A 72089-nucleotide genomic window follows, 5' to 3' on the forward strand; every position below is an offset into this window, starting at 1 on the left:
CCTTAGTCAGTTTTGAAAGTTGTCTCCTTCCTTTGTCTTCAAAAATTTTTATTTAGGTGACTTTTTATAGTTAGGCTATGTATCTTTTTGGATTTTATTGTGATAGAGGGCTTATCATGTTTGCTAAACCTAATTTCTTTCAGATAGTTTTTCAGTTATTCTAGCAATTTTTGTCAAATAAGGAGACAACCCAGAGACAAACCCCAGTGTTTGGTGTCCTTGGGTTTATCAAACACTATGCTATTATGTTTATTTATATTTATGTTTAGCTGCCTCTGGATCTTGTGTACCTGATATGTTCAACTGAGAAACATTGGGACTTTTGGCTTCCTTTATTGCAAAAATGTCCAAATTAATGAGGTTTAGTTCTATCAACATTTTTATCATTGTTTCATGTTTAGAGTACTAACAATAGTTACAGGTTATCTCAGACTTGATTCTTCTTAAGGTCTTTGGGAGCAGAATGAGACCATGCAGGGCTAGCTAAAGCCAATATTAATGAGTGTGTGTGTACACATACATGCATACAAACATATGTACATACACATGTTTCTATCAGTAGTCAACAACCATTTATTAAACACTTACTGTGTATCTTAGACTGTGCTAGAAGATACAAAGAAAGGCAAGCACATGGTCCCAGTCCTCAAAAAACTCTCATTCTAATGGGGTGGGGTGGGGAACAATATTTATTAAGCTCCTACGATGTGCCGGACACTGTGCTAAGTGCTTTACAATTTTTATCTCATTTGATTCTCACAAGAACCATTGGGAGATAGGTCCATTATGACCCCCATTTTTCAGGTGAGTAAATTGAGGCAAACAGAATCTCCTCACACAGCTAGTATATTACGTAGCTATTATGTATCTGAGGCCAAATTTGAATTTATCTTTCTAAATCCAGGTCTAGCACTCTGTCTGCTGCAGGGAAGAAAGCATGCAAATAACTATACACATAGTGTAATTTGAAGGTAATCTAACAGGGAAGTCACAAGTAGTGGGATTAGAGGAGACCCTGGAAAAGACCTCGTACATAAAATGAGATTTATCGGAAGTCTTAAAAGAGGACTGGGAATACAAAAAGTAGATGTAAGGAGGGAGAACATTACAGATATTAGAGATATCCAATGGAAAAGGTACAGAGTCAAGAAATGGAGTGTCCCATGTGAGGAACAGTGATGTCAGTACAGGTAGATCATAGAGTCCACAGAGAGAGGTAAAACACAAGATTAGAAAGGTGGGTAGCGACAAGATAGTGAAGGATTTTCAAATCCAAACAGAACATTTTATATTTGATCTTGGAGGCTATAAGGAATCACTCAAGTTTATTGAGTAGGGGTTGATATGGTCAGACCTGTGCTTCAGGAAAATCACTTTAGTAGCTTAATGGAAGATGCAATGGAGTGAATAGAGATAAGGCAGGAAGAGTAACCAGAAGGAAGGGCTTCCTAGCAGCCAGCCTGCATATTGGAAGTTCCTCTGTCATTAGCTTAGATTGGTCTTTGGAAAGCAACCTGTGTCTGTCACCAGGCTGCTGATTCAATATTTCTGACTTGATAGTACCTGCCATAAGTTTTGACCCCTGGTCTAGCATCCAAGAACCCAGGGTGAAGTCTATGCCAAGATGAAACATTAAAGTATGACCTTGGTGGATCTTGTAATGTAATGCCACCAAAACAAGAGTCATTTGTTCCAAAAGGTGGAGATGAGGGTTCAGAGAGTCTGAACTCTGGTTTCCTCAGCCACCTAGTGTTTACAAAGTACTTTCTGAAGAAGGAGAAAAAGAAACTGAGGCTGGCTCATGAGCTGAGACTTAAACTCCAGGGCCTTCAGACGCCAAACCCAAAGTTCTTTAAAATTCAGGGAGGTCCCAGAACTGACATTTCCTCCTTTGTTTCCTCATTCACTGATGTCTCCAGTAAGAGGACAGCTACTAAAAATAAAAACAAACAAAAAGAACTAGCCTGAGGGCAAGAAATGGCCAGCTCCTCAGCAAACCCAGTTAGAGGTGAGTTTGTACATATATTTAGAGTCCACTTAGTTCAACCTCCTCATTTTACAAATGAAGAAACTGGGGTATAGAGCAGTATATCTATAAGTGAATGTATCTCTCCCCTCCAGCCAAGGAGTAGATTTACATTTTAACCATGATCTTCTGGAGATCCGTTCACCTAATGGAACAATTAATGATGGAATTGGGACTGTCTGGCAAGCTTGTGGGGGACTTATTTTAAGGTGGGAGGATATTAAACTTTTGTCAGACCACACAATGGAGGCAGCTGACCCTGACAATACATAGCCTCGAGAGGACTGATAATGAGAGACAGTTTTCATGGAAGGGCTAGAAAGAGACAAAGGAAGATAGAAACAGAGAATGTAACTCATGGGTAGATAAAGCATATAGGGACAGCTAATATTATTTCCTTTTTAAACCTCAGGTGAAGTTGATTTTTTCCAATATAGGAATGTAGAGATTGTATAATAGTATATTTAAAAAAGTTTTACTCTTGCCTTTTGTTTGCATATCAAATAATTTCTCCTTCCTTTCCACTTTGTCAATCAATTCTCACTTATAACAAAGAAAAAATGTTAAGCAGAATCAGCCAATTCCACAACCCAGTTGATTGCAAATACTATTTTCCACATCTATAATACACCGCTTCTTTACTGAGAAGCCTGAGGACAATTTTGTTATAAGTTTTCAGAGACCCATATTTAATGGTAATGATCAATTGCAAAATTCTACTGCGATTTGGTGTTGCTTTCATTTGTGTTATTGCTCTTATGGTGGCTAATTTCATAGATATATTTACTTTGCTTTGCATTAGTTAAATCAGAAGCATTTATTAAGTACTCACTATTATATGCCAGACACTATGCTAAAGGCTAAGAATACAAAGACAAAAGCAAAATGATCCCTGCCCTCCAAAAGCTTACATTCGAATGGTGGTGACAATATGTACACATAGATGTATTTGGCATGTACAAAGCAGACACATTTTAACATTGGGTGGGAAGGCACTAACAGGTAAGGAGACCAGGATAGGCTTCTGCTGAAGGTGATATTTGAATCCTGAAGGAACCCAAGCACTGCAAGAGAGGTGGAAGTAAGAAGGGAGAGTATTCCAGGCATATGGAAGAGTCGGTGCAAATTCACAGAGGTAGTAGATAGAGTGTTATATGAGAAGAATAGCTAGTAGACTAGTATGGCTGAATTGCAGAGTTCATGGAAGGAAGTATCATGTAAGAATGGATATTTAGGAAGGGGCTAGGTAGTAGCAAGTTTTAATGTCAAACAGAGAAGCTCATATGAGTCTCTCCATTCATTATAATCTTTGAAAATATTTTAAACATTATATTTTACAAATATTTTGTTTTTGTACCACCTTAACTTCCAAATACACCCCTCTTCATTCTTTTTCTAGTGAGCCATCACTTGCAACAAAAAATGAAAAAAAAAAGAGAAAAATAGCAGTTTGGCAATATTCACCAGTATATCAACTGAGTTTGACAGTATATGCCATTGATGAGGGATGGTTCCCAATAGGTTCAGCAGGAACTCTGATCTTGTCTAAGACCAGAAAACCTGTAATAGCATCTGGAAAGAATTCAAGGTCTCAGGCTTAATTGGAGTGAGAGTTGTAGAAGTTTATTTTTACGCTTGTTAGAAGCAGGCATGAGTCCTTAGGGGACCTGCGAGTGAGAGGGGTATAGGCTTTTACTTTTAAAGGGTAGGGCTGCCATTGTCAGGGCTGACAGGATGGAAGGGACCTCAGTGCATAGATAAAGGTTAGAGCTGACCAAGGGGAACTTGTGACTTTAGTGCATAGATAGTTTAGATGAGATTTGGGCCAGACTGGAGGAGACATGAAGAGATTAAGTAAGAACAAAGGAGTCACAAGTTGCTGCCTAGGCAGAGTGCAGATAGGGGGAAGGGGCAGAGTTTGAGGCTGGGAAAGGGATTTTACAGATTACAATTTTACAATACAAATTGCAGTTACAATTGTACAAACTGGTTTTCCAAATTGGTTTTACAAATTGATTTAGACCCCAGGTACCCCATCACCATGATCCATACCCATAGTACCCCTCCTCTGAAAAGAACATTTAATATACTTGGTGTGAGATAATGGGCAATGAAGTAGAAACAGTGATGGATAAAAAGAGTGACATACATGTTGACATAAATAGAAAAAGATGAATTCCAATAAGAGCATGAAACATGAATGCTTAAGGGTCTTCAAAGGAATAAATCTAACAACTATAAACTTGTATCCCCATTTTTTATAACAAATATTAAATGTCAGCTATGGTTAATGTTTTTTTCCTCCCAAACTTAATTGGCCACAACTGGACTACATATTTTGGGGTTTTTTTTTGAACATCAATAAAAGAAACTTTGAGATTTCAGAGATCAAGATTTTGGTGATTACACATATGAGTCATTAAGAAGGGTCAACAACATATATGATTTAAAATATAAGGAACAGATTAGGAGCCATCTGTAATGGAAATGCAAATTTAAAGATCTTCCCTGCCCTTAGGCCCTTTGATAGGCTTAAGAGACTCTGAGAATCTTCCTTGATTTGAAAATATACTCTGCCTCTTAATAGGCTGAATGTGGTCACATGGAGCCTGTGGCAGGAGGCTTGGTTTTCAGGAATGCCCACACCTTGATGCTGTGTGATTGGGCAGTGGGTCAAGAGGGTGGTTACATTCTCTGACCCAGGAGAAGGCTATATAATCCCTGATGTGAGGCTTTGCTTTGGGGCTCATTTTGAGAAGTGTTCTGTGATTTGATCAGATGAAACTCTGGGAAGCCGTTGTTGAGAGCCTCCTTGGCTTTGAAAAACCCAGATGTTGATTGGTATGTATGTAATGGTTGGACAGTTTGGAAACCTGTCTACTTGATCTGTTTCTCTGTCTTGATAATTCTGTCTGTATATTCTGAAGTTTGGGGTGCTGACCTTTTTCCCCTGAACTAGGTAAACAATATATATATTTGACTGATTAAAGTAAGCTTGTTAACCCATTTGGAGTTGCTTTCCTTTAACAAAGCAGATCTAAGAACCTGTGTTGGCAGCCACCCTGGGGATGCTGGGGTGCTTGCTGCTACACCATCTAAGGCACAGATAGAGGAGAGGAGAGAGAAAGTAAAGGAATTGATGAGAGGATGTTCATGAACATTATTCCAAACTTTGGTGCTGGAATGTGGACTCTACTAGTTATCTTCCTGGCATCACTCTTTCTGTGAGAGCAGCAGCCTCCTCCTTTCTCCCCTTCCACAGTATGCTTTTCAGAAACCAATATGTCAAAGATCATGGCAGCTCCAATATCTTCCAGGCTGTACAGCTCAAATAGCTATGTGAAAGTGCTTTAGTAAAAAGTATGATTCAAAAAACAGGAATTGTTATTTTTGTTGATGATTTTATGTTGTTCCCTTGATTAGCTATAAATGACTGTCACATCCTTATCTTCCCTCGCTGACCATCTCTCTTCACTCCTAGGAGCATTCATTGGTGGAATCCCTTCTCCCCTCCAAAGTAGAGCTTCCTTCTTTTCCCTTTTTCAGTCTTTCCCCCCTCCTCACTTACTGCCCTTTAGGCTCTTCTCTTTCTGAGACCAGAGTCAATCACTCACTCTTCTCCACCTCCATCTGCCCCTCCCCACTTTAAGTACCTAAGGGTATAATGAAGTCCCACAAAAGAAGCATTCTCTTGTAGGTGGGGTGACACCACGTTCTGTGCATAATGTCCCGTCTACCTCTTTTCTGTTGCCTCTACCAGATTTCTGCCTTGATCTCTGTCTCTTTGTGTATATTTAGAAAGAAATCTCTTATTAGTCTTTCTTTTGTCACTCTGTTGCTATTATAGTCCTTTGTCTTGCATTTCTTTTGTTTGAGGTGTTTAAGAAGCAAATAATTTCTTCAATTCTTGTTTTCTTTCTAAAAAATGTTTCAAACTCTTCTTTATTATTGAATCTTTTGTCCTGTATGGTTAAACCAAGATTTGCAGAATAGGCAAGACCAATGGGAACTATCTGCACTTACAGGGGTACTGAAAGGTCCTGTCAAACTGGTGGCAAATCCACGTCACAGTTCCCCTGGGTGGAGATTTGCTCCTGAGGAAGGAAAGTCACAGACTATATGTCAAGGTTATAAGATCAACTTGTTAAGGTCAGATTGTGGCCCCCCTTGGGCAGTCAGGTGGGTTTCCCTTTCCCTCTTTCAGTCCTTTTCTTTACAAAGCAAAGCTCCCATACATATGCAGACACTGACCCTGGTTTAGGCTTCCCCACTGTAAACATTCATTTGTCCCTCTCTTCTCTTGACTTTCCTAGATGAGATCATTCCTTTGAAGATTATTTACTTTCTACTCTCTGCACTTGACCATGTTTATTCAATATTTGTGGTGCCCTGTGATAGTAATGGCAATTAAAGATTCCCCTGTATTGGCTTGGTTTTCAAACTGATTGTGTTAAAACCCAGAGCTTGTTAATCCCACCTGTGGGATGGACTTTTTGATGTGAAAAGAAAGTCCTGAACTGGGAGGAGCTGGTGATGTAGATTTGGAGAGACAAGAGAGAGGGGGAAGATCTTTTTGGAAGCAGCACCTCGTGGAGAGAGAGAGACTAAGAGAATTGCTGGTGGCCGCTTTGAATTGCCCTGGACTTTTGAGACCTGCCCCCTGAGCTGCCAAGGACTGAGGAGACATGGCTGTTTTGCTGGTACTTTGTCTGTTTTGATGTTCTTTTGCCAGATTTGTCCACTGGTGAAAGACAGTCCTTTTGTTGAAGAAGTCCTGGAACCTGGCTGTTCACTAAGAAGCCCTGAGACTGTCCTGCAGACAGAGAGTGAATACTGTCCACTGGCGAAGGACAGTGCTGTTGTTGCAGGGGTCTGGAGACTGTCCTGCAGACAGAATGAATACTGTCCACTGGTGAAGGACAGTGCTGTTGTTGCAGGGGTCTGGGAGCCTTTCTGTTGGTTCAGAAGCCCTGAAGAAGGATTTTCTTGTTGTATGTTTACAGAAATCCTGGGAGAGGGCTTTGCTAATGTGTTCAGGGGTTCTAGGACTGTTCTACAGACAGAGGATAAATTCATGAAGGGACTGGCAATGTATCTTGTGGCTTTGCTAAGCCTTGTCTCCCCAGGAACTAAGATTGCTGAGAACTTGCCTCGTGTCAAGATGAAGAAAAGACCTCCATTTGGGTATTAAGTGCTGTGTTTAAACTTGATGTAACTCTGGGGTAGATTCAATTGTGATCCAGGGGTGGGGAACTTTTGACCTTATGTTTGGAAACTAGTCTCCATTTGAGAAGAGGGGCTTTGTGGTGGACTTAATTAAGGTATAGCCTAAGGGTGGAGAAGTATTTAGAACAGAGACTTTAATTGATTGAATGATTGGAAGGTCCTGGGGTGGGGTAGTCCTTGGAGATTATTTAATCACATTTGGTAAATGCTGTATTTGGAATGATGTCATGTTTTGATCTTCTCTGTTCTTGGTTGGTCACTGAATAAAATGGAGAGCACCTATGCTGGTATTCTGAACCTTGGGAAGTTGCCTTTCCTTGGCATTACATTACATGCCCACAAGCATAGGATCATAGATCAGAGTTGGAAGGGATCTTAGAAGTCATCAAATCCAACTGCTTCACTTTACAGATGAGGACTTTGAGAATCAGAGATGAATGACTTGCCCAGAGTCACACAGCTGGTAAATAGTCTTTGAACTCAACTCTTCCTGAATCCTAGGTACAATGTTCTATCAGTACCATGTAGCTTCTAATCAAAGAATTCCTCTTCTTTATCCTTCCTTACTTTTTAAAAATTAAGTCTATCTATGTATATACTATTTGTTAATTCATTTATTTGGTTCCTACCCCTTTCCAGTCCCATTTATGGCCTATAGATGTCTGCCAAATTGATTTTGCTGTGGGACACTCATCTGCATTTTGTTTCACAACCTTAGACTGGAAACTCCGTGAGGACAGGCAATTTATTTTGCCTGTCTTTGTTTCCACAGTGTTTGGCACAGTGCCTGGCACATAGTAGGTGCTCAATAAATACTTGAATTGTTGACTTGGCTTTAAGTCATAAATCCATTCTGGAATTTTGTTCACCTTGACTAACATTCTAGTTCTTTCTCTCTTCCCTCCCTGCCCCAGTTCTTTGAGGCAATTTTAGTTCAGCCTCTCCACCCCCACTGTTGTTTTACTAAGCTGCATAACTATTATTGAAAAATCTTCTGTTAACTTTATTAGGATAAATTTTATCTCATGTTCATGTTAGTCAAATGTTCCTACTTTGTTTCTCCAGGAGTTACATGACATATTGACATATCAAATTGACATATCAAAAGCTTTAGGCAGATTTTCTTTTATATTTTCTAAGTATAAATGCACTTGGAAACATTGTAATATAACAATTTTTGCATATTATTCTTAGTTTAAATGGGTAGTAGATTTTTCTAAATGAAGCATTTACGGATCCCTTCTCTGTTAGTACCCCCTCCCCAATTTACCTTGTAATATATTCTGTGTATACTTATTTTTGTTGTCTCCTCTAGTAGAGTGTACATTTCTTTAGGGCTGGGAACATTTCATTTTTGTATCATTAGCACCTAGTACAATGCTTGTCACACAGTAGATGCTTAAGAGATGCTTATTGATTTATTGAGATTAAAGTCTTATTTTCCTTGACTTTTTACAAATAATGTTCTAGCTTTTTCTATCTTCTTATGCTTTAATCTTGTGTGATGTGAATTAATTAAGTTTTTTTCTTCGCAAATTATAAAACCCCCTCTTTTTTAAAATGAAGATTTGGAATTTGATGACATTATATTAAATGAGTTAATTTTAATGTTTCTTTTTAAGAATGTCTGATGAATTATATAAATTTATAGGCTATCCCTAGATCTCCGTAGTTCTATGTAATTTTCTTTAACAGTTTCCTGACAATGATGGTTAGAATCTTTATTTAAATCTTCATTTTATCTAGTAATTCTTAAATGAGCTCTCTAAGCTCTTTCTTCTAATTCTGCCATCTTGGTTTGTAAAAGTTCCAAGTCTCTTTCTTGATGAATTTTCTTTTTATCTTGTTTTGCAGCATTTTTCTCCCACTTCTGGGTACTGGTCATACAGCATGAAAACTTTATTTCCCATTGATTATATTTTTTTATTCAAATTTTCCACATATTAAAAACTATTGACTTTTGTTATTGATTTGCCATGTTCTGTTTTTATTGATACTAGATCTTTCATTATGGATACATCACATCATTCTTTACCCAAGGCAGTCATTTCTTTTTTGTAGGAGAGGGAGTAATCTCTGGACTATTGATTTCATTGTCATAGGTTTTTCTTAGTGAGGAAACTCCCCCTACCAATGCAGAACACCAATACTTTTGTATCTTAGTTTTATAGAGAGCTTCTTGGGGGCACTGAGTAGTTAAGTGATTTATCCAGGGTCACACAGTCAGTGTCAGATTTTAGTTTGTAAACATCACGCTTGTCTTTATTTCTTTCAAAGCACTTATTATCTAATTCAATTTTCCACGTGTCATGGCTAACTTTGTTTTTTGTGAAGTTAATTTATAAACTTTTCTTTTTGGCGATTTCTCTTCTAGATCTTTTAGCCTTAGTGTTTGGGGTGCAGTGCTGTAGACAGTGGGGCACAGAGTTATTAGAATTTAGCATGTAGGGCTGAACCTGGACTTTAATCCTGAATCGGACAGACCACTTACTGGTGCTGTGACTTTGGACAAATCATGAAATCTCTCTGGGTCGCAGTTTTCTCATCTATTAAATGGAAATAATAATGGCCCCCACTTTATAGGGTTGTTGCTAGGAGCATCTTGTAAACCTTGAAGCTTAATATTAATGCTAATTATTATTCATGGTGTTAGTATTCTTTTTGTTGCAGCTGCTGCTTTAGTCCTTTCCCTTTCCTAGTCTGAATGACTTTGATTTTGAAGCATCTTTGTCTGCTTTCCTTTTTTCTCTTTTCCTTTTTTATTTATTTGTTTGTTTGTTTAGGGTGACCAGGGATTTGCTCTAAGGCTCTGATATTTAGGGAGTATTGATAGCATTTATAGTTCTTCGATAGCATAGAAACAACAGCACTCATCACTTCTTTGGCAGAAAAAATTAGTTAAAATGGAGAACCACTTTGTCCCCCTCTTTCCTGCAGTGGCCATACACCAGATAAGCTTCTGCTTGACTAGTTCTTTCTCTTTCAAAAAGTTTCCCCAGTAATGCCTGAGGCCATATTTTGTGCTGCTTAACACAGGAGTATCTTGGCTACTTTGCTCAGCCACATAATGGCTTATTACAGCTCTGGTCATTGATGACTCAGAAGCCACACATTCTAGATGGTCAAGGCTGAATCTTATCTCTAAGCTGCCTTTGAATTTTATCTCTAAGCTGTCTTTATTGCTTAGGAACTGAAATTGAGATTGACAAAAACATTAGTGTCTTTGTCACAACTTTTAAACATTTGTATTTTTTTGTTATAGATATGAAATATGGTCAAACAGACTCTTTAAGAACCTGGGGATTCCAGGACCTACATCTGTGCTTTCTTTGGAACTATTTTAGCCTACCTCAAAGTAAGTATTTGAGGGTTCTCATTTACCCCTCCTGGAGGGAAAAGCCATTTTAACTCTATCAGTTAGAGTCTGTTGTCTTTCCAAACTTCTTTCTAATTCCAGTCCTAAAATCTCATACTTTCCAAGACTAGATTGCAGCCTTGTTTTCCTTTAGTGTTACATACCAGTGGCATCAAACTCAGATACAATCAGGGACACTAGTTTATACATAAACATCTCCATGGATTGCATATTGGCTTAGTTTGAAATGTAATGTTATCTGTATTTTATTGCATTTTTATTTATTTTGTTAAATATTTCCCAATCCATCTGAATCTAATTCAGGCAGGATTGTAGGGTATTGCAGGCTGCATGTGCCCTACATGCGACGACTCTGACCAGAGTACATTGGATAGAGAGACTTTATTTCCTGAAGGAGAGGCATTAGCAAGTGTTAAGGACTGAATATTTTATTCTGAATTCTGCTTGTATGTGTGTCTGTGGTCAGCATCATAGATCTTTTTTGAAGGATTAACCTATTGATGAGAATTCCCCATTGAATCCTGGTGCCCTTATAAAATGAGTATTTGTTTCCAGTTATTGGTGCTTTGGGAAGAGCCAACACGTGACGTTCATAATCAGATTCAGTGTGATATAGTGAAGAGTCTGGATTTAGAGTTAAAGACCTGCTCCTTTACTTGTTATCACCATGATGGCTTAACATTTATGAGCTTTGAATTCCTAATCCACAAAATAGAGGATAACAATATGTATATCACTTACATAAAAAAAAAGATTGTGAAAGATCAAATGAAATAATGAATATAAAATGTAATTTATAACCGAAAATAATTACACAAGGACCCAATGGATAGAATGCTAGATGTGGAGTTGGGAACACCTGTGTTCAAATATTCCTTTGGACATTTAGTAGCTATAATTCCTTTGGCTTCCACTTAAACTTTTAGATTCTTTGAATATTAGTTTCCTCATCAGCAAATTTCTAAGGTGATGATAATAGTACCTCTAGGAAAGCAGGAGGGATGATATTTGTAACATTTATCTCTCTTCTTTTGCATTAGATTAGGAATTTTAGGTTTTTTCTTTTATTGCATAAATTGTGCATGATCTGTTACTTCAGATTCTCAGAAAGCAAAATAATTCACTATTTGGCAAATTAGACTAGAACTGAATGCTTGAAGAATTGTTCTATCCCCTGGGCTATTAAAAATACTGCTTAGGGTTGGCTAGGTGGAGTAGAGAATAGAGCACCGGCCCTGGAGTCAGCAGAACCTGAGTTCAAATTCAGCCTCAGACACTTAACACTTACTAACTGTGTGACCTTGGGCAAGTCACTTAACCCCAAGTGCCCAGCTTCCCCCCCCAAAAAAAGCAAAAATGCTGTTTATCTTGCAGATTGGCATTATCTTTGTTGTTGAAGACCCACCTTCCCTCCTTCCTTCCTTCCTTCCTTCCTTCCTTCCTTCCTTCCTTCCTTCCTTCCTTCCTTCCTTCCTTCCTTCCTTCCTTCCTTCCTTCCCTCCTTCCTTCTTCCTTCCTTCCTGCCTGCCTTCCTTCCTTCCTGCTTTCCTCCCCCCTTTCTTCCTCCCTTGCTCCCTCCCTCTCTGCCTTGACTTGCCCTTCCCTTCCCTCCTCTTTTCCTTTCTTCTCTTTTGGATAAGTAATCTGGCAAATCTCCAGTCCTCCTCAGAAATTTAACTTTTTGCATACTTATTATTTACTTACTTTTCATATTTATATACTTCACATATTTTTTATTTAAAATTAATCTCTTAAAATGACTAAACTTGAATGATTCAATAAAATAATGAAGTTTTAAATAGATCGGTGAAAGTAAAACTTGATAGAAGCATTTCTGACACATCTATGTCACAGTTAAAAAGATGTTAAAAAGAGAGGTAGGTCTCTGCTTGCTCAGGCAAGGCCTCAGATGGTATGCTCAACTTGGTGAGGACATCATGAGTCCCATGCCTAGTTTTCAGTTTTAAAATTTCAGAAATTTGCTTGTTTTCTGTTTAGTTACGGGTGGTCAGGCTCTGGCAGGGGGTGGGCGAGGGGGGGACCTACTCAATGGGAGATGCTTTGGCAGGCTAATCAGTACGGTTTCTTAATGAACATAGAATTGAAGGGAGGAGAATGCTTTTGTGGCATATTTCCATCATGCTGTGGTAACTGGATGGAACTTGTTTTTCCAGTCTAAGAGTAGATTTATAGGTCTAGTTATTAGTATCAGAGTCCCCTCAGCTATGGGCAATGTTGATTAAATACTGACAGGTTTTGATGACTTTTTGATAAAGGCCCTGACAGGTTTTATGACTTTTCGATAAAAAATCTCCTGCCCCTTTGCTATGACATTACCTTATAATAGCTTAGTGGGGTTTTTTTTTGGTGGGGGGTGTATGTGAGATGTGTAGACCTGTTCTTATGATTGGTATTCAGAATCTCAATAAGGAAACTTTCTGTGTAGACCAGCACCAAAGAGTTGTCTGTGGTGCCTAACTTTACAGAGCCAGTACATGTCTGAGGCAGGGCTTGGATCTTTAACCCAAGTCTTTCTGACTCAAAAATCAGTTAATTCTCCATTACTATGCTATTCTACCTTTTACATTTATACGACATTTGAAGTGTATATTGCAATTAATTTGATCATAACTGATCTTACATTGATTGCATTTTAGTTTATATGAGATTTGGGAGACACCGTGATCTCATCAAGAAACTTAAAGCAAGACAAAAAAACTTTATCTTAAAATTCTGGGTTCAGACCTTATCTGAATATGTATCCTTTCATGAACTAAGTATTGTAGAAATCTTCTGCCCTCTAGTTTATTTCTCAGTTTTTAAGTACTTGAATGTGTTATAACCTCTAGCCCTGTGTTTGACTCACTTGAGAAAATTCTTCTAATTCTCTCTCAGTATTGACTTGGTATCAAAGCCCTAGTCTCTTTCAATTTAATTCAATTCAACAAACATTGATTTCATTTTTTTTTCAAACCTGTGATTTAATTAGAATACCGGACTCCTGTGCAGTTGGCAACCATTTTGTACCTTAAAGTCTTAAAGAATTGACTGACCACTGAGAGGTTAAGTGATTTGTCCAGGTCACAGTTACACAGCTAGTATAGGTTGGGGGAGGGGATGGCTTGAAAAGGCCACCTTTTTATTCACTACATTTCACAGTCTCTCTCAACAAATATTTATTAAAAGTGCCCACTATAGGCTAGGGTGACATGTAAAAATTTCAAGCTACATAATTTCTTGGTAATTAATAATTTTAATAGTCATTGCTGTCAGGTGATTAATAAAAGGGGTCAGAGGAACTATCAAATGCCAATGACCCCTCATAGAATCCGCTCAATACTTATATGCCCTTGGAAGAGTGGGTGTTCCTGAGGGTGGCAATCAACTCTGATTGGTTAACAATTAATGAGAAGAATGAATATGATAATGAGAGGTGGACACATTCTAATTAGGGACTGGGGGACTTTGATCATTCTTTCTCCCAGCCTCTGGCAATCTAGACAAAGGATCTATCCCTACCCAAGCCTGAGTAGAGCACAATAGGCCGGAATTCACCTTAGATTAAATTCTTTGTAAGGTTCTCTAGTTGGGTCTGGTGTCCCATATAGGATCAAAAAGCACAGACCCTGGAATTTGGGCAATCTCATCAATCAACAATGTCCTTCAGTTCAATGTCGTTGAATGAACAACCTACAGGTTTCTGAACAAAGTCTTGGACCTAATTCAACAATTGATTGTTAATATAAGAAAGAAATAATTATTTCTTTCACCAGACACTGTGCCCTGTGCCCTCTCTGTGTCCTTGACAAATTCTTCTGACTTACGTGTGCTCCTGTGGACCCTAGGATAAAGGCCTTTAGGCAGGCTCCAAGACTTCCTACCTGATTTCTCATTCTTCAATCACTCACTACCTCAGACCTCCTACTGTTTTTCTGAAAGGAGAAAATTGTTCTCACTTCAGTCTACATTTTAAAATAAACATTGGGCAACTGGGTGCTGATTTGCAGAGCACCTGAAGTAGGGTTGGGAAAGAACAGGAGAATTAATAACAAGAAGGAAGAAAGAATTTAAAGTAACAGATGAAGTTTTTTGTTTTTAACTTGGCTAGTGCTGGTTGCTACTTGTTTCCAAATACTGCTTATTCTGGAATACTGTAAAGGGAGAGGTAAGGGAGGAGCCGCAGTAAAGTAGGATTAGTTTGTTGAATTAAATTTGCTGGAATTATCAGGGTTGTGGACAACCAGTCTTGCAATAGACCTAAGAAATCCAGAGAGCACTCAGAGGGCAGAAGATCATTGAATTATAACTTAAGGGCTGGAAGGGACCTTTGAGGTTAGGTCTTTTCTTAATTTTTTTGGAGGGCAATTGGGGTTAAGTGATTTGCCCAAGGTCACACGGCTAGGTTTTTGTGTGAAGTGACTGAAGCCGAATTTGAACTCAGGTCCTCCTGACTCCAGGGCTGGTACTCTATTCACTGCGCCATCTAGCCTCCCTGAGGTTAGGTCTTTTAAAAGAGGGTCAGCCCCCTCATTTGTACAGGTGAGGAAAATTAGTCTCAGAAATGTTAAATTACTTGTACAGGATAGCAAGTGAAATGGCAGTGCTAAGATTCAAGCCCAGGTCCTCAGACTCCCAAGTCCAGTAACCTTTTCATTACACATCTTGTCTTCCTATTAATTAGTTTAATTCATTTAAACAGTTCTATTAATTGTCTTATGTATGCAGTGAAAGGCAGTGTTATGGGTGGTATGTAGAAAGCTGGCCATGGAACCAAGAAGGTAACACTTCAGATCCTACCTATGATGCATACTGTCTGTGTGACCTTAAGTAAGTTTGTAACCTCTCATTTCTCTAGGCAACTTGCTAAGACTGAATTGTAAAGAAGATGCTGACCTACATTAGTAGAAAGAGTCAGGTTCAGTCCCCATCTGTGAGTGTAGCCAACTATACTCAAAGGTCTTGGGGAGGTATGAAGATAAGTAAGAAAGCAACCTCTGAGTTAGTTGTCAGGGATTTGATGTATGTATGGATAACTATAATACAAATTAGAATATGGTGAATTCACCAGGGAACAGTTAGATGTCACAGTGGACTCAGGAAGACCTGAGTTCAAATCCAGTCTTAGGTATTGACTAGCTGCATGATGCTAGGCAAGTCACTTAGCCCTGTTTGCCTCAGTTTCCTCATCTGTACAATGAGCTGGAAAGGAAATGACAAACCACTACAGTATCTTTTCTAAGAAAACACCAAATATGATGGGAGAGAGTTGGACCTGAGTAAAAGGACTCAATGAGGACACCAGAGTACAAAGTACTCTATGATCATGTGACGATAACAATGGCTACGCAGTTCTTCAAGTTTTGCAAAAACACTTTACACATATTATGCTATTTGATCTGTGTAAGAACCTTGTTAGACGGGTGCTGTCATTATCCTCATTTTACAGATGAGGAAATTTAGACTTGGAGTGGTTAAATGATTTGGCCAAGATTACACAGATTAAGTGTTTGACGTAGGATTTGAGCTTTATCTAGTCTTCCTAACTCCAAGACCAGAGCTGTTCCCACTGTACCTACTGGATGAATGGCAACTATTTCTATCAGGGAAACTAATGGCAGGCTTCATGGAGGAGGTGGCACTTGGACTTTGGAAGGTTGTGGGGAGGCTGTCAACAGGTATAGGTGGGGGTAGTGATAATTTTAGGTTTAGAACAAAATAATGTAAGAATAAAAATATTTATTTTAAATTTTAAGAAAATACTACTACTACTATTTACTACTACTACTACTATCACTACTACTACCACCTTCCTTTTTCAACTGCTGAGAAAGGATTGATCTGTTGTGAAAATATATGAAAAGTCTGGTTCCATTGAGAAGAGAATACAGAACACTTGGGAATGATCTCTTTCAGCTTATATCAGATTAATGACCATTGACTTCCTTTTCCAACAGCATGTAGGTGATGTTCATGCTTTCCCAGGGAAAGCCTGGAAATTGAAGAACCACAGAAAGGTGGCCTGGTGAAGGCTTGAGAATTCCTCCAAGGAGAAATGCTCAGAGAAATGAATAGCAGCAAAGATGAGACCCAATTGAACAGACTGTCATGAGACTGACTAGCTTTTGTTCCTAGAGTTTCTCCCTACAACATTCTCCATTTGCTCTTCAAAGCCTTTTATAACTTAGTCACCACTGACCTTTCCATTCTTCTTGTTACTTACTCTCTACTCTCCATATGAACTCTTTGATCCAGTGACCCTGGACTCTTGGATGTTCCAGGAATAAGACACCATCTGTCTTCCATTTCTCACCTTGGAGCATTTTCTCCAGCAGTCTGCCATGCCTGGAATGCTCTCTCTCCTCAACTCTGCCTGCTGACTTCCCTGACTTCCATTAAGTCCCAACTAAAATCCCATTTTTTTCAAGAAGCCTTTCAATTCTAATGCCTTCCCTCTGTTAATTCTGTTAATTATTTCCTCCTTATATGGTATATAGTATTCTTTGTATATGCTGTTGGCATGTTGTCTTCCTCATTAGACTGTATGCTCCTCCTTCTCCTCTTCCTATTACCTAACTAGGGATGCCAAAAAGTGTTTCAGTGGGGGCTCTGCCCACCCAAAAACTGCTGAGGTTTCATGATGTCTTATGGTAGAACTGTCTCAAAGAATTCAGAGTCAGACCACCTCTAATCCAAGTACAGGCATTTATTGAGATTAATGCCTCTCATGAAGTGGGCTAAGTTCCAAGAGGAACCAATAAGTTCAGAGAAAGCAAGATGGATTTTTATAGGGTAAAGATGCAATTACATAACAGAAATTTGCATAGAATAGAGGAATATCATTAATATTAAAAAGGCAGGAAAAGTTTGTTGAGAAGGGGTCCCATCTATGGTTCTGTGGTAAAACATTCTGGTCATGCTGCTCTCCAATTGACTAGTTATTGTGGTCCTGTCTGGTCAAGATAGATAGTTAGGTATCGTGGTCCTGTCTTGGGCTAGATGGATGATGTTATTGTGATTGAATACAAGAACACACCTGTTTCTGTGGGAATGGGTCTGGGGCAGTGACCAGGTAGTAGCTTGGTTCCCATCATGTGATCATGGACACGCCTACTGTTTCTGTGGGAGCTAAGAGTTCAGGGACACACCTGTTGTTCTAGTGAGCAGTGAGACATATATGAAGAAGTTTGGACATTGGTGGGGGAGGGGGGCTAGATAGGTATAGTGGGCCTGCTGTTCAGTGGGGCTGGTCCTATAATGAAGTTGGAATATTGGGGTTGGGGGCAGCTTTATTAAGATTCCGTCACCATCACCACCATTACTGCTACTACTACTACTACTACTACTACTACTACTACTACTACTACTACTTACTACTACTACCACCACCACCACCTCCTCCTCGTCTTCCTCCTCCTCCTCCTTTTGTTGTTGTTGCTGTACTAGTAAAGCTAATACTACTAATACCTCATTTTAAAATGCATCTTTCAGGGCTTTGTGGACTTTGACATGACATGTTTTCAAAAATATAGGAATACTTGGGGATGAGTATTTCAACAAATTTTCCCACTATGAACTCAAATTTCTATGGTAACTCACCCAGCAGCCCGATGATTCTGACCTACAGATGCAAACAGAGCCTCCAAACCACCCATGCATATTGATTTTTTTCCCTAGTGAGCTGTTCTTTTTTCAGAGACCAAAAGGTTCCATGCAAGTTTGCAGTCCCAACCAGCAGGATCTTTGAAATGGGATCTGAGGCATGTAGGATCTGATGGCCTGGAAACCTTTGAAGTAAAATCAACTATAAGACTTTCCGCCGAATCTGGAAAACATGTAATAAAGTCAAGAATTTCTAGTCAAAATGATCAGATTTATTTATGTAATTCCCTTCCTCTACTTCTGTCTATATTCTACTTTGACCACTTGTGTGGAAGAAATAAGTCTTTTTAATTGACTTCATTATCCTGTTGGATATTTTTGACTGTTGGCATCAGTCCCTTTCAGAGTCTGGAAGTTCATGAGAGCTGATGAAGGTGTGTAAATAGGCTTAATTAAATCCTTTGTGCTGACATAAAGGTAAGGTACTTAAACACCTTTTTCTACCTTCTGAAGCCTTCAGAGCCCTAGTGTGTGTGTGTGTGTGTGTGTGTGTGTGTGTGTGTACAATCCCACGTAATTGCCTGCCTTCCTTTATTTTGGGAGATAGGTGGTAATGAATCATGAGTGCAGGATTAACTTGGACTTGCCAAGAGGTTCAAGATTCTGAAGAGGAACACCCATAGGCCTGGCCAAAAAACCCTTGGTGTTCCCTCTCTTGATTCTTGGGGAATTTGCTATGACCTTGTGATTGTCAGGGCTCCACTTTGACAATCTAGCCCTTTCTATCCTAAGGGACTGTGGGAAGGGGAAACTGGAAAGACTTGTCAGCTGGAGGAGAGGAAGCAGAGAAGTGGAAGCAGAACCATGAGATTGTCAACACTGGACTCCATTACTGGGGTTATGTGAATAGATTAGGCATGAAGCAGGGCAGGAGCAAACCTGTGTGCAAAACCCTATCAGACTGCATACCCTAAGGGGGTGATTTTTCATTTCCCTTTCCCTTTGGGCTTCCTCATTTCTGTCTCCAGGGCAGGTCACAGGAGAAAATTTTTTCCTTTTGTTTAAAACTTTTTTTTTATTGATTATTTAAAATTTATGTAATAAAACAAGCATTTCCACAATGCAATATAATAAAAAGATGATCGCACATGAAACTGCAAATCTATTATGTATGACTTGCTATTCCTTTTAAAGGACTAATAAAGTTATCATGTAAATTTCTCTTTTTTTCCCTTTTTTACTTCCCCTTTCCCTGCCCCTCCCCGCCATGGTCATTTACAATTATTCTTCATACAATAGTGCTATCTCTTGTTTGTTCATAAATTCTTATCCTCTCCATTGATCTGACAGGTAAACTATTTCTTGTTCTCCTAATTTGCTTATGGTATTACCCTTTATGTCTAAATCATGTACCCTTTTGATCTTATCTTGGGTGTAAGATGTGGGTTTATTCCTAGTTTCTGTCATGCTATTTTCCAATTTTCTTAGCAGTTTTTGTCAAACAGTGAGTTCTTATCCCAGAAGCTGGAGTCTTTGGGTTTATCAAGCAGTAGACTACTGTAGTCATTGACTGCTGTATCTTGTGTAACCAAACTATTGCATTGATCTACCATTCTTTATAATCTTTCTCTTTATATCTAGGTCATGTATTCTTTTTGACTTTTATCTTGGTAAATAGTGGAAGATATTGGTCTATGCCCAATTTCTACCATACTGCTTTCCAGTTTTCCCAAAAATTTTTTTTTTTACCAAATAATGAATTCTAATTCCCAAATCTTAAGTCTTTACCATTGTTAAATACAAGGTTACTATATTTATTTGGTGCTGTAAATGTTATGTTTTACTCTGTTCCATTGATCTGCCTTTCTATTTCTTAGTCAATACCAGATGATTTTGATAATTACTGCCTTATAATATAGTTTAAGATCTGGTACTGCTATAAACTCCTCCATTTACATTCCACAACCCCCCCCCCCAATAGTCCCTGAAGTTTTGTTCTTCTAAATGAATTTTGTAATTATTTTTTCTAATTCAGTAAAAAATTTTTTGGTGATTTTATTGGGAAGGCCTTGAATATATAGATTAGTTCAGGTAAAATGATCATTTTATTATGTTTTTCTTATATTTCTTCTGGATCTTTTATATCAATTTTCCATTGACTTCTGGTCTTTTTGTCACATATGTGTGAAAGTCTTTCAGTTTGTTAAATGTTCATTTTTTTTTCCATTCAAGATTATACTAAACTTTGCTGGGTAAATTACTCTTGGTCAAAACCCCAGCAAAGCTCTTTGAAACATAATGTTACAAGACCTAAAATCTTTTAATATATAAGCTGCTAAGTCTTGTGAAATCCTGATTGTATCTCCACTGTTTTATTTAATTTTTAAAATTTATTTTAAAATTATTTTTAGTTATTTAATTTAAAAAAATTAATTTTTTCTCTTGTCGCATGCAATATTTTCTCCTTTATCCCGGGAATTTTGAAACTTGACTATGACATTTCTGTAAGCTTTTCTCCTGGGATAAGTCCTTTTCTTTTCTTTTCTTTTTCCAATTTATTTATTTATTTTTAGTTTTCAACACTCATTTCCACAAGATTTTGAGTTACAAATTTTTTCCCCTGTCTTTCCCCTACCCCTTCCACCCCAAAATAGTGAGCCTACTGAATACTCATTCCCCCAATCTGTTCTCTGTTATATCCTACCCCCTCCATTTTCTAGTAGGGCAATATATAGATTATATATAGTATATATATATTATATGTACCCCAGTGCCTGTATACTTATTTCCCAGTAACATGTAAAAATTTTTTTTTTAACATTTGTTTTTGAAACTTTGAGTTCCAGAGTCTTTCCCTTCTTCCCTCCTCACCCACCGCCACTGGGAAGACAAGCAATTCAACATACGTTGTACATGTGAAGTTATGCAGAACATTTCCATAGTAGTTATATTGTGAAAGACTAACTATATTTCCCTTCATCCTATCCCCCCCCCCCCCCCTTATTTTTTTTTCTGCTTTGACCCTGTCTCTTTTAAAAAGTATGTGCTTCTGGGGCGGCCAGGTAGCACAGCGAGTAAGAGCACTGGCTCCAGTGTCAGGAAGACCTGGAGATCGAATCCCGAGCTCAGACACTTAGCACCCACCCAGAAACACCTGGCCGTGTAACCTTGAGCAAGTTACTTAACCCCAATTGCTTAGGGGCGGCCAGGTGGCACAGCGAGTAAGAGCACCGGCCCAAGGGTCGGGATGACCTGGATTGAATCCCGGGCTCAGATACTCAGCACCACACCCAGAAATAACTGGCCATGTAACCTTGAGCAAGTTACTTAATCACAATTGCTTTAAAAAAAAAAACTAAGTGCTTCTAACTTACCTTTCCCCCAATCTTCCCTTCCTTCTATTGTACCCCCTCTTATCCCCTTATTCCCTACTTTCCTGTAGGGTAAGATACCCAAATGAGTGTGTATGTTATTACCTCCTTAAGCCAAATTCAATGAGAGTAAGGTTGACCCATTCCCTTTCACCTTCCTGCTCTTCCCCTCCATTGTAACAGTTCTCTCTTGCCTCTTTAATACAAGATAATTTACCCTAATCTATCACTGCCTTTCTCTTTCTCCCAATATATTCCTCTCTCACCTCTTAATTTTATATTTTAGATATCATCCCTTCATATTCAACTCATCCTGTGCCCCCTGTCTATGTATACATGTACATGCATATGCATGCACTCACATATATATTTATACACACATACACCCTCCTAAATAGACATATATACACACACACACACACACACACACACACATACATATTCCCTTCAACTATCCTTATATTGAGAAAAGTCTCATGAGTTACAGTTATTGTTTTTCCAGGTAGGAATGTAAATAGTTCAACTTTAATAAGTTTCTTATGATTTCTTATTTCTGTTTATCTTCTCATGCTTCTCGTATTTGAAAGTCAAATTTTTTGTTCAGCTCTGGTTTTTTCATCAAGAATACATGAAAATCCTCTGTTTCTTTGAATGACCATATATATTTCCCCCTGAAGCATTATACTCAGTTTTGCTGGGTAGGTGATTCTTGGTTTTAATCCTAGCTCCTTTGACCTCTGGAATATCATATCCCAAACCCTTCAATCCCTTAATGTAGAAGCTGCTAAGTCTTGTGTTATCCTGATTGTGTTTCCATGATACTCAAATTGTTTCTTTGTGACTGCTTGCAGTATTTTCTCCTTGACCTGGGAACTCTGGAATTTAGCTATAATATTCGTAGGAGTTTTCTTTTTGGGATCCTTTTCAAGAGGTGATCAGTGAATTCTTTCCATTTATATTTTGCCCTCTGGTTCTAGAATATCAGGGAAATTATGCTTGATATTTCTTGAAAGATGTTGTCTAGACTCTTTTTTTGAACATGGCTTTCAGGTAGTCCAATAAATTTTAAATTATCTCTCCTGGATCTATTTTCCAGGTCAGTGGTTTTTCCAATGAGATATTTCACATTGCTTTCTCTTCTTTCATTTGTTTGGATCTGTTTTGTAGTATCTTGATTTCTCATAAAGTCATTAGCTTCCAGTTGCTCCAATCTAATGTTGAAGGAGTTATTCTCTTCAGTGAGTTTTTGAAATTCCTTTTCCATCTGGTAAATTTGGCTTTTTAAGGCATTCTTCTCCTCACTGGCTTTTGGGGCCTCTTTTGCCATTTGAGTTAGTCTATTTTTTAAGGTATTATTTTCTTCAGTATTTTTTGGGGTCTCCTTTAGCAAGCTGTTGACTCTCTTTTCATGATTTTCTTGCATCATTCATATTTCTCTTCCCAATTTTTCCTACACTTCTCTTACTTGATTTTCAAAATCCTTCTTGAGCTCCTCCATGGCCTGTAAGTAGTTCATATTTTTCTTGGAGGCTTTTGATGCAGGAGCTCTGACTTTGCTGTCTTCCTCCCACTCCATGTCTTGATCCTTTTTGTCCCCCAAAAAGGAACCTATGGTTTGATTACATTTCCTGGGCTTAGTCATCTTGCTAGCCAATTACTTGAGTTTTTAGCTCTTTGCCACTGTAGAACTCTGCTTCCAAAATGGAAAGAGCTATGTCTCAAATTGCTGGTGTTTTTGCAACTGCCAGAGCTATTATTTGGGTGCCCTCTCTACAGCCCCCACAAGCTCTGACAAATTGGCCATACACCTCAGGACAACCTCCCTTGACCTGGATCCAGATCCAAGCAGGTCAAAGCAAGAACTATTACCCTCAGAATGGTTGCTTGGTCCCACTATGATCTGCAGGCCAAGAGCTCCGGATGCAGCCACGGGGCAGCAGCTGCAGCCACGGGGCCTCCACCATTTCTCTCCCAGAGGGCAGGGGCTGGACCACATTCTTCCTTTACCCTTCCAACAGAGTTCCCCACTGACCTTTTATTTTCTCTTTGGTGTCTATGGATTGAGAAGTCTGGAAACCGCCACAGCTGCTTCACTCTCCTGAAGTCTTCTCTGGCTGGTCTGGGCCACCTTGGGGCTGGAGCTGTCGCTCACAGAAGGCTATGCTCAGCTCCCAGCTTGCTGCAATAGACTTTTTCTGTTGGCATGCCAGGCTGCCTTCAGTGGGAAATTTGTTTCTCTCTGTCACTTTGTGGGTTCTGTAGCTTTAAAATTTGTTTAGAGTCATTTTTTTACAGGTATTGGAGGTGCTTGGAGCTAGAGCCCATGCTAAGTTTGTGCTTTAACTCTGACATCTTGGCTCTGTGATAAGTCTTTTTCTTAAAAGTTTATTTTCCTTCCTTTGTTTAAACATTGTTAATTTGGGTATATTTATTGAGGTATATTTGTTTATTTTGGATGATAATTATTTACAGGGGCACCTAATTGGTACAGTGGTTAAACTGCTAGATTTGAGTTCAAATCCAGCTTCAGACACTTACTAGCTTTGTGTCCCTTGACAAATTGTTAAAACCAGTTTGCCTCATTTTCCTCATTTATAAAATGAGCTGGAGCAGGAAATGACAAATGACTCCAGTGTCTTTGCCAAGAAAACCCCAAATGGGTTCATGAAGAATTAGGCACAAATGAAATGACTGAAAAAAAATTATTTAGGAGAGAAAAGGCTGTCACATTTCTTGCCAGTAATTTGATGACTGGGGGTTTAGAGCTGAAAAATAATTATTTTATTGATCCATGTTTAGCAATTACTCAACACAGAGAGAAGATACTCATATAAGGATCCTTCTAGGAAAATGAATCGCCAGTGGCTAAGGAGATGCAATGTGGTTTGATTAACTGAGCTATTACTGAGATATCTTATTCAGTTCTGTCTGACTCTTTGTGACCCCATTTTGGAGTTTTCTTGGCAAAGATACTGGAGTGGTTTGTCATTTCCTTTTCTAGCTCATTTTATAGAGGAGGAAACTGAGGCAAGCAGGGTTAAGTGACTTGCCCATGGTCACAAACAGTAAGTGTCTGAGGCCAGATTTGAACTCATTAAGATGAATCTTCCAGATTCCATACTGGTGGTCTATCCACTATGCCACCTACCTGCCCCAGTACTGAGGCAGAACTTTTAAATTTTTTTCCTCTACATTTGGGTGGAAAGATCCTACCAGAGAGGAGAAGTAGAGGAAGAGACTGGAGTGATAGACATGCCTAAGGGGAGAGGTAGTCTGTCCTACAAAAAAGAGGAGAGGTGACAGTGGCTGACAACCAAGATCATCAAGATAGCATCACACCACTACACCACTGCTAGATAAGAAATATAGTTGTCATTTCAAATTTCCTAGTGGATTAGAAGTTCAGATAAGTTACTGTGTTTAAGAATTCAAATCCTTTGTTAAACAAAGGCTTGGTTAACATGCTACAGAGTTTACAAAACTTAATGAATTTGTCAGTTTTATGAAAATGGGAATCTACCAAATAAAATGAGGAGGCTTCAGCCACCTTTACAATATGAATATTGGCTCCTCTGAAATTCCTTTTGAAATGACACTAATGAGGAGACTGGACTATATGAACTATACTTCTCTTCCATCTTGAAATCTAGCATCCTATGATATCTTTGTAGAAATCTTACAAATTATTTATTATTGAAAGGAAACTGTTCTGGAGAGGTGGGCATGTTTGAACTCAGAGTGGAACCATTTTTAATATATAATACATATAATATGGATAAATAGTGATATACATATACATTTGGATATGTAGCTATGTATATTTGCATGTGTACGTATATATGTATATACATATATATGCTTGTGTGTATATGTATATATGAAATATCTACCTGTAATACCTATATTTGTCTCTGTATTTTTTTTCTTTGTCTCTGTCTCTCTATCTCTCTGTTTTGGTCTCTTTTTTTGTCTCTCTCCATCTACATATAAGATGTCTGTAGCAGCAAGCACCCTAGCATACCCAGGGCGGCTGCTAACACAGGTTCTTAGATCTGTTTTTCTAAAGGAAAGCAACTCAAAATGGGTTAACAATCTTGCTTTAATCAATCAAACATATATCATTTACCTAGTTTAGGGGAAAAAGGTCAGCGCCCCAAACTTCAGAGAATACAAACAAATTACAAGTAGAAGTTACAAGCAGACAGAGAAACAGATCATCAGACAGGCTTCCAGCTATCTGACCATTACATCCATACATAGTCAGTTACCAGAGAGGGAAGCACCAACATCTGAGTTTTCAAAGCCAGAGGACTCAATGGCTGCCTAGAGTCTCATCTGGTCAAATCACACAACTCTTCTCAAAGTGAGCCCCAAAGCAAAACCTCACATCAGGGTATATATAGCCTTCTCCCGGCTCAGAGAATGTCACAAACCTCTTGACCCACTGCCCCATCACAAAGCACCAGGTGTGGGCATTCCTGAAAAACAAGCCTCCCACCATAGACTCCAGGTGACCACATTCAGCCTATTAGGGAACAGAGTATATTTTCAAATCAAGGAAGGTTCTCAGAATCATTTAAGCCCATCAAAGGGCCTAGGGGCAGGGAAGATCTTAAATTCCCATTCCCATTACAATGTTCTAGAACAGGGGGTCTATTAAAGCTTAAAATTTTGGAATACCTCCTTGTACACACACACACACACACACACACAGAGTCCATTTTATCTTTTATGATAATCTTTATCCCTTGTTTAGTTAAGAACTTTTCCTTATCTATACTTGTGAAAAGTAGGTAGGCTTTGTTGGTCAATAAGTGATTTCTCTGCTATTATAATAGGTTGAGGATGGTGAATCTCTGGAAGGTGAGAATTCTGAGCTGCAGTAAAGGTAAACTGAATAGGTAGCCATATTAAGTTTGGCAACAATATAATTTGCTCTTGGTAGTGGTGAACCATGAGATTGCCCAAAGAGGTATGAATTATTACATATTCATCTTTTTTTTTTTTGGAGGACAATTGGGGTTAAATGACTTGCCCAAGGTCACATGGCTAGTTTTTTTGTTGTGTCTGAGGCTGGATTTGAACTCAGGTCCTCCTGACTCCAGGGCTGGTGCTCTATTCACTGTGCCTTCTAGCCATCCCACTACATATTCATCTTAAAGGGAGGTGGTCAAAGCTTCCATGATGATCAGGAGTTTGGATGGGATTGTAAATGGCTACTGCACTTTTTGCTTGGCAAGATAAGGAGGCCCAATCTTTAAAAAAAGAAAAAAAAAGGAAGCTAGTAAGAAAGAGAAAAAGGAAGAAAGAAAAATTATCTTCCTTTATCTTTTTATGCTGTGAACCTTTTATATTTAGACAAGGTATCCATTTGGAGCTTATTGGAGGATATAAAATGAGATGTTGGTATAAATCTAATTTTTGTCATATTGTTTTCTAGTTTTTCTAGCAATTTTTGTTAGATAAGGGTTTTTTAACCAGGTAGTTGGCATTCTTGGGTTTATTGAATGCTATGTTAGTTTGATATTTTCTGAATTTTGTTTGCTAATCTGTTCTACTGATCAAGTTTTGTATTCTTTAATTAACACAGACAGCTTTGGTAATTGCTATTTTGTGGTATAGTTTGAGGTTTGGTACAGCTGGGCCCCTTTCATTTCTACTTTTTCCTTTATTTCCCTTGTGATTGTGACCTTTTATTCTTCCAGATGAATTTTGTTATTTTGCCTATTTCTAAAAATCAATCTTTTGATAGTTTGATTGGTATGGTATTAAATTAGTTTAGGTAGTATTGCCATTTTTACTATATTAGCATGTTCCAACCATGGAATATTTCTCCAATTATTTGTCTTCTTTTAGTCCCGTAAAGCATGTTGAGCATTTGATCATGTAATTTCCATGTGTATTTTGGTCAGAGGACTGCCATATGTTTTATATATTCTTTGGTTATTTTGAATTATATATATTTTTCTATTCTCAATTTTTTTGTAATATACATACTGATAATTTTCATAGTTAAATTTTATATCATGCTATGTTACTGAAATTTTTCATTGTTTCAGTTATTTTTTTAGTTGAATCCCTAGAGTTCTTTAAGTAAACCATCATATCATCTGCAAAAATGCTTTTATTTTTTCCTTGCCCATGTTTATTCAATTAATTTTTTCTTGTCTTTTTGCAATTATTAGCATTTCTAGAACTATATCAAATGATAGTGGTGACAATACATGCCCTTGCTTATTGCCTGATCTTATTGGTGAGGAATGTTAACATTTCTCCATTCCAGATAATGTTGGCACTTAGTTTTGGAGAAATACTATTTATCATTTTAAGGAACAAAGTATGCTGCTTAATCAAAATGTGTGTTCTATTTTGTAAAAAAGCCTTTTCTGCACTTATTGATATACTTACATGATAGTTTTTGTTGCTATTATAACAAAATGATATATTGTAGTCTATTAGTTTATAATTTTCTGAGCATTGAACCGATCCTGAATCTTGTTATAAATACAACCTAGTCATAGTGTATATTAAAACATATTGATATAGCATCTTTGCTAATATTTTTCAATATTTTTGTTTTAATATTCACTGGAGATTGTATGCTATGTTTTTTACCCTATGTATTATTTCTCTCTGGTTTGGATTTCAGGAAGGCATTTGTTTCATAGAAGGTATTTGTTAGGATACCTTCTTTCTCCGTTTTTTTGCAAACAATTTACATAACATTGGGATTAATTTTTCTTTAATGAATTTTAGAATTCATTTGAAAATCCTCCCGAGTTTCAGTATGTTTTTCCTTTGGAATTCATTTATGGTTTTTAAAATTTCCTTTTCCAAGATTGGGTAATTCAACTTTTCTATTTCTTATTCTGTTAATCTGGGTAGTTTATATTTTTTTATTATTCATTTTATTGAAGTTAGTTTTATTGGCATATAATTAGACAAATAGTTATTATTAAAAATCCTTCATTTCCTCCATTTTTGGTGACTTTCCCTTTTTGATTTTGGTAATTTAATTTTTTCTTCTCTTTTAAAAATTATATTTATGATTAGTTTGTTTGATTAGTTTTTATAAAATGGTACCTTGTTTTATTTATTAATTTAACTTTTGTTTAAATTTAAATTTGTTTCTTTTTCAGAATGTCTGTTTCTATAAGTTTAGTTACATTTAGATGATTTGTTGCTTTTCTAGGTTTTATAGTTGAATACCCAGTTACTTTGTTCTTTTTCTCTGTTACTGATGAAAGTGTTCAGAGATATAATTTGTATATTGCCTAACAACTACTCTGGCTGCATCTCCAAAGTTTTGGTATATTCTCCTATTATTGTAATTTTCTTCAGAAAAAGTTTTATTTATTTATCTACTTACTTATTAATTAATTAATTCATTTATTGCTTTTTGGAGGGGGGAAGATAGGGCAATTGAGGTTAAGTGACTTGCCCAAGGTCACATGGCTAGTTTTTGTATTAAGTGTCTAATGCTGGATTTGAACTCAGGTCTTCCTTATTTTATTTATTTATTTGCCACTGGGTGGCAACTTATCCAGTCTGGAAGTGTAGTGGCCACTCAGAGGCCTATACTGCTTCATTTTTCTGACCTGAATTGGTTTACTCTTCCTTAGGCAGCCTGGTGGACCTCTGCTCCCAAAGACCTTTCATATTTGTGCCATATTTATTTTAGGCACTTCATCATATTCAACCTTTCTGCAACTCAGAATTCCCAAGTTCAAGCATTTCACCAGCCTCAGTTTGCCCTGGTGTGTACCACCTCACCTAGCTATTATTTCTATGCTTTGTTCTTTGACCCACATATTCTTTAGGATTATATTATTTATTTTTCATTTAAGCTTCAATTCTTTTTTTCAGATCATCTACATTGATAATATTTTTTTTTTGTGCTGGTTTCAGTAAAGAAAGTATTTCATAGTTTTGCTTTTCTACTTTTATTTATTCTTTTTGGTACCCTAGAACACAGTTAATTTTGGAAAAGATAGATTGACATTTTCCACATGTAACTGTGGTGTTTTGGTTTGGCATTTAGAAGTTTCCCATCATACAACAATATGATGATGCTTTAGCAAAGAAGATGCAGAAGGAAGCAGAGAAGGGCAAGCCCATCACTGTGAAAGAGTAAGTGCTAGGTTGGCTATTGGAAATCTCAGGACCACAGACTCTGACCAGAAATGAATAGGAAGGAAATGAAATTCTGACCTCTAGAGTTACTCTTCAGACTTTAATTAGCAAAATAGGGATGAGAGCAATGTGAAGAGAGTAAAGGGCACCAGACTTGGAATCAAAGTCCTGAGTGCAAGTTTTGACTGCATCTTTGCTCCCCAAATGACCTTAGGCAGGCTTCAGTTTTATCTGTAGAATGGCAACAAGACTCCTTAATCTGCTTGCCTCTTAAAGTTTTTGGGGAGATTAAATGAAATGAGATGTGAAAATGCTTTGTAAATGGTAAAACACTATAGAAACAGTGTTTAAAAAATGCAGAGAGGTGGTAGAGTGGATGGTCTACCATACTTGGAGTCAGGAGGTCTTGAATTTCAATCTTGCCTCAGACACTTATTAGCTGTGTGACCCTGGGCAAATCACTTAACCTATGTAACCTCAGTTACTTCATCTGTAAAATAGGGATAATGGAGATTAGCACTTATTTCCCAGGTTGGTTGTGAGGTAGTGCCACTACTGGATAGAGTGCTGAACCTGGAATTAGGAAGACTTGAGCTCAAATTCAACCTCAAATACTAGATGTGTGACCCTCAAGTCACTTAACCTCTATTTGCCTCAGTTTTCTCATCTGTAAAATGGAAATAATAATAGGACCTACCTCCTAGGGCTGTTCTTTTTTTTTTTTTTTTTTTTTGCTTTTTGGAGGGCAGTTGGGCTTAAGCAACTTGCCCAAGGTCACATGGCTAGTAAGTATTAAGTGTCTGAGGCCAGATTTGAACTCAGGTCCTCCTGACTCCGGGGCTGGTGCTCTATTCACTTCACCACCTAGCTACCCCCAGGGCTGTTCTGATGGTCAAATAAGATAATGTTTGTAAAATACTTAGCCTAGTGATTGATACATAGTAAATGCTTATATAAATGTTAGCTATTATTAGTATTATAATTATTATTAGATCTGTAAATGCTCTACAATCTTTAAAATGCCATATAAATGCTATTATTATTTTCATTATTTTCTCTACAAGAGCTCTGTCAAAATTTAAATTTCCTGCCTTTTAGGGAAACAGAGTCTGTGATTGAAATAGCAACCCATTTCTGTAGTTCTTTTCCATGAGAAAATCAGCTAGTATGAATTTGCTACTTTTAGTTAACTGTGTCCCCAGTATTTAGAGCAGGGTCTGGCACATAATAGACACTTAATAGACTTGGTAGACACATAGGAGACATTTGTTGGTTGAGAAATGAGATATAGGGACAATATGTGGAAGAAACTGGATGTTAAATCCATAGTCCATGGATGTTGAGAAAGAATGAGAAGGAGAGGGAAGTCCCCATGATGAAACATACCTAGAGTAATAGAATGTCAGCATTAGTAGAGACCACACACATCATTTTACAGAATAGGAAACTCAGGTCCAGAGTGTGTGTGTGAGGATAGGGTGGGGGTATAGGTGTGGTTTAACTTGCTAAGTAATACCTATTTAGTAAGGGATGAAGCTAGGACTTTAAGTTCCTCTGACCATCCTTCCCCTTCCCACCTCCAAAGTTTTCTTTCCACTGTTACACTTTCTTCCCAGGGATGAGAAGCAACTCTGAAAGGGAAAATACACAGTTACCTACTTTGACAATTTCATCTGCGGCTACATTGAAAAGATTCCCACATAATGTACTTGGCAGTTACATAATGGAAGGCTTGATGGGATCTAATAAACAGTTTTCTGATGAACTGCCATTAAAAGTAAAGTCTTTTTTAATTGAATTTTACTAATTGATTCTTTATTGAGAGATGCCTCAGACTGAAGGAATTTTGGAAGCCAAGAAGTTGCAGTGGCTCCCTACTGCCTCTAGGATCAAATTCAGACCCATCTGTTTGGCTTTTAAAGTCATTCATAGCCCAGCTTCAGTCTACCTTGTTGTTGTACAGTTGTTTCAGGTGTGTCTGACTCTTTATGACCCCATTTGGGATGTTCTTGGCAAAGATACTGGAATGATTTACCATTTCTTCTTCAATTCGTTTTATAGTTGAGAAACTGAGGCAAACAAGGTTGAGTGACTTGCCCAGCGCCTCACAGCTAGTAAGTGTTTGAGGCCAGATTTGAACTCAGGAAGATGAGTCTTTCTGGCTTCAAGGCCACCTAAATGCTTTTAGTACCTGCTGCATAGGATCATATATCTTAAACTGAAAGGAGTTTCAAAGGCCATCTGATTCAACTGCTTTTTCACCCTCCAACCCCCCATCTTATCCAAAGCCACATAGTTAGTAAGCATGAGAGGCAGGATTTGAATCAGATCTTTTGACTCTCAAGCCAATGTTCCTCCAATATACTCTACTGCCTTCCAATAGTAAGCACTTAATAAATGTTTTTGATTGGTTGGATTGGGTAGAATGCTCAATTAGGAGGTGGGGGAGAGGAATGTACTCAACATTAGGGAAACCCTATATTTTATTTTTTAAAAAATATTTTACTTTGTTAAACATTTCCCAATTACATTTAAGATTTGTTGTCATTTAAAAATAATTGAGTTCCAAACTCTTTCTTTCCTGACCCTCCCACACCTATTGAGAAGGCAAGCAATTATACATGTGAAGACATGCAAAACATTTCCATATTAGCTGTGTTGTGAAAGCAAACACACACAAGAAAAATAAAGTGAAAAAACTATGCTTCAATCTGAGTTTAGATTTCATCTATTCTCTCTATGGAGATGAATAACATCTTTCATCATGGGTCCTTTGGAATTGTTGTGGCTCATTGTCTGGATGAGAGTAGCTAAGTCTTTCACAGTTGAACATTGTTACAATATTGCTGTTACTGTATGCAATGTTCTCCTGGACCTGCTCACTTCACCTTGCGTCTTTTCATAGAAATCTCTCAGGTTTTTCTGAAACCACCCTGCTCAGCACTTCTTAGGGCACAATAGTATTCCATCCCAATCATTTTCCACAACTTGCTCAGCATTCTCCAATTGACTGGCATCATTTCAATTTCCAATTTTTGGCCACCACAAAAAGAACTGTTATAAATATTTTTGTACACATAGATCCTATTCCATTTTCTTTGATCTCTTTGGAATATAAACCGAGCAGTAGTATAGCTGGATCAAAGGGTATGTATAGTTTTGTAGCCTTTTGGGGGTAGTTGTAAATTATCCTCCAGAATGGTTGAAACCCTATCTTTTCAAGCAACTAAGGTATAGGAAGGGATGCCTTTAGTGCCAGAATGTATGTTGCTATATGCGTGTGTGCTCTAGCATTCATTTATCAAAGCTTCTTGTTCTTCTATGTGGAATCATCACTTCCTGTTTCCAAGAGTAGAATCAAATAGGGCTTGCTTTCTAGCAACCCAGTCCCAAGGGGTCTCTACCAATGAAATTCCAATAAGCAAAAGTTATTAAGTACCCACCATATGTAAGCATTGGAGGAGACACTAAGAAAATCTAGAAGTTGTCCTTATTCTCAAGGAAATTACTCTCTAATAGGGGAGATAAAGCATATTCACAAATGTATGCAATTAAAATTGAAATATGAAGCCTGCATGAATCAATTCAATGAGGACTTATTAAGCATCTCTGATATGTTAGCTGTTTGGGATTCAAAGTGAAAAATAAAACAATTCCTTCCCTCAAAGAACTTATTTCTACTGAGGGAATGCAAAACCTACACAAATGAGTAAATGCATAATTCATATATAAATTTAGGTAACATTAACAAATCTGGGAAAAGATGTTATTGAGTGACAGAGGGTTATGAGCAAAGCTATGGAGGTAGGAAAGGACATAATTAGCTTGAAGAAATGCTGGATTATTGGTTAGAGTGTTGAATATATGAAAGTGAGTAGTGTGGATTAAGTCTAGAAAGGTGGTTGGAATTATCATAAGAGACTTTGAAAGCCTTGCTAAGAAGTTTGGACTTTATTCATTAGGAAATATTCAGCCATTGAAGGATTTTGAGTAGGAGAGCTATGTAGCAAACTTATGTGTTTAGAATTTTGATTAAGGCCTTGTGTATAGCATAAATTACAGAAAAGCAACACTGCAGGTAATAAATAAATTAAGAGGTTGTGATGATAAATCATCTAAGAGGTAACATCTCTCTGAAATAGGGTGGTAGAAGGGGAATAGAAAGAAGGACCTGTCCAGATAGACTTGATAGAACTTAGTATCTATACAGTTACAGTGAGGGTGATGAAGGAAATGAAGGAGTCACATATTATGTAGTGGTTTTAAGCCTTAGTAACTAGGAAAAGAGTGGGGTCTTTAACAGAAATACAAAAGTTAGGAAAAAGCAGGTTTGTTTCTTTATCCATTTCTCTATTTATTGAAAGTTTTATTAAAGCTTTTTTTTAAAACACAGTGAGTCATTTCCCAAAGTAAACTTCTACCCCAATATTGACCCCTAGTAACAAAGAAAGCCAGTTAAGCTAAACCGGTTAATAGAGTTACTGCATCTGGCAATGTGACCACATCCTCTTGCCCCTCTACTAAGAAGACAGGTATATTTTGTCATTTTTTTGCCTTTTGGAGGACAATTGGGGTTAAGTAACTTGCCTAAGTTTACACGGCTAGTTTGTGTGTGTGTGTGTGTGTGTGTGTGTGTGTGTGTGTGTGTGTGTGTGTGTGTTAAGTGTCTGAGGCCGGAATCGAATGGGTCCTCCTGACTCTGGGGCCAGTGTTTTTACTCACTGCGCCACCTATCCACCCCTTTGTCATGTATTCTTGAAGACCAAGAGTAGTCATTAAAATTAATCAGAGTTTGGCTGCCTTTCAGTGCTGTTTTGACTTTTCTTTTTGCAGGCATTGTGTATATTGTTTTGAGTACTTCTCTTTGCAACAGTTCACGTATGTTTTCCACATTTCTCTGAATTCATAAATTCTTCTCTGCTTTTGGGGAGGTTGTATTTCATTATATTCACATAACACAATTTGTTCAGTCATTCCTCTAATTGATGTGTACACACTATATTTATAATTTTTTTTATTTGCTACCACAAAAAGTATTGTTACAAATATTTTGGTGTATATGATACCTTTCTTTCTTGGTCTATGTGGTTAGCAGTGGGACCTCCAAGACAAAGAGTGTTTACATTTTAGTCACTTTTTTTTTTATAGTATATACCAAATTGTTTTTCAGAGTGACTGGACCAATTTACAGTGTATACCAACATGCTTATCTTTCCACAGCACCTCCAACACTAATTTTTCACATCTTAAAGTCATCTTTGCCAATTTTGTAGGTGTGAGTTAAAAACTCAAAGTTGTTTTTATTTGTATTTTTCATTTGTGACTTTGAATATTTTAGCAAATGGTGTTGATAGTTTACAATTCTTCTTTTCACTTTATTTTTATGTATTTATTTTTTGTTTTATATTTGACTTTTATTTTTCTCAATTACATGTAAACAAAATTTTTTTAACATTCTTTTAAAAATTATAATTTTTAAAGAAAAATACATTCCCCCCCCCCCATACTTTAACCCCAGTATTCCTTTTAGCCATAGTTATAACCTGGGCAGAAATGATTGAAGGCAATCTCAAATAAAAAGTTCAGTTGAATTACCAGCAAGTTTGTCATGCATTTACATTGACATTGAATTTTCATCGAAGAATGGTGGACAGGGGAGGCAAGAGAGCTAGTTTTAGTGAGAGAGACAGAGGGAGACAGAGACAGAGAGAAAGAGAGAGATACTGTTGAATATATGATGAAGCATGCTTAATAATAGTATATAATCACATGAACACCATTATATTAAAAATTCCACATCTGGGCTCTTGTGTATTTACATCCAATTTTGGGATAACATTCTCTATCCTTTCAGGTACATGTTTAATGGATATATTTTCTGGAATGCTTAAAATTTTCCATTTTAAATAATCAGATTCCTCCCTCTGTACCCTCATCTAGAATTTCCATTGGGAAAGGACCCTTTAAATTACACAGGAGGCTTAGGTTGCTTGACCCTGAAGGTCCTTTGAAACTGGATCTGTATTTAATTCTAATCCTAACCCTAAGTTAAAACCATAAGATGTTGCTAATAATTTAGTTCTTGGGTTGTTCATCCTGTCCTGAGGCCATTAAGAGGTTTCATTCATAGCTGATTTCTTTCTTCCCAAGTGTTTTTTTCCATCATCAGAGATTTCTGTTCTGTTTCCAGAGCCCAGTGGATTTTCTATAGCTGCTGATTGACTCATAGACCTCTAAAGATGAGATTAGCTCCTATGGAAGTAACTCAGGCATAAGGGAGGCCTATGAGTGGTGAATATATGGTGAAATTGAATAAGGGTGTCATCTGAGGGAATATAGAAAGTTCCCCAGTTAGCTGAGAGGTTACACTATATTCAATTTAGTTAAATATTCAGTTAAACCTATCTTAATTCTTTTTTTCCCTCTTTTTGGAGGGGGGAAGGTAGGGTAGTTGGGGTTAAGTGACTTGCCCAAGGCCACACAGCTAATAAGTCTTTAGTGTCTGAGTCCAAATTTGAACTAAGGTCCTCCTGGCTCCAGGGTTGGTACTTTGTTCACTACACCACATAGCCTCCCTGAGCCTCTATTCATTCTAAAGCCTTCCTTCTTTTAATTATTTCCTACTTATCCTGTATATATTTTGTTTGTGCAGGAAGCCTTACCCAAACTCTTCTTATTTCAGTACCTCACCTCTGTTAATTATCTTCTCTTTATCTTGTATATAGCTTGCTTTGTATATATTTGTTCATATGCTGTTTCCCTCATTAGATTGTAAGCTCCTTGAGGCCATGGACTGTCTTTTGCCTCTTTTTGTATTCCTAGTGCTTAGTACTGTACCTGGCATTTAGTAGGTACTTAATAAATGTTTATTGATTAAGGAGATGTGAATGAAGTTCTGGGGATACAAAGATAAAAAGCTAAAATTGTCTCCTTAAGGAATGTACATGATACTGGAGGTATTAACCATGTTCCTGACTAAGTAAATACCAGTTCATTTGAGAAAGGAAGACGGCATTAACTGGAGGCATCAACAAAGTCATAGTGTAGTTGGTAGCATCTGTGGTAAGTTTTGAAAGAAGCGAGGGATTCTAGGAGGATGAAATAAAGAGGGAATGTATTCCAGACATGGAAAGAAATATATTGCCATTTGCCAGGATTGTCTAAGGTGTTAATGGTGAAAATAAAAGCTCATATACTCACCAGCTTTGTGACCCTGAGCAAGTCACTTAACCTCTGTATACCTCAGTTTCTGTATCCATAAAATGGGGTTAATAATAGCACCTATGTCTCAGGGTGGTTATGAGAATCAAATGAGTTAATATTTATAAAAGGCTTTGCAAACCATATTAAGTGTCACATAAATGCCAGCTATTTTATTATTGTTATTATTATTATTATTACTGAAGGAACTTCAGAGGGCATTTAGTTCAACTCCTCATTTTATAGATGAAGAAACTGGGACCTTGGGACCTTGTCTAGTGTCACAAAGATAGTCCTATTGGAGATAGGATACTTGGATTTAAGGGTCTCTTCCTTCCACAATATGAGTTCCTCAGTCTCCTACCATTTCATACATGGCAGTACCATGTTCCATAGGCTAAACCTTCATGTCTTATGTTCAAGATGAGAATAAAAAGACTAGAATTGAGAGCCTATGTATGGGTTTCACCTAAAGTCTAAGCCCTGAGGTTGCAAAAATCATTCTAGGTAAATCTCTAAACCTTCAATTTAGTGAGATGCTGTTCTTATTTTGCCTCTGAACAGAATATGGCCGAAAGCTCTGAATACATTATTCATTCTTTAGGATTCTTTCAGAATTTCTATTGGGAGTTAACTTCAGGGAGATAGTGTGGGAAAATGGAGAGAACAGTGGATTTGGGAATAAGAATACCTGGGTTCTGGATTCAGCTCTAGTCACTAGTTCTGTGTCTTTGGGCAATTCACTTCTCTAAGGCTCAGTTTCCTTACCCAAAGAAGGGGAAATAAATCAGTCAGTCAATCAATAAGCATTTATTGTGTCTTCTATGTGTCAGGCACTGTGCTAAGTTCTGGAAATAAAAAAAGAGGCCAAAGACAATTCCTGCCCTCAAGGAGCTTACAATCTAATGGAGGAGACAACCTGCAAATGGAATGTACAAACAAGATATATACAGGTAAATTGGAGATAATCAATAGAATTAAGGGAGATGGGGATTAGTTTCCCAGATAAGAAGGAATTTTAGCTGGGACTTGAAGGAAGCCAGGGGAGGCAGAGATGAGGAGGGAGAGTACCAGTGAAAATAACCTGGAGTCTTGAGATGGAGTGTCTTGCTTTGGAATAGTGAGGAGACCAGTGTAGCTGGATTGGGCTGTGTGTGTGTGTGTGTGTGTGTGTGTGTGTGTGTGTGTGTGTGCATGCGTGTGTGCATGTGTGATATTCATACCTAAGGAAGATCATTTTCACAGTCCAGTGGAGAATGAGCTGGAATGGGTAGAGACTTGAGTCAGGCAGACCCACCAGACCATCAATGCAGTAATCAAGGCATAAAGTGACCAGGATCTGCATCAGGGTGGGAGCAGTGTCAGAGGAGAGAAGGAAGTACATACTCCCTTTCCCATATGGTAGCTGTGAGGGTCAAATAAGAGAATGTATTGAAAATACTTTGTAATGATAAGGCAGTGTGCAAGTGGGAGGTATGCTTATTAATGACCCCTGAATCCCACCATTGTACCCACTGATGGTTCTCCATGTGTGAGAATGAAGAGAGAATGATGTGAAAAACAGAACAAAACAAATAATTTTTGATGCAACTTGAATCAGAAAATGAGGGAGACAGACAAGGAGTAGATGGTTGGAAAAAACACAAAAGGGAGAAAGGCAGTCCGCAAACTCACTTAGCCTTTCCCCTCCCTTAAAATGAGCGTTACTGTGGTGTAAACTCAGGCAATAAATGAGAATCCTATTTACAAATATTTCCTAGCCAGATGGAGGCAGCAAGGACCAATGCATAGAGTTGGCCTTGGAGTCATACAGATCCACTGACTATGTGGGCCTTGGCTGTCTCATACTCCCAAGCAGTTGTTAATACAGGATACACACACACACACACACACACATCCCACATTATATATAATATACAATATGTTATAAATACATATATACGCATATATATATAAGTGTGTGTGTGTAATAGGCTCCTTTGACAGTCTGATAAAGATTAATACTAGAGTTGTTTGTTACCTGCATTTGTATTTGGTGGAAATGCTAAATTTTAGTTAGAGGTTAGTGAAAAAATAAATATGTAATTTATTTTTCCCAGACAAGACCCTAAAATCTTCCCACAGACCATAGGTTAAGAATTCTTTCCCTTCATCAGTGAAATCAGAGATACATCCCCTAATTTTTCTCTTATTCTGGAGTCTTTGTGTAAATTTTCTTCTAATGAATTCTTGTGTTTTGACTGAATGATATGTTAAAAGGTTTAATGACTGCTGAATATCTTCCCTTACTCTCTTTTTAGCTCTGAGTGATGAAGAAATACTGGCTCAATCCATTATCTTTCTTTTTGCTGGCTATGAAACCACCAGTTTTACCCTTTCCTGCCTTGCTTATAACTTGGTCATTCCCCAAAATCTAGCAGAATCTGTGAGAGGAGACGGATGTCACTCTGCCCAACAAGGTGAGTGGGCAGTGAGTGTGAAAAGAATGGGGAAAGTAGAGTTTCTCTTCTGCTTCTGGCTCACCCAGCTATCTCTGTATAGACTACATAGAAAGCACACATGCCACTGTGTATTTCCCTGATCCTAGAGCATTGTGAGGACTTGAAGGGGCAAAGAACAGGGAAAAATCATAGACACACTTGTGTGTTCTACTTGTGGAGGGCAATATATCTCAGAAACAAAAGGCCCAAACTTCGTCAAAATCGGTAGGTAATGTTTGTCAGTCAATAAAATTTATTAAGAGCCAACTATTGCTGCAGTGGATAGAGTTCTGGGCCTTGAGTCAGGAAGATCTGATTTCAGATTCAGCCTCAGACACTTACTGGCTGTGTCACCCCAAGCAAGTCACTTAACCCTGTTTGCCTCAGTTTCTTCATCTGTAAAATGATCTGGAGAAGGAAATGGCAAACCACTCCAGCATCTTTGCCAAGAAAACCCCAAAAGGGTCACGAAGAGTTGTGTATGACTGAAATAGGCTGATGAGTATTCATCCTATGTCCCCAGCCCCATCACTGTTCCCTGAGCTATAAAGAAGAGTGTCAGAACCAAAAGATGTGAATAAAGATTGTCTTATAAGTAAGCAGCTACTTATGTGGTCGAATGTGGGGAAGTTTCCAGTCCCCTAAACTATCTCCTTTAATGCATCTACATTTCGCCATCACACAGTCATTCCAGTTTTCAAGAGCCCCTGTTAAAACATAAATCTTCAACAACTGTCAACTAAAACCATAGCTTTCAAACACTGACAAGTATTTATTTGAGAGGATGACTAGGATTGGAATGGAGGGAAGTGACTTTAGGAAGGAATCTAAATAACAGGAAGTGGGAACAGGAAAATCAGGAAGATGTAAAGAGACACTAAAAAGAAAAAAGGACGTCAAAAGATCTCAAAGAAAAACTTGGATGATGACAATTTTGTCTAAGACAAGCTTTCAATTTCCAAGTTGGTAACAGTTCCAAGAGTACGATTTTGAAGAGAATCAATCAAATTAATCTTCATTTCATTCTAGTAAGCGTCAAGTGATGATTTTGTCACCAATGATCCTGACTAGATCAATGAGCTCAAAAGTGTTAATTTTTAGAAACTATTATCATGGAATATTAATTTATTTTTGATAGAACGAAAAAATTTGCAAACACTTCACCAGCAAGTGGGGAAATTTAGCGACCCCCACCTTTTCATAGGTTTATTAATGACAATGGTTTTTAAAATAACTTTTTCAGAAGGTATTCTTATTATTGTTGTTTTTGAAATTGTTTTTATTACATTTGGTGACCAGGGCTATGATTAATCTGGCACAAACTGAGTTTAAGATCAACAAAGATCAGATCTTGTTTGTAGCCTTAGTTTATTGGAATTTGTTTCTCTTCTTCCCAGGCTCCAGTCACCTATGATGTTATGATACAGATGGAGTACCTAGATGTGGTGGTGAATGAAACATTCAGGTTGTGCCCCATAGCAGGCAGGCTGCAAAGAGTCTGTAAGAAAACCATTGAGATAATGGGCTGACCATTCCCAAAAGGACGGTGGTAATCATTCCATCCTATGTCCGTCACCATGATCCAGAGTGCTGGTCAGAGCCCAAAAGTTCTGCCCTTCAAGGTACAGATTATGTTCCTGGGAAGAGTGAAAATGAATTTTTTTTCTCTTCTGTGTATCACTCTTATTTGATGTGTATTCTGGGATCCCTGGGCTAAGATCAAGCAATTGATCAATAAGTGTGCATCTACTGGAAAAGTTGACTATTTGCCCTCAGTCTTATGAGTACTCATAGGGACAGAAATTTTGAAATACAGGAGCTCTTAAGATCTTGCACTTACCACTTGTGCTATAGCCATTTATAACTGTACAATTGTAGTGTATTTCTGACTTCTCTCTGGTATTCCATTAAGAATATAGGCATTCCTGATATCCATGATTCCTTTGAGTTTTGGTCAGTCTTCTTTGGCCATTTTATACTAAGAAAAATCATTATTGTGAACAGTAGGGGCCCTAAGTTCTCATGACGCACCACCCAACAGGAATTGGAAACACATGCTCTTCGCTTGTCCTCTACCAGCTTTTCCATGCCAAGATCCAGCTTCTGTCTTCCTTTTTGTTTCCTCACAGTCCTTTTCAGAGGCTTCTGTAGAAGAGGCAGATTAGCCACTAAGTCTAAAAAGTAATCGGTTGCATTTTCACTAGCCCAAAGAATGACACAAACCCTCACATAAGGATTGGACAGGAGCAATCAAGGATACATCTACAAGTTGGAGGGGTTGGGGAGACTTGAGTAGATAATCAAGTATACAGCCAGGGAGGTCATTTCAGCCTCAGTCATGATGGCCTCCATATTATGGTATTGGTAGTTTTGAGAGAAACTGACTTCTGGACTTAAAATAGCCAAGGCACATCAGTTTCTCGAATGAATAGGTCATTCATTCATTCACTCATTAGGGATGCTCAGGATCATAGGAGGGGTAAGGAGCCTTGCTGAAACATACTTGATTGGTTTCTCTCCTGAGGTGCTCAGTCCACATTGATATTGTCCTTTTCTCTATCCCATAGCACTCTGATTATACGTTTGTATTAACATTCATATTATTTTCTAATTATTTCTTGTGTGTTAGACCCATATCCTCAACAAGATTCTTGAAGGCAGATTCTATGACTTAAACTCATCTCCAATAAGCACCAACATTTCTTTGTTGATTATTGCTACCCTGCAAAAGTGCTTAGCATTTATCATAGATTGGGGGTTCTGTATGAATATCCTAAACATATAGGTTGAAGGGTTCTTCCATTTCACTAAATTATTTTCTTTTGTCTTTCTGAAACCAAACTCAGCAAGAACAAGAAGAGTATCAGCACCTATGTGTACCTTCCCTTTGGGACTGGTCCCCAAAACTTCATTGGGATGAGATTTGTACTTAGGAGCATTAAAGTTGCCGTTAGCTAAGTATCATAGCACTTCTCTTTCAGAACTTGTCAAGAGACACAGATCAGGAAGCAAAACTTATGCTTATATTTATAATATTAATAATGTAATTATATTTTATTATATAATAATAATTATAAAAATACTTATAAAATATAAAAATAATTATAAATAAATATTTATAATTTTAAAAATCAATATCATTTTATTTTTCCATTTGGACAAATTTAATTCAACAAAAAAATAATTGTATACTTATTAGGGGCCAAGTATTTGGTTTCTTTGCTCTTTATAAATGAAATGAAACACTTGACCACATAATATCATCTATAAGAGTCTAGATAGTAAATAACAGGGCTTTATGATTTGCAAAACATTTTACATACATTATCTCATTTGATCCTTACACTCTGGGAGGTAGGTACTATTATTATTACCCCCATTTTACAGATGCAGGAACTGAGACTCAAGTGACTTGCCCAAGATCACACAGCTAGTAAACAATTTGACAAAGTAGACAGGATTTGAACCTGATTCTTTGTGATTCTAAGTTCAGTCACCAGACACTGAGACACCTTGCTACTTAAGGATCACATTATAAAAATCAAACTATTCCAGGACAATTTTAAATTTCTTTTATGGGAGAAACAAAGACAGGCTTTATAGGATATGTTTATATACGCATTCTAAACTTGAATAAGATTTAAAATTTTTTCTCCCTTACAATAGGTGTTATTGTTGAGTCATATCAGTCATGGCTGACTCTTTGTGACCCTGAGGAGGGCTTTCTTGGCAAAGATCTTCGAATTGTTTGCCATTTCCTTCTCCAGCTCATTTTGCAGATGAGAAACTGTGGCAAACAGGGTTAAGTGACTTGCCCGAGATAGTGTTTGAGGACAGATTTGAACTTAATTCCTCCTGACTTCAGGGCCACTCTACCCACTGCCACCTACAATAGATTAGGACAGTAGAAATGCGAACATGCAGTTGTTTGGAATAATGATTACTGGACTCTATGATCTTCACTTGTTCTAATCAAATCAAGTTGACAAACATTCATTAAGCACCTGCTGTGTGCCAGGCACCGTGCTCTGGGAATACAAAGAACGGCAAAAACTACTCCTCAAGGAACTCATAGTGGGAGAGGCAACATGCAAATGATTAACCAACCCCGGCTCCCTATTGTGAGAGACAACTCATTCAGGCTTGGGAGGGGTGAAGATAAAAGTTAAATTTATTGCACAGCGGCAGTGGCTAGAGTCTTGTAAAATTGACACGCCCTCTAGAAACAAAAGTAAGCCTTAAAAACTGGGCATACAACTTTCCGGTATGCCTACTACAGCTCCCCTGGTTATTTTGTCCCTCCCTCTAAGACGTGCACTGTGTGACCATTAAAGTGAACCTCTAGTCCTCCCAGAGGAGGATAAATTAATATTCATAAGCTTATTATGCATGAGTATTCTAAGCAAGACTTAACTTTTACTCTACTTAGCTGACTTCTAACCTCAAAACAAGGTAAAACCAGTTGGATCCTGGCTTTGCTCATTATCTTCTGTGTGAGACTTAACTCCTTCATTATGTCTCCCATTCTTCTGATTGTTATTCTGAACTTATGGAAACACATTTCTCTGTTTGATCTCTCAATTTCCCTCTTCTTCTGCTAGAAGATAATCTAGTAGTAATCTATGTTGATAGTGTCCCTGTTTAAATGTCTCACCTTTGATAGCCATAGGCAGAGAAATTCTCTTTGGTATGCTGATTAGTCTCATTAGTGAAAATGTCTAATCAACATCCCCCACTGCTTTCTTCTACAATCAGTTTATTTTCCGGCATTTGCTGCAAGGCAAAAGACTTTCTGGTATGTATGGATCTCTGGATTTCATAAGTCATGTATTACATAATTTCTGTGGAAATAAAAGTTTTAATCATTCCTCACACTATTATCTACTACATTGGTTTTAAACTTCTTTGACTAGTAAACACCTTATAACGTCAAATCTCACTCCACCTTTCCAATGGTCTCATTATTTGTCAACCCTCATTTTATTCATCCTATTTCCTTATTTTATACTATTCCTCCACCTTAATTACGTTCTCTTTTCCTCTCCTTTTTTTTTTTCTTTCGGTAGACGATCAGGTTTAAGTGACTTTCCTAGGGCTACACAGCTAGTAAATGTCTGAGGCAAGATTTGAACTCATGTCCTCCTGACTAGAGGGCCAGTACTGTATCCACTACACCACTTAGGTGCTTCCATCTTAACTGCATTTCTATTGCCCCTCTACTTCCCCACATCCTACACATAATTTAAGTTTCAGTTCAAGTGTCAGGCTCTTCCAGAAAGCCCCAAGTGGCCATTCTATCTACAGGAAAGGGAGCCTGTCTAAGGTGAGAAACCTTAAGTATATAGAATTTTCTTTGCCTTATCTGTGAGCAAGGGCTAGGAAGGGAGCAACTTCTCATTGTTCTTGCCAGGAAAAAAAAAATAATCCATCACTTGGAAACAGCCAATATCCTCCAAACCAGGACCTTTCTGTCTGAACTTTATGTAGGCATACCTTGTATATACAGAGTTATTTATGTTCTGTCTTCTCCAATAGAATATGAGTTCCTTGAGGTCAGGAACACTGTTTTTGCCTTTCATTGTGTCCTTTACCCATAATATAGCTGCCTGCCAGTGTGTAGTACTGAGAAATGCTTGCTGACAGACTATCTGAACAGAAGCAGAACAGGAGATCTCCTAGAATAACTTCAAAGAGGCTTGAATAGACTTCACTTCTTTTGGGGGTAGCAATATTCATAATCTTCCTCCTAGATAATTTCTACAGAGATACCTTAACTAAGAGGGTTAGGATAGTACCCCAAACTGGGTAAGATGGGGTCAGAGAAATATGGAAAAAAAGAACAGAACAGTTTCTTTCCTAAAAGAGGACTCTTAGGAGACTAGGAATTTTGGATCCAGATTAAAAAATAATTAGATCAAATAATTTTGTCTGGCTATATAAATAACTATTTAAACAAACTTGATTGAAATCTTATCTATTCTTTTTTTAGAACTTGAAATCAAATTTATTTGGGTATTAAGGGACCCATTCTCCTAGGGGTCCATATGCCAGGTATCCAGATCCAGGGGTGTGTTGGTAAATGTTTAACAACCAGGTCTCAGGAAAAAAAAAAGGTGTGAATGAAACCTTGAAGTTTAATCTGCATTATTAACATTTTCTCCACCACTTTCTTAAGTTTAGACATTCAACAAAACAATATATCAAGTACTGATTTCTAGCATTTTCTGATTTTCAAGGTGTAAATGCTTATACTAAAAATTTAACAATAAGTTCTTTGGAGCCAGTGAGCTGGTTCTGGCACATCCCTCTCTAAATCCCAGGCCGATCTCCAGTCCATTTGATGTTGCACAAGACCAACTTTTATAGTTAATTCCGTGTGTGTGTGTGTGTGTGTGTGTGTGTGTGTGTGTGTGTGTGTGTTATATTTCCCAACTTTCTACTTATACTCTGGCTGTTAATATACGTATCATCTCTAGAATCATCAGTAAGTTTAAGAAATGAAGCTTAGCAACTGTTTAATGTTTTAAAGGATATTATCGACTTACTCGCATTGAAAAGAGTGCTTTTTTTTTTTTGTCTTTCAGAGTTATGGAGCTTGGTTCTGTAAAATTCCTGGTATAGCCCTGCTTATAATTTAAATTTGAAACTTTTCTTAAAAAGGTTATGTGATCTTGTTATTTCAAGTTCTGTATAACTTAAACTCATAGCCTTTATTCCATTAGTGGATTTATACTTAAAAATTCTATGTAATTTAAATTCATCTTCCTCATCCCATTAATAGAACTGTGCTTCAATATAAATTAAATCATAACTATCTCAATTTTTCCTTATAAAAGTTATTTTTAAAACAAAATTTAAAATCTCATTTAAATAGCATTGATAGAAAAAGATTGTGAGCATTCTATTCTCAAGTATAGACATGAAGAATCAAAGATATATTGTGATAAAGGTAGATTTTATTTCCCTGTAAAACTTTGCATTAGTTAATTTTTAAAAATTCACATTGTCTTCCTTTATTTTATCAAGTCAGTTCATTACTTATTGGGCTCTAAATATTTTTTCTCTTATTTTTGTAGATTCTCTTGAGTTTGGGAAAAAAGTAGTGCTTATACCAAAAGTACCCATTGTCCTACAGGTTGTACCAAGATAACAAAGGGAGATAAACCACCTCTTTCTCCCTCAAGGACTTCTACACTATCTTCCAAATATATCCTTTCTCTGGCAAGATTTCTATACTGTCCTCTGGAGGCACCATATCATTGGAGACCAGAAACAATTTAATTTACATTTTGAATCAAGCATTGGAATAGAAATGAATTTCCTTGCTGTGGTGAATAAACAGGGACTTCAGTTGGTTTTTTAGATATTTCTATCTGTAGAATATTCTATAGTACTCACGAGATATTAAGGGTTAGACATACAGATATGATTGATCATTTTCTAATAGAATTAGGCTAGCTTGTATTTCTAGGATTTAGAAGGATTTAGTGAATGTTCCAAGAACGCTCATCGTTTTTTAATTGATGGAGAGGCAGTCTGGCATAGAGGTTAGAAAACTAGCTTTGGAGTCAGGAAGTTAGCATTTCAGGTCCTGGTTGATCAATACTGGGTACAGGAGCCTTGGGTAACTTACCTCACCTCTTAGTGCCTCAGGCAGCTCTCTAAGACAAAATGTTACAGAGTAGGTGCCAATCTACATTTGTTGAGGACATTTCATTATTGGGAATTCACTAGACCCAGTAAAATTACAGGTCTGCTACAAAAGAAAATTGGTTGGTTATGGTGACTGGTAACATCAAGCTTTTTTTGGTGGGGGATTGTAGGGTGGAGAAGGTGAAATATATTTTTTGTATTTAATATTCTGAAGTTAATAATTCTGTTCCAAATCAACAAAAGCATTTTATGAACCTTACTATTTGATGTCTAGTATACAGTAAAGTCATATCTGTGCAATAAAACTATCAGCTGTGGAATGGTCTTTTTTATCATAATAATCATTTGGTTATGTCACTACTGGTAAAATTGATGATTTAAAGTTCCAGTTTGATTGATAGCTGAATTTGCAGGAGAGGACTAAGTGCTTTCCTCCCCATTTTATTTTCCATTTTCCATTCTCCTTTATGTATTTGAATACGTGTTATATTTAAGGTCTTGTGCTAGGCATTAGCTGGACTATGGTGATAATGAGACTAAATTAAAGGTCTGATTCCTCTCATGAGTCAATTACCTTTATCTTTTCTCATGACCATATGCCATAGCCCTTAAGCTTGGCCAGACACTTCCCAAATGAAAGCTACTGGTTGAAAAGAGAAGCGGATGAAAAAAGTACAGATAATTCACAATACTGTATCTCTAGTGCTGACCTCTCTCTCCTGAGCTATTGGCCTTAATCTTTTATCTGTTTTTTTTTTTGACATTTCCACTCAGACTCAATAGATATAAAACCTGACTCATCCTCTCTCTCTGTTGAAAATCTCTCATTTCCTGAGTTCCTGTTTATAATGTAACAAATCAACAAACATGGAGGACTTTCTAGGTGTTAGTCAGCATCCAATTACCATCAAGACACCTCTGCTGTCATCCAGTGTGTAACTCTCAAAAGACCTCTACAAAGATGGCAGGAGACATGGGCTCCATCATGTTCTGATACGGGGTTGCTCAAGTAACCTTGGGAAAGTAATTTCACTTTTCCGTAATATAAGGGAGCTAATTAGATGGCCACTTTGGTCCCTTTTAGCTTGAATATTCTGATTTTATGGTCTTTAATTCTCTTTTAGCCTTGCCTCCTATAGGTATTCAGTTACCAAATAACTACTCCTTCCTTTATAATGTTTCCTTTATCTTGCTCTTTTTCTATTCTATTTGCAGCAATATAATGTATCATCTCGTGACTTGATTATTGCATTAAATTCTGACTGATCTTTCTAACTCTTGTATTTTCTTACTCTAATCCATCATACGGTCTACTATCCAATTAGCTTTCCTTATCACTGCTCTCATTATATCACTTACCTATTTAAAATTTCTTTTTCTTTTTTGAATTTTTATTTTTCCCTATTAACATGTAAAATAATTTTTAACATTCATTTAAAAAAATTTTGAGTTCCAAATTCTCTGCCTTTCTCCTTCCCCTGCAACCTATTTTAAATTTCAAAAATCTTTTTATTATCTACAGAAGACCCCAACTCCTAATATTTAATATCTTCTATAACTGGGATTCTACCTACCTTTCCTACTTTGATGTTCACTCATTTCAGTTATGTCCGACTTTTCACAACCCCATTTGGGGTTTCCTTGGCAAAGATACTGGAGTGGTTTGCCACTTCCTTCTCCAGCTCATTTTATAGATGAGGAAATGGAGGCAAACCAGATTAAGTGACTTGCCCAGGGTCATACAGCTAGTGTCTGAGGCCACACTTGAATTCAGGGAGATGAATCTTTTTGACTTCCGGTCTGTTATTCTATTCACTGTGCCACCTACCTAGCTGCCTACTTCTAAAACCCTGCAGACATTTTCCAGCACAAATGGATCCCTCCATTCTAAAGATCTTAATAGTCTGATCTGGCTCCCTTAACAGACTTCTTTCCAGACACTGGTAATCTTCTTAGACTTTTCCTCAATGGTTGGTGTGCCTCCACTCTGCCATACTCTCCCCATTGCAGGGGTTCTGAACCCCAGTTGTAGTTGTTTAGTCATGTCTGACTCTTTGTGACCCTGTGGACACAGCATGCCAATACTGTCCGTGGGGGTTTTCTTGTTAAGGGTACTAGAGTCATTTGTGGTGGATTAAAACAGAGGCTAAGTGGCTTGCCCAGGGTCCTACAGTGTCTGAGGCTATATTTGAACTCAGATCTTCTTGATTACAGGCACAGTGCTCTGTCCATTGAGCCATCTAGCTGTGTAAAGTTGTCATTGTACAAACCCCATTCTTATTCCCCCCTACCTATCATTTTATTCCATTCCCCTTGACCTTCTCTCTCTTCTCCAAGTGTCCTGCCTTGGATCTACCCACTCTTTTCACTGTGCTCTTTGAATGCCCACTCCATGGTTAACATGTTTATTTTAATCACAAACCTTTCCTTTTTCAATTCTTCCATTCTCTTTCACTTACTGAAGCTGACTTCCTCCTGATGACATACAATGCCTGTCTACCCTTTCTAATACTACTTTCACCCATACCCTCTGACTCATTAGTTATAATGGGGAGTCAGAATATTCTATGTTCTTCATTGCCACTTCCAGACTCTCTTTCGACCACCACCACTCAGTAACCTCTCCTCCTTTGAAATTCATTCAATACAAATCTATTGCCTAACCAAGATTATACCCCTCTTCTATTGCTTTCTGTGATAATAATTTTTAATTTTTGATATTATAGATTCATTTTTTGAAGTAGACCAATAATTCCAATAAGGGAAATGCCCTCTAACAAAGCAGATCCCAGAGCCCATCTTCTGCCATCCTTGCTGTTCTTTGAAATTGAATGACCCTTCATCTCTTCTTCCAGTGCCTTTGGACTGTTTCCCATGCTGAGGATGCTCTATTAACTTGCCATCTTGAACTTGCTGTTTTTGAAGATAACCAACAGCATCATGAGGTTGATGTCTTGACTTGCATGTGAACTGGATTTAAGTGAGGGAGAGCTGTGCAAAGTCATCAGTCTCACTCTCTTCTCTAGAGTCATTGAAGTCCAGTGGCAAGACAAAGGTCAAGATGATGGTGATGGCCTAGGATGCAGTGGAGGACCTTGGCCTTTAGAAGTCTCCTGGCTTCCTTTAAGACTAAGCTCAAGAATTTCAGAATAGCTAGCAAGTTACAGTACACAATTTTCTAGTTCAGTGTACTGAGACTTTTGGAACATTTTTTGTATGTCTCCCCATTAGAAATTGAAGCTCCTTGAGAGCAGGCTTTATTTTTGTTTTTCTTTGTATTCCCAAAGCTTAGTACTAATCATTTAATAAGCACTTAATGACCGATTGGCTCTGCCATCAATAGTCTTAGGGCACTAAGAGTTTGAGGAACTTGCCTAGGGAATCACACAGTCGAATGTGGGTCTGAACAGTTCAAAACTTGGTCTTTGGTCTTCCTGTTTTAAAGTTTTTCTATTTACTAGCCAGCCTTCTATCTTCAGAAAAATTGTTGGTATTAAAAAAAGATGGTAAAAAAAAGCAAAAAAAGGGGAGGCTAGGTGGTGCAGTGAATAGAGCACTGGAGTCAGGAGGACCTGAGTTCGAATCCGACCTCAGACACTTAACACACACACAAAAACCTAACCGTATGACCTTGGGCAAGTCACTTAACACCAATTGCCTTAAAAAAAGTAAAAAAAGATGGCCATTTGTTTCTGCAAAAAATTTGAGATCCTTAAAGATGTTTTGTAATTTTCTGAAGGCTCTTCTTTTTCAATTCTGGGACTGATTCATTGCCTATTTATGATATTTATTCCAGCCCTCCCCTCCCCCCTGCCCCCCAATAGATAAGCTCTATGTGCTGCCATCTGACTGTATGTCTTTATCTGGGCAATAGACTTTTTTATACATTGAGTCTTTCTTATGTGGATGGTTAGGCTAAACTCTTTGGAATGGTTACGAATTTCTCCCATGGGGTTCTGTGAGATTTTAGGACTTAAAGTAACCAGTAGAATGACAACTTCAACTGCGAAAAGAAATGCAGAAAGTATTACCACATACAAAGAATCCCTCTTTAACTTGGACTCTGTGCAGTACCTCCTCCTTCACAGGACTGACACGTCACTTTCGGATAATTTTTCAACCTCCTTAGCTCCAAAGAACTTCTTCTCTGATCCCTTATTTAAGCCACATATCTTAGATCTTACCATCTCACACTGTTTCAGCTTCAAGATTTTGAACTTTGCCATTTCAGCCCTTGAGCTCACCCTCTTATTCTCTCTCTCTTTTTTTTAAAGCAGTAGGGGTTAAGTAACTTGCTCAAGGTTACACAGCCAGTTATTTCTGGGTGTGGTGCTAAGTATCAGAGCCCAGATTCGATCCCCAGGTCATCCCGACACTGGAGCCGGTGCTCTTACTCGCTGTGCACCCTCTTGTTCTTTGACCTTTCACTCTCCGTTATTCAATTTTTTTTTCATTGTCAGGTCATTTGACTTATTCCAATTCTTCCACCATCTTCCTATTCTGAATATCCTATTGTCTACTCTGAAAAAGATATCCAGAATATATTTTGTTTTCATTCACTTTCATCCTAACCTTGACTTCATGTTCTACCACCTTAAAGATTCTCCGACCACCATCCTTTGACTTCCTGATATTCCACATGTCCTGACCTCTTCTAGTAGCGTGCAAGTTACATGGTACAAAAATAAATGAAATATGTTGACATATCATAAACCTTACAAGTTTTTATATCTTAACATTTTAAAAATATGCAATATGTCTTCCTTTTGTTGCATTCACTTGTTTTACACAATTTGGCATTGAGTTAATATGATTTTGACATATATTCTGTAATCCATCATCATGAATCTACATTTTTATCACACTGGATATAGTGTGCCTTTGATGAATGGTCCATTTTTCCAAGTCACGGCTTGACAATGGGATATAAATCAGGGGAGTTCCCAAGCCATTAAAACATGCTTATCTCTAGCTCTTGCATAAATTTCTTAATTTTTTTGTGATTTGTGGTGTGATACAAGGTTGTTTTGCAGTATTCTATCTCCATTTCTATAATTCTGGATTAATTGTTCTTCCCAGCATACCCATATATTTATCAGAGTTTATCATTCCCTCAAGGGGTATGAGACTTCTAGATTTACTAGAAGTAAAAAAAATACCCTCAATTTTTTTGGGGGTAGATGTTTTGTAGTACAATTAAGAAACTCAGATCGTATAGGTTCAAATGGACCTTTCTGAGAATGGTTTTGACCTACCTCTGAATGAAAAAGTGAGTGTTATAAGTAAAAATGACCTTTTCCATTTTTTTATTGACTTGCCCATGACAAACATTTTGTCTTCATAGCCATGGTTAGCATTTATTTGTTTGTTTTTAAAATCTTCTTTCTAGCCTTTCCTTACAACTTTAAGCAGCCTATGCCCTGCTGTAGAGCAGAGGTGTCAGACTTACTGACTTCAAGAAGCAAATGCAATGGGGAAATGCTTAACAAAATAAATAAATATACAATACACTATAGATGATGTTAATTTGTGGCTTTCTAAGTTAATGTACAGCCTATAGGGATCTATTTCTATTTGAGTTTGACATCACTGCTATAGAGGAATTGCTATCAAACCCTCTAGCTGCTAGGTTCCTTTGATGGGTTTTTTTAAATCCCTTCCACCCCCAGAAAATGAAGTAGGTTGTTTTACAGCAAAGTTAGACAGTTTTTGCTGTTTGTTTTAAATTTTCACCCTCATTTCCTTTGCATGTCTGTGCCATCAAATCTTGCTTTATTATAGGTTGGAATGATTCTTAAAACACTTGACTTCTTTCCACCAGTAACTGCTACAACATCTTGTAGTTTGCATGTTTCCTTGCAGGAATAGCCATCTATTCTTTAAAAAAAAAACAACAAACAAACCAAACCCTAAACCAAAACAAACCTCACAGGATTAAAAACACAATGAATGAAAGTAATGAGACAGTGGTATGGGATGAAAGCCAGCATTTAACTTACAGAGAAGTAAGATAGTGGAGGTACCAGTTCATCTGATCAAGGTCAAGTGTTCTGAGTCAGCCTAATGACTGTAAAAGCATTTAGGCATGAATGACTATTGCGGTCATAAAAGAAAAATAAATTAAATGATTGCTTATCCCATATAATTCACACACCATTGAGATTTTTGTCATACTTCCTACCTCACTGGGTTATTATTAAGAAAGAGCTTTGCAAACTTTAAAGTGCAATGCAAATGTGAGGTAATTATTATCACCATCTATTCTTTCCTCAATCCTTAGCAACCTGCCTGTTGACTTGACCACTACTGAAATTTCTCTCATGGGTCATGAGTTACTTCCTAATCACCAATTACAATAGCCTTTCCCCTCTCAAGACTTTATCCTTTTTTGCACCTCTTCAGCTAGTTAAACTTATGTCCTCACCATCCCCTCCATCAGTCAATATTTATTAATCACCTTCTATGTGTCAGGCAAGGGCAGCCAGGTGGTGCAATGGATAGAGTGTTGGTCCTGGAGTCAGGAAGACTAATCTTACTAGCTGTGTGACCCTGGGCAAGTCACTTAATTCTGTTTGCCTCAGTTTCCTCATCTCCAAAATGAGCTGGAGAAGGAAATGGCAACCACTCGATTCTTTTTGTCAAGAAAACCCCAAATGAGGTCACAAAGAGTCAGATATAACTGAAAAATGGCTGAACAACAAAAATTAGTGCTAAATTCTGGGAATAAAAAAAGAGGCAACATATAGTCCCTGCCCTGATGGAGCTTACAATCTAATAAGGGAGATAATAAGCAAACAAAAATATGTCCAGAGAACCTACATAAAGAGTAAATAATTAAAAAAGAAAAGGAACTAGAAGAGGGGTCGAGAAAAGCTTCCTGTAGAAGATGGGATGTTAGTTGAGTCTTAAAGGAATTCAGGTAGGTCACTAATTGGAGTGGAAGAGAGGGAGCATTCCAGACGTAAAAGATGGCCAGCAAAAATGCTCAGAACTAAGAGACGTAGTATTCTGTTCATAAAACAGCCAGGACCAGTGTCACTTGATTGAAGAGTATGTGTTGGGGAGTAAGGTGTAAGAAGACTGAAAAGGAAGCAGGGGGCTAGGTTATGAAGGACTTTGAATGCCAAAGAGAGGGATTTTGTATTTGATCCTGGAGGTAATAGGAAACCACCAGAGTTTATTGAGTTGGAGGGGTGGTGGTGGTGGTGACATGGTGGGACTTGTGCTTTGGGAAAATAGTTTTGAGGATAGAGGCAGCTAAATGGCACAGTGCCAGACTTGGACTCAGGAAGAACAGAATTCGAATCTGCCTTCAGACACTTTCTGTGTTACCCTGGCCAAATAATTTAGTACCCTCTGTTTGCCTCAGTTTCCTCATCTGTAAAATGGGGATCATAGTAGCATCAACATCCAGAGTTGTTGTGAGGAACAAATGAGATAATAACTGTAAAGTACTTAACAAAATAAATAAAAATACAATACACCATAGATGATGTTAATTTGTGGCTTTCTAAGTTAATGTACAGCCTATAGGGATCTATTTCTATTTGAGCTTGACATCACTGCTATAGAGGAATTGCTATCAAACCCTCTAGCTGCTGAGCTCCTTTGATGGTTTTTTAAAATCCCCTCCACCCCCATTATTAGCACAATGCCTGGCACATAGTAAATGCTATGTACATGTTAGCTATTATTGTTATTATTATTATTCTATTGGAGTGGAGAGAGACTTGAGTGAGAGGTGATAAGTCTGGAACAGCATGGTGACAGTATCAGAGGAGAGAAGGGGGCATATTGGAGAGATGTTGCAAAGGTGAAATTGACAGGACTTGGAAACAGATTGGATGGGGGGGGGGTGAGATGTAGTTAGGAGTTGAGCTTGGCATGTAGGTTCCCAGTTTGTGGGACCAGGAGGACAGTGGTGACCTTGAGAGTAATAGAGAAATATGGAGGTGGGGGTGGAGTTTGGGGGAAAGAATGAATTCAGTTTTGCACGTGTCAGGTCTAAGGTGCCTGCTGGATATCTGGTTTGACACATCTGCAAAGCAGTTGGAGATGTGAGATTAGAGGTCAGCAAAGAAGTTAGGGTAGGATAGTAGATTAAAGAATCATCAGCAGACACATAATATTTAAATTTATGGGAGCTGATGTACCAAGTGAAGTTGTATAGAGGGAGAAGTCCCAGGGCAGAGCCCTGTGGGATACCCATGGTGAGAGGGTATTACCTGCATAGGGTCTAGCAAGGAGCCTGAGCAGGGTAATAGTCCAGGAGACAGATGCTGAGCACTTGAGCTAGGATTATAATTGCATGGGTGGAGAAAAGGGGACCAGTGCAAGGGATGTTATGGAAGCAGGACCAATGAGATTTGGCAACTGATTTGGAGATGCGGGGTTAGGGAGAATTAGGAGGTTGTGAACCTGGGAGACTGGAAGGGTTATGATGCCCTTGATAGAAATAGGGAAGTCTGTAAGAGGGGTAGATTTGCTGGTCAAGATAATGATTTCTGGTTTGGACATATTGAAGTTGAGATGCTTGCAGGATATCTAATTCAGCTTCCAAGGATTTCCTGATTGCAATTGTTTGGCGTGCTCCTACGTACACTTAAAAACTTTGCTGTAACAATCATAGCCTTGCTCTGGCTATTTACAGCACACAGTGCTTGACGTAATTGTTTCTGGCAGTAAGTCTGTATGTGCTTTTAGTTGAGTTTAAAGAAACAGGTGACAAGTTGAGCTGTTATCCTGCCTCTTCACCCTGTTGCATTTAAATGGTTAGGCTGGCAGGATGGTGCAAAAATTTCATATGCAGGATTCCTTGAAATGGGTTATTTGAAGAGACTGGTCCATAGGATTTGACAGATCTTATTGTTCAACACATTGTCGTATTCTACAACAGGAGTCTGTTTTATTGAACTAGAAATGAGATGTCATCCAGACTTGCCTGGAGTGTTTCCATTCTGCCTTAGCACAGGACTTAACAAGAACACCTAGAGAAGGGTTTGGACATCTCTTTGTCTGCTCCTATTCTGTGCTCAAGACATTCAGTCTTTGCTAAGAACCACTCAGAGGAAGTCCAAGGTGGATTTCTGCCCCTCTAATTAAGGTCTCCAGGGGACTCTGTTGGCAAGAATTATAAAATTGGGTTAGCAAGGAAATGTTCCCAGAACATTTCAGAATTTTACAATGACTTGGTTGACAGCACTATGTAACTAGATTATCATTGTGAATAAATGGCCCAGTGTCTGACTGAGATTAAGGTAGGTGAAAGAAAATGTGGGGAAGTCAAACGGTGCTCTGCGCATTTGAGCTTTGATTTCCATGGTGGCCTTGTGGGAGGAAGTTTTTGGTGAATTTCTTTGATCTAGCTTAGTGTACTAGTCTATGAAGCTAGGAATAGCAGCAAACCTCCCTTCTCTTATTCAAAAACTCATGGAGGATGGGGGCTCTTGAGAATTAGGTTTCAAAGCCCTGGGGATGACCAGGCTCTAGATTTTGAATGAAAGGTTTGGGGACAGTATGGATGTCCCAGCAAGTTTAAGTTTATTTTCTAACACCTATTAACACTGTATTAGGTATGCTCTGAGGTTACAGAGACCTATGATCTGGGGGTCCCATAAGGAAGGTCTGCTTCCTTGCACAGAACTGCAGATACAGGGAATTACTTCTCTTAAAATTTTAAGCCTTTATTTATCACCGAAGTCTTATTTTTGTATTTCAGGGGTTCTTAACCTTGATCCATGGATAAATTTTGAAGAATCTATGAACATGAATGGGAAAAAAATAGATCTTTATTTATTTTTATTAAATTCTAACTGAAACTGAGTATTTCCTTCAATTATTTTATTTTATTTTGCTTTTTGGAGGGGAGGAAGGGCAGTTGGGATTAAGTGACTTGCCCAAGGTCACATGGCTAGTGTGTCAAGTGTCTGAGGCTGCATTTGAACTCAGGTCCTCCTGATTCCAGAGCCAGTGCTCTATTCACTGTGCTGCCTAGCCACCCCTTTCCTTCAATTATTTTAAAACTTTCAGAAAATTGATCCAGACTGCTAAAGGAGTCCATTCATGACACAAAAAGGCCAAGAACTCTTGCTTTATCTTGTCAATCAACCACGCAGAATTTATTAAGCACTCATTCTGTACTAAGCTGTATGCTAGGTGCTGCGGATACAAGGATAAAAACAAACCAACCCCTGTCCTCAGGGCACCTACATTCTTCTTCTTCTTCTTCTTCTTCTTTTTTTTTTTTTTTAAAGCAATTGGGGTTAAGTAACTTGCTCAAGGTTACACGGCCAGGTGTTTCTGGGTGGGTGCTAAGTGTCTGAGCCTGGGATTCGATCTCCAGGTCTTCTCAACACTGAAGTCGGTGCTCTTACTCGCTGTGCTACCTGGCCACCCCAGGGCACCTACATTCTAACAGGGAAGACAATATATGCATATAAAAGTATATCCAGAATATGTACAAAGTGAGCACAAGATAATTGTGGGAGGGAAGGCAGTAGCAGCAGATGAGATCGTGAAAGGTTTTATGCGGAGGGTGGTCTGTGAACTGAGTTTTGAAGGAAGCCAGGTATTCCCAGAGGGATGGTGAGGAGGGGGAGTATTTCAGCTATGCAGGACAGCCTTTGCATCATGGTATAGGAGGAATACCAGGGTCCCAAAGGCTATCCCAGTGGTGTGTGGATTCTAGGAGACCCCACTAATCTGGAAGGACTTCAAACATGGGCTGGTGATACATCTGTCTTGTCCAAGGATCTGTGTAGCTAAATTTGGAGAGGCTCACAACAGAAAGGATAGCTGCCAGGTGATACTTTTTTTGTTTTGCTGCAGCAGATTATAAAGCATCTATTAAGTCCAGAGGAGCTGTCACCTTCGCTGATAAAGGGAGTGCTTATGGAGCCGAAGTGAGCTCCTTTCACATCCCAGTAAGCTCTGACATAAACTGGCTGCATTTTTTTCTGGGGGAGTCACTCGACCTCCGAGTTTTCTAGGCAAGTCTCTAAGACCAAGCTGCCACAAAAGTGCCAGTCTGCATTGGTAGAGGGTGACACCTTATCCAGAATGCCCTACATCACTGAAATCGCAGGTTGTCCTTATTCTAAATGTCATATCCTCAGAGAGGAAAGAGGGAGAGAATAAACATGTACATAGCACCTACTATAATACAAGCATTGTGCTAAGGTGCTTTTTACAAATAACAGTTTGTTTGATTCTCACAACAACTGTGATACAGCTGCTGTTATTCCTCTGTGTGGGATGAAAGAATTCAGAGTCTGAATCTGAGATCAGAAAAGGTCTTTATTCTTTCTCATGAGAAAGGACTCTGCCCCTGTCACTCAAATAGCATCTGCCAGGAGAGAGCAACAGGCAGCAAGCCCATGGTTATATAACCTTCTAATGCAGAAACCCAGCCCCCAATTGGCCTACACTCTTATGGGTAGGAAGGCCGACCCACAACCTAAGTGCGGGAATCTATCTTGGAGACAAAGGACACGGAAACATGTGGGTGTCCAATGCAAGGCCAGGAAAGCAGTTTTATCCTTATTTGTCATATCTTGTGCTGAGGTGGTACTGGGGAGGGTCTCCATTGCTCTAAGTCCCAGATTCCTGTAAGGTCAGGTGACCTCTAAACTTAGGCCTAGTGGATGCTGAAGCCACTCTAGATTTGATTTTTCAGAATGGGGAAACTTCACTGCAAATTATCCCTCACACTCCCCATTTTACAGATGAGAAAATTGAGGCTAACAGAGGTTGAGTAACCTGCCAAAGGTTACTTACATGTCCTTGGAGCAAAACATGTTTTGTGTTTCTGAGCTTATTAGTCTCAGTGACTAATTTAAATATTATCATTATTAATTCAGTTAAATATCTATTATATTGGACTTTCATGTGTTCTTCTCTTTACTCACACAGCAATAACCCTGGTTTGGGGCCTTGTCACCTCTTACCTGGAATATTTCAATAGCCTTCTAATTGTTTTTCTTGCCTCGAATCTTTCCCTACTTCATTTCATTCTCTACAAAGTGCCAAAGTGATTTTCCTAAAGGAAAAGTTTGCCTTTATGTCCTTAGTGCTTATCAAAGAGCCTCTATACCATAAGAGATTAATAAGCACTTGCTGACCTTGACTGTCACTCCTCCCCTCCCCCAATAAATTCCAGTGGCCCCCTGTTACTTTCAGGATCAACTATGAATTCCTCATTTTGGCTTTAAGTCTCTTTATAAACTAGCCCTTTCCTACCTTTCCAGTCTTCTACTTGGCTCTCTTGCATAAACTCTATGATCCAACCATACTGACATACTTTCTGTTCCTCACAAAGGACACTCCATCTCCCATCCCCCATGCTTTTTTTTTTTGCTTTTCAGAGGGGGAAGGCAGGGCAGTTGGGGTTAAGTGACTTGCCCAAGGTCACACGGCTAGTTTTTTTTTTGGTTAAGTGTCTGAAGTCGGATTTGAACTCAGGTCCTCCTGACTCTAGGGCCGGTGCTCTATTCACTGGGCCACCTAGCCACCCCTCATCCCCATGCTTTTGCTGTCTTTCATGCCTGGAATGTTCTCCCTCCTCACCTGTTGGTATCCCTTGCTTCCTTTAAGACTCATTTTAAATGCCACCTTCTACAGATCTTTCCATGTCCTTATGGCACTTGAGTCTTTCCCTTTAAGATTACCCTCCTTTTACTCTATATGTACCTTACAAACTTTGTTATGTTGTCTCCCTCAATAGAAGGTAAGCTTCTTGAGGGCAGAGATTATTCTTGTTTTCCTTTAATATTCTCAGGACCTAATATAGTGAATGGCATAAGGAGTTTAATAAATGCTTGCTGATTGATTTTAGAATTAAGTCCTCCTTCTTTGAATTATCCACACCATTCATCCTTACCTCGTTGATGCACTCGATCATGATTTATCTTGGGCATACATCTTATCCTCCTGCCTATTTTGTAAGCTCTTCAATGACAAGGACATTCTAATTTTGGTCTTTTATTCTCTGCAAGTCCTCCTTGCACATAGTCAATATAAATCTTTGTTGAATTGAATTGAGTTGAGGGAGAGGCAAACAGTGAAGCAAAATAAGGAAAACCAATGGCAGCTGTGAAGAAGGGGAAAACCAGGTCATCATGTGCAGATGCAGCTACCTGGACAATCCTGGCATCCAAAAGAAAGATGGGGGGCTATTCTTTGGGCTTGCTGCTGACCTTCTGTTTAATTCCCAAATTTTGCCATTGGTCCCTTTGTAACATCCCTCACATTGGATCCCTTCTTACTCACACAGCTACCACCTTAGTTTGGGCCCTATCACCTCTCACTCACACTATGGAAATGGCTTTCGAATTGGTCTTCTGACTTTCAGGTCTCTCCCCTTTCCAATATATCCTCTGCCAGCTGTGAAAGTGGTTTTCCTTGTGTTTATCTGACAATGTCACTCTCCTACACATGAATTCCAGTGGCTCTTTATTGCCTCTGGGAGGGAACATAAACTTCTCCGGCTTTTAAAGGCCTTCCTTCACAATCTGGCCCCAAACTCCCTTTCTAGTTCCAATATATGCCTCTCTCCATTCTTGGTCCTCATACGTGATGTTTCATCTCCATCTCCATGCTTTTGCACTCACTCACTCCATGCTTGGAATACTCTCCTTCTCTACCTCCTCCTTGTAGAATTTCTACTTCTTCAAGACTCACCTTAAATACTAGTGCATGAAGTCTTTCCTGATGACCTCAATTACTTGTGTTCTCCCTCCCTAAACTACCTTCTATTTGAAGTTATCCCTCCTACATCACGGGAATTAGGGGCATGGTGCCCCCATGACCTGGAAAATCCATGTGAAATTTTTGGCCCTCCCTTTGTAGCAGAGAAGAACTCTGAATTTTTCTTTTGCTTTTATGGAGCGCTTACAGTACCTTATTATAAAATTTGGGTTGATATTATACAATACTATACATGTATTTTATGCATTTCTGAATTTCTAAACATTTTCTGTGTCCTCTGCTGGCTTTTGCATGTCAATTGTGACTTCCACAAAAATTCTCATTTAATTTCTTATGTCAACCTGCAATATATTGAAACTACCATAAGGATACAATGTAGAAGGAATAACTGTATTTGCCACATACCTATATATGTAAATGTCCCCCCCTGACAGTATGTAAGGTCTTTGGGAACAAGGAGGGTAATTTTTGTCTTTATTTCTCCAGAGCTGAACACAGTACCTGGTACATTGTTGGTGCTTAAAAAATGCCTGTTTATTGCTGGGATTAAATCCTAGGTCTTAATTCCAGGCTCTATCTACACTGCACAGTCAACACAAGCAGGGCTTGTTGCAATATCAAATATAGACTTGTGGTGTTTAAATTCAGAATTAGAATAGAGCTCCTCTGGTCAAGTTCACTAAATTACAAAATTTATTGTATTTATGACTGTGGACCTATGCTATGGGGCATTTGAAGGGCTGATGCTCTTTTGGAACAAGAATAGAAGTTCCATTTCCCAGCCAGAAAAGTCTTTCACTAAAAAACAGGTTTTAAATGGAAGAAGAATCCCAAGATGATTTAAAGTACTGTATCCGCCTAAAGGCAAATATAGTCCTGCGTCTTTCTCATAGTCCAGCTTTGCTGTCTGTTGAAAATGTATATTCTGATATACACGTCCTATGTTCTATGATAGGTTGTCCGTGCAACTGCATACCAGAATCTGAACTATGGCATTTTTCATCCACTTGGTTTTTCCTTTGTGGATTGCTAAACTTCGTGGAATGCTTTTGAATAACTATTGATCTCAATCAGGATTCTCTGAAGCAAGTGTTCCAGAACTTGATGGAAATGGCACAATGTCATCCTATTTGATATAACACCACAATCTACTAGGGGATCACTTTTCCATTTGGATTCTATTCTGGACATCCTCCATAACAGTTGTACATGAATTTAAAAATTGGGCTATATTAGCATTTATTCATTCCAACACAGTTGTTGCCTTAATTTTTATCTTTCAGTGCAACATTCAGCTGATACTTGTCATACTTCATTATGTGAGTAACATATGTTTACATACATGCATGTTGGTCATTGCCCTATAACTAATTGACATACTCTGACCATAGGCTTTCATTCCCTCAGGGGAAAGGGCAGTGAGAGTACTCACACAGAATGTGCTAACACCCTGGCGCATGCTTTCCACATTGCTAGGCTTCTGATTTTGATTGCATTTGGTACTTTCCCCAGCAATGATTAGGTTCACTTTTGTGAAGTGGTTTCTCAACAGTACTCTATAGTTCACCTTGACTGGATCCTCTTTACAAGAAATAGAATGGATATTGACTGGATACCGCTGAATTGGCCAGAACTTATCCCTAATCCTTGGCTTTAGTCACAGCTTCAAGTCTGCATCTGTGGCCTGAAGAAAGATTCCTTTTGGACCTAACTCCAAGCACCTACAGATGGTTGTTTTTCCCAAAGTAGAGCATTCAGAATAGGGAAGGAATGACATGGTCTGTGGAGTGAACCCAAGGCAAGTGGTGAACATTTTTGATGAATACTTAAGAAAGCAATTTATTAAACTCTGTATAAAGCTCTATACTAAGTGCTAGAGAAAAATAGAAAGATAATTGCTGCTCCCCAAGAGCTCACATTTTTAAGTGGGGAAAACAACACATAGAGGAAAGTCCAGCTTCAGGGCCAATGCCAGGGCCCAGGAATCAATAGACTAGACAAACCCTGAAGTCCCCTCCAGTTTTGACTCTTTGAAGCTTTAATGCCTCCCATTTTGATACTTTTCTTCTCTATTTCCCCAGTTCTGTTTTCTATTGCCTCTATAGCTTGGGGAAGTTATTTAACTTTTTTGGACTTCGGTTTTCTCATCTATAAACTGATGAATTTAGACTAGTCAATGATAGTCATCGTAACAATAAATAATTATTATTACAGATAACATTTGTATAGTACTTTAAGGTTTACAAAACATTCTATATATATATGTATTTTGCTTTTTGGAGGGCAATTGGGGTTAAGTGACTTGCCCAAGGTCACATGACTAGTAAGTGTTAAGTTTCTGAGGTTGGATTTGAACTCAGGTCCTCCTGACTCCAGGGCCAGTGCTCTATTCACTGTGCCACCTAGCCACCCCTCTATAAATACTTTTTATTTTTATCCTCACAACAACCTCGGGAGGTAGGTGCTATTACTAGCACCTTCATTTTATAAGTGAAGAAACTGAGGCAGACAGAGATTAAGTCACACAGACTAGTAGCTGAACGAGGACATCATCTTGACTCCAGGTCTGCCACTTTTACCACTGTCTAAAAAATTCTATCATCCTATAGTTCTAGAGTCCATTTTTTGGGGGATTCTTTCAGATTCTTGCTTGACATATTTTTTCTCAGCTCAACGTTGCTTTCTATCAAAGTGTCAAGGTTTCAAACGCCTACTTAGGCAGCAATACCAAGCCCTAGTGATCACCTGCCTACCTCAAAGGCAGTTTCCCAGACCTGTGGGAACAGCTGTGCCAAGAAGAATGTACCTGCATGAAGAGAAGCAGCAGCAGGACTGATGCTTATTCACCATTCCTGTGAAATAATGGTGGCTCCCACTGGCAGAAGATACTAAGACTTGAGTACTCCCAGTAGCACAGCCCCTCCCCCTACCTTGCATTAAAATAAGGCACTTTGTGGGACTTCTCTCATTTAATCTGGATGGTAACCCTGCAAAGTTAGGTAAATACTTTTGTAGATTGGGTCAAAGAGGTTTAAGTGACATAGAATCATAGAACTGTCAGGAGGGAGCAAATCCTAACCCAAATCTTCTAAGAGAGCAATATTCCTCAGGAGACTCCTGCCTCCCCCCATGCATCCCTGTAGCCAACACGCAGTTATTCATAGTCAATAGTTCATAGAAGTTCTTGGATATACTGGAATACTGAAAGTACTGGTGGATATAATTAGTGAACCATGTTCAGTGACTTCTGAAAGATCAGGAGAGGGACCCTCTTCTGAGCATGTTGTTCAGTTGTTTTTTAGTTGTATCTGATTTTTCGTGGCCCCACTTGGAGTTTTCTTGGCAAAGATACTGGAGTTTACTATTTCTTTCTGCAGTTCACTTTATAGATTAGGAAACTGAAGCAAATAAGGTTAAGTGACTTGCCCAGGGTCATACAGCTAGTAAGTGTCTGAGGCTGGATTTTAACTCAGGTCTTCCTGACTCCAGGCCTGGTGCTTTGTCCACTGCACCACCTAGCTGCCCTATGATGAGGTACTAGGGAAGCACAATAAAACTGCCCTTATATATTTGTGTATACATACATTTCTAATATTTGCATACACATAAATCAAATAAGAGTAATAGAGGAAAAATCAGAAAAAGAAATGATAATGAGGCAAACAAATTATGAAAAGAGATTGAAGAGCTTGGTAAAAAAGGTACAAAGATACTGAAGGAAATAACATTTCATACACATGTACATTATATATACTATTAATAGTAATATTACATAATATATACTATATGTAATGTACTATATAAAATGTAATATATACTATGGAATAATAGAATATATAACAGTATATAATATATACAATAACAACATAATAATGACATGTTATAAAATTAAAAACATGTATAATATAAACATAATAAATAAAAATAAATAATAATATATTTAATATATAATTAAATCCATATATGCAAACACTATGTATATATATGATGTCCGAAAAGGCTCATTGTAATTTTAAGCTTTAATAACTTCAAAGGATAAAACTACAAACTTACTTTTAAAAAGCAACATTTGAAAGGTCAATTATTAAAAAATTTAAAGTATTGATAGATTTCTTACAAAAATTTAATGTAACCACAGTCATGTGTTCTATATTGCTCTAGTCAATTTTTGATCTTTTTAAAAACTTGCATCGACTGCTACTCAGTCACTAAAAGGATTTCATTGAAACCCTAGCTGTAAGATAATCCAAATAACAAGGTCTTGATGTATTTATGACTGTTTTGATGTGGCCCCCAAAAGAAAAAAAAGACTATTGGAGATCAAGTGACTGAAGTGATCCAGCAAGGGAACATCTACCTATCCATTGGTCTGAGAAAGTGTTTTCCAGAAAATTAAAATAAAATTAAAATTATTTTTCAGGATTCACAGAACTCAACAAATGTAAAAGAAATTTATATAATTAAACTTTCAATAATTTTTTTGGGTAAGTTTTAAGCATGTAAAATCTGATGTATATCCGTTAGATTGTAAGCTCTTTGAGGGCAAGGACTGTCTTAATCTCTTTTTTTGTATTCTTAGAGCTTAGCACAGTGCCTGGCACATAGAAGGTGCTTAATAAACGTTTATTGATTGAAGTTTAAAGCTAACACCTGAACTGAGACTTTTGGGACACCTTGACATGCCATTGATAGCACATTCTACACGTAGACCCCACACATTCAGTTCAAGTGGCTCTTTTAATTTCTATGTCTTCTATTTCTAACTTAAAAGAAAGTTTCATACTAGGTTTAGGAGGAGAATGAGAATATAAATCCCTGCATATGCCTGTTTTTTGTTCTTGGATCTCTAGAAGTGTGTTGGAATGAGATTTCTCAGATAAGCATTAAAGCTGCTCTTAGTCAATTGTCACAACACTTCTCCTTTAAAACTTATAAGAGACACAACTCAGGGAGCACATCTTATGCAGAAATTCTGGTGACTTTTAAATTCACATGATGTCATTCTTAATTTATACATAAATTCTCACCATTTTAAAATTAAGATGATGTTATCCTTAATTTTGATAAATTTCTTATGCCATAGGGACAAATTCAATTAAATGCTTATTAATTATACTTTAATGAATATTTATGAATAATTACAGTTTAATTAATTGGTACTTATTGAGAGGCAGCATAATATAGTGTATAATAGGCTACCAAGTCTCACAAGAGACTATGATGATGGAAATTTAGGTATTTGGTTGTTTGGAATAACCAGTCTGTTTTTTTTAGACACTGTCTTGCTTTACTTAAAAAAAAAACAAACAAACCCAACAACTGTATCCAACTTCATTATAGGTCTGCTTCATAAACAGTCATGGTAATACATACAAAGCTAAAATCAGCAGAAGAATAAGCTAGTTCTTAAAACTCCCTTTCTCCAGAGACTGCAACTCCAGATCTCTGTCAATGAAGTCAATGAAGAATCCTCATTTTATACTAAAAATTTAAGCAGGGTAAGTCATGTGTGAAGGTAGGTACTTCACATCTTGTATGTATTACCAATTTTTCATGAGCTTTTTTTTGGCCCTGAGGAAACAAAACAAGAGCTTAGAGCCTTTTTAAGTGGAAAAAAATTCTTCAAGATAAAAAAGAAAAGAACTGGGATTCTTTTGAGCAAGTTCTTCTCTGAAGTCCAGATTGTCTGGGAAATTGATATCCAACACAACTGATTTCTGGGCAGACAGGTCCCCGTGATAAGTCTAAACAAATGGTAGATAAGAGAGGAGAAGAGGCTATGCCAATTAGGATCATAGATCTAGGGAGAGAGGGGTCTTTGAGGCCATCCAGTCCAAAGCCCTAATCTTTCAGGTGATTTGCCCAAGGTCACAGAGCTACTTAGTGTTTGAAAGCAGGCTTGATAACTCCAAGTATGTCACCAGACCCACTGTGCCATTTATCGGCCTCTAAAGGAAACAGCAACACCCCTGGCTCCCTGCAGTGAGGATGTTGTGACCTCGGGGTGTGGTGGCCCAAAGAGGAGCACTAGCCACAGGAAGGTCACAGTTTGCCATTCTTTTCTGCTCTGGGTCCAACAAACACGTTTCAAATACTTCATAGCTAAAATGTATAATTTCCATTCCACGGTTACATTTCTTTGCTTTTGCATGTATACAATTAAACTTTTTTTTTTAAAGATAACATTTCACCAAAACATTTTAAAGTCTAACTTAAGATGTTAATATCCAGATTAATAAAAAAGCTGATTTTTTTATCCACTTAGTTCCAAGGGTGAGTTTTTTTTTCTTGTAAAACTTTGTGTGGCCATTTATTTAAACCCGTGGAGTCCACTGCGGAGAGAACTTCCTGAAGCAGAAGCTCCTTTCGTGGAGGCCAAACCTTTGAACTGTAGTTGACCAAAGCTCAATATTTAGAGTCAGGAAAAAGATGAGTTTAAATCCTGTCTCTGACACATATTAGTTACAGGGCTTGACCAAGTCATTCAGTCTCTTAGCAACTAATATTATGACCTGGAAGTCATGATTGATTCTAACTGGTTCCTTATCAGTTTTAAATATTTCTCTCTTGTTGCTGCAGATCCCCCTGAAGTTTGGTCAACAGATGATATTTGGGACAGCTATACCTATTGCCCTGAAGGTCCTACCAAGAGCCACAAGGACAAACTGAAACTCATGGTCTTTCTGCTCTGTTCTCCAAAGACACTGCATCCAGGAAGTCCAGACTTAAAAATCTGTTTTGAACCAGCTGTAGAAACAGAGATGTGATCTCTTACTGCAGGGTTGAAGGCCTAGGTATATTACATTTTAGGAGAATATCAGTGCATGGGCAATTCTAGATAACTCTTAGTAGAGATCAAGGATGATGCATAGGGATCCAGTTTCCTCCCTGTGCTATTTCCATTCTGAAAAGGATATTTCCCCATCTAGCTAATCCTGACCCTTGCTTTTGGTAACTTGTGACTACAGGATTGACTGTGAGATATGACTCATACCTGGAATCAGACAGAGCTAAGGGAGTTTTTCCCTTGTTATGATATATGTCAGGTTTCAACTATGTCCTTCCTTTTCCTTTCATAGCAAATTTCTCTTATCAGGACAGGTAAGCAATAGAAGTTTTGTAAGTACAGTACTAAATCTATTAATTAATAGATTGATACTAGAACATCATCTCTGAGTTACTATAATAGGATGCAAGTATGAAAAATTTTACAATTTTAATCTGTATTTATTATAATATAAGGATGATATCCTTCTCCAAATCTCCACCTCCAGGAGGGGGAGGCTAGATAAAGTAATAATATAATAAGATAAAGTGATAATTAGATAAATTAATAAAGTAATAAATAGATAAAGTAAAGTAATAAGATAAAGATGTAATGTAAAAATTTTCTAATTAAATGGAATAGTAAAATTTGAAAAAAGCAACAGGATTAGACTGTTTTCTCTAAGAACTACACACAAAGGGCAGGTAGGCAGTGCAGTGAATAGAGCACTGGCCTTGGAGTCAGTATGACCTGAGTTCAAATGCAGCCTCAGACACTTGACACACTTACTAGCTGCGTGACCTTGGGCAAGTCACTTAACCCCAATTGCCTTACCTTTCCCTCTCCAAAAACAAACAAACAAAGAAAGAACTATATACATATGTATGTGATAGGCTTACAAATGTATCTAGCATGGAAATTCAGGCTTTTAGTAATAAGTTCTCAAGATTAAAATAAAGATTTTACATGTAAAAGTACATTGGTAATTGTAAAGAAAGTGAAATTATTTTCACATTTTAAAAGTATCTGATAATTTGAAAAGACAGAAGAGTTTGTTTTATTAGTTTGACCTTTGTGAATTAAAAAAAAATTCTTATGTCTAGTACAGGATTTAGGTAAAGATTTAAACAACAAGTGGTATGTAAAATGAAATTTTTCGAAGTTGCAGTTTTGGAGTACCAAATTTGAGAAATTGTACTGAATTGTATTGTCTTGTTACTGGCAGATTTCAGCAGAATTAATCTAAGAACTTTTACAAGTGATTTGGAACCGAAGCAGATCCTCCCTTCATAACTGCCCTGAGAATGAGGCCTATTTCAGAATGTCCAAGAGAAGATATTTCTAAAGGACTAGGCATCTATATCACATAGCTAGGACTCAAATTGTGCTGATTAATGGACTTTGGGAGTGGGTTACCAGTATACAAGGACACTTGATGTTAGTTAATATCGATGATTATTGTATTGCTTTGCCCTTTTGTTTCACTGTGTTTATATTTATTAAGTTTAAGTTTTCTTGGTTACCCTGGTGACATGTAAATCTCTATTCTCAAAATTAGTCCATTGTGAGCTCTTTATGTAGTTTGATCTGTAACCTGACTTATGTAATTCTGATTATGAATATAAGAAAAAACCTTATAATTTGGCTTATGGATAAGTAATCTACATAAATCAAAAGGAAGAATTGAGAAAATTGAAGGAATTGAGGGGATTAGAACAGGAAGTGGTTAATTGTGGGAACTGAATAAACCACAGTGATTCCATTTTGTGAGGGAATTCTGGAGCTGGCTCAGTTCCTTTTCTATTCAATTACGGGACTAATCCAACTTCTGTCTTGTGAGAAAGCTTTATTCAGTTGTGGGAATTGGGGGAAAATCTTATCCTACTGTTTGAACCTAACTCTGTGTGGCTGGGGAACTAAACCACCCCTACGTGTTTCTCAGAGACCCTTAACTAAGGACCCAGGTTATGTTGACCAGAAATGCAGTCAGATCCAAAGACTAATTTTTCAAAGACTGATTGAGTTTTTTTTCACACTTGTACATTTCCAGCGAATTGTATGTCTTATCTGAAAACTGGCCCCATACCGATCATTTGGCCCCATACTGATCATACTGGTTAGTTATTGTTTTCATGTTCCTTTGATAATTAACAATTTGAGGAATGAGACACCTCCTTTTCTGATTTCAGGGAATTGCACCTGTCGGTTCTCTCCCTCCCAACTTGGAAAGTCACTAATCTTTCATCCAATTAGAAATCAGATTACCTAATATTGTATTGTTTCCTTTTAATTAATTGGTATTTCTTTTAATGTATAAAAATCTATCTCCTTTTGTATTTGGGGTCCAGTCCTAAATTGAGGAAAAGACCTGATCTCAATTTTTGTGGCAATTGCCAAGAATTGCTAAACCAATATGCTCAGAAGATTGAACCTTTTTTTCCCTCATGTTATTTTTCACCTGCCACAGGTTCAAATAGGAAAAAAAAATCCCAGTGAATGAGTAATAGCTTCCATTTTTAGGCTCCAGAGTGATTCAGTGAACGAATATGTGAAATATCATGAATGAGGATGAGTGACTGTTCACTATCATATCTATCACGTTAGTCAATATTTGCAATTGTATTGAATGTAGTAATGTCATTTGTGGGCTTTTTTTTTTTTAACATTCTGTTACAAATCAATAAAGGAATTAAATAAAGCTTAATTATTTGTTGTAACCATATCATATGTCTGAATGACCAATGTATAGTATTTTACTATCTTAATTATCGTGTGGTATCTAGTCAAACTTCAGATTGATTCCCTTTGGTGGATTGACTATGCTATAGCCAGTTAACTCTTTTTTGCTTTTTCTTTAACAAAGACCTGAGTGTAACTTATTTATGCACTCTGAGTTCGACCTTAGGACCTTCTCTCAAAACGCTCTCTTGCTTTGTGTTCTTATCCAGTGTTATACTTGGGAGCCACTGAATTTGACTTCTACATAGTTATCTACAGAAAATGTGGAGTCCTCCTTAGGTCCCATGCAAGTATTCAGGCCATCAATATATTGATTACAAGGCAGGTTTAATTTAATCCAACACAAATGAAAAACAGAAAAGAATTATCCCAAAATTCTGAGCATGAACGATTTATTATTAAAGCATGAATTTACCAATAAATGGCATCTCAGCTTCCCCAGCAAAGCTAAGACCGGTTATGAGGTAAACAACACTTTTCCTAGTTTTGGGAGGTACAGAAAACAGGAAGTCTAGCATCATAGATAGAAGAAAATATGATTGGATGGAAGGTAGGAATGAAGGCTAGCAACAACCCCCTCCTTCCCTCCTGCGACGAAGAAGTATTCATTGTTAGAGTCCAGCTGCATCTGCAAGGACAGAGATAGCAAGCCAGACTTTTTTGGATAACATACCAGACATGCTTGAAAGATAGTTTGGTGGTGTAAAGATACTAGACCAGACTCCCTAGTGTCCACCTGCTTCCTTCAAGGGTAATGGATTCCCTTGACAAAAGAAAAGAACAGTGATTAACAGGAGAGCTGGCTTTCTAAATTTAACTCATTAAAGGTCAGCTAAATTTCTAAATTATGTTCAGAGACATGGAATCAAGCTAATTATTTCATCCCTAAACCCATAAATAGTCAAAACAAATCTTCCTTCTCTGGTAGATCTCCATTTTCCTCAGGACCTACCTTATCATTGAGGGTCTATGAATAAGGGAAAGCATCTGTGATCAATAGAGTATTGATCGTTCTCCCTGCCATGAGTCCACCTTCATCTCTAGAATTATAGTAATATACTGTAGTTGAGTTCCCCCCAAAGTAGAAAGTATTTGAGAGGAAACCATTTTTTAAAGTTTTCCCATGTTAACGAAGTCCCTATGTCCAGGTCCAAAACCCATTGAATTCTGACATAAAGAAGTTTCCTTTAATGGAAGTTAGCTTACTCATTTATTCATTATGGGGGTCCTTAAAGTCTTACTAGAGAGCTCAATTAGAGATAAAGACATGCCTACTTATATTACTCACAAAATGGAGGGTTGGGCTAGATGATCTTTCAGCTTAAACATTCTATAATGGTTGACTCCTCTCTTTCCTTCACCTCCCATTTCTAATCAGCCAATTAAGAGTTTTCTTAATTCTTTTTATAATGTTTTTTGTAGTTGTTTCTTCATGACCATATCACTTGACATATTATGTCATTCCTAGATTATTGCAGTAGAACTTTACCTAGTGTCTCTGATCTATAGGCACCTAGGAGGTACAACGGAGAGAGTATCGGATCTGGAGTTAGGAAGACCAAAGTTCAAATCCAGACTGAGAGAGGTGCTAGTTATGTCACCCTAGGCAAGTCACTTAACCTCTCTGCCTCAGTTTCTTCACCTGAAAATGGGAAGAAAGAATAATACCTACATCCCTAGAGTTTTTTTTAAGGATAAAATGAGATAATACTCATAAAGCACTTTGTAAACCTTAAAGTGCTATACAAATGATTGTTATTAATCTAGTCCATTCTATATAACCACCAAATTGATCTTCCCCAAGAGATCTCTTTTC

At 37.8% G+C, this 72089-nt stretch overlaps 1 protein-coding gene across 1 annotated transcript; it reads left to right on the plus strand.

Moving 5' to 3' along the window:
• Window positions 1–4744: 4744 nt before the first annotated feature.
• LOC138159034 (cytochrome P450 3A2-like) lies at window positions 4745–41915 on the plus strand. Its single transcript, XM_069085377.1, has 5 exons — window positions 4745–4867; window positions 10515–10607; window positions 37765–37884; window positions 39232–39390; window positions 40809–41915. Exons 1-5 carry the CDS (start codon window positions 4858–4860, stop codon window positions 40823–40825), a joined length of 399 nt encoding a protein of 132 aa, XP_068941478.1. The 5' UTR covers window positions 4745–4857; the 3' UTR covers window positions 40826–41915.
• The last annotated feature ends 30174 nt before the right edge of the window (window positions 41916–72089 follow it).

Source organism: Petaurus breviceps, unplaced genomic scaffold (genome assembly GCF_028583685.1).
Source record: "Petaurus breviceps papuanus isolate PSGF00001 unplaced genomic scaffold, PetGlider_PUasm1.0 175, whole genome shotgun sequence".
Lineage (NCBI taxonomy): Eukaryota > Metazoa > Chordata > Mammalia > Diprotodontia > Petauridae > Petaurus > Petaurus breviceps.

Bases quoted from the DNA above. Each gene is read 5' to 3' on its own strand.
- LOC138159034 (XM_069085377.1), top strand. The intron at 10,608-37,764 runs GTAAGTATTTGA...TCTATGTGTCAG, and splicing joins CTATTTTAGCCTACCTCAAA to GCACTGTGCTAAGTTCTGGA. The intron at 37,885-39,231 runs GTAAATTGGAGA...CTCTCTTTTTAG, and splicing joins TACAAACAAGATATATACAG to CTCTGAGTGATGAAGAAATA.